Source organism: Pithys albifrons, unplaced genomic scaffold (genome assembly GCF_047495875.1).
Source record: "Pithys albifrons albifrons isolate INPA30051 unplaced genomic scaffold, PitAlb_v1 scaffold_50, whole genome shotgun sequence".
NCBI lineage: Eukaryota > Metazoa > Chordata > Aves > Passeriformes > Thamnophilidae > Pithys > Pithys albifrons.
In genome coordinates this window covers 73,243-143,711 of record NW_027286065.1, presented here as the reverse complement: position 1 = coordinate 143,711, position 70,469 = coordinate 73,243, and the positions used below count along the sequence as shown (strand labels likewise).

The following is a 70,469-nucleotide window of genomic DNA, read 5'->3' as shown; positions in this document are numbered from 1 at the left end:
ATTCTGCTGAAGGAAGCTCAGCGCCAGCACAGTAACAAAGGGCCAACCCTCCTCAGTACGCCGACCCGGGTCATGCCGGCCAGGGCCAGGGCGGTGCCGGCTACAGCGAGGGCGGTGCCGGCCAGGGCGAGAGAGACCCCAGCTTGCAAACATGCTTCAAACAAGCCCATGCTAAAAGCGACCCTAAACCAGTCTTAAATCCAGATCTTAAGCAGCCCTAAATCCAGCCTTTAAACAGCCAGAAAAAGAGACCGAAACCAGCTCAAAACCATCTCCAAACCAGCCCTGAACCAACCCTAAACCAGACGGAAATAAGCTCTAAACCAGTCCGAATCCAGGCCATAAAGCAGCCCTAAATCCAGCTCTAATCCAAAAGCTAAACCAGCTCTAAAGCAATCCAAACCAGCTCTAAACTAGCCCTAAAAGCAGCTCTTAAAACACCCAGAAAAACAGACCCAAACCATCTCCAAACCAGCCCTAAACCAATAATAAGAACTGTAAATGATCCACACCATCCCCAGGCCTCCCGGGGATGGTCCCCAACCCGCAGTGTCCCCCCCGCCGCTCCCGGGCTGGCGATGGAGCCGGCGGTGCCCGACCCGGGAACACTGACCCGCCCCAGGGGGGGACCCGCAGCCCCCTCGTAAGGGTCGGGGGGGGTCGAGAGGCACAGGGTGTTCGGGGGGCCAGGGGGGGCCCCAAAATCACCTGGGACCCCCAGATTCACCCCAGGACCCCCAAACTGCCCCCCAGCCCTCCCATCAGGGTCCAGCTCGGGGTGGGCACAGGGGGGTCTGGGGGGCCAGGACACCCCAGGAATCCCCCCAGGGACCCCAAAACCCCTCAAAGCACTCCAAATCCCCCCAACCCCCTCTTGGGACCCCAAACCCCTTCCAGGGACTCGCAAAACCTGCAAGGACCCTCCCCAGGAACCCCAAAACTCCCCAGAGACCCCCAAAACGCCCCAGAGACCATAAACCACCCTCTGATCTCTCCCAGGGAGCCCAAAACCTTCCCGAGGGTCCCCAAACCTCCCCCAAGGATCACGAAACTCCCCCAGGGGGTCCCTGGGGGTGATCATGTCAGATCTGGGAGTTTCGAGGGGGGATTTTGGGCTCCCTGGGGGTTCCAGCTCCCCCAACCCCCTCCAGGGAGCTGCTGTGGTTCCTCATGATCCTGGGGGGCGTCCTGGGTTGGGGGTGGGGGATCTCCAAGGGGCTGATACGAATTTAGGGGTCCTTGGGGGCCTTTGGGGGTCCCTGGGAGGGTGGTCTCAGATTTGGGAGGTCCATGAGAGGGTTTGGGGGTCCCCGGGGGGGGTGATCTCGCATTTGGGGGGTCCCTGAGAAGGTTTGGGGGCCCCAGCCTGACCCCCCTGCCCCTCCCAGGGAGCTGCTGCGGCTCCTCACGACCCTCACCCGGGCCCTGGGGCAGACCCTGCTCAGCTTCTCCGCTGCCCTCCAGCCCCTCCTCGAGGGACCCTCAGCCCGGGCCCCCGTCGGGGGGCACTGACCTCCCCCCAGCCCCAGACCCCGCCCCCTTCCTGGAAACCCCGCCCCTTTCTGCTCGGACCCCGCCCCTTCCATTGAACCTCCATTTCAACCATTAAAAAGGCCCTAAAATCTCAGGAAATTGGCCCAAATTCCAGAGGGGACTTGAGGAGGGGTGTTGGGGAGAGCAGGAGAGGGGGGAAAAGAAGTGAAAAAAATTGAGAAAAATGGTTTAAAAAGCTAGAGGATTTATTTTTCTTAAGCTACTGCTCTGTTGGGGTGAATTTGAGGGGAGTCCCATCACCTTGGGGGTCTTTGGGGAGTCCCAGGAACCTCTTTTGGGTCTTCTCTCCCCTTCTGGAGCCTTTCCCAGCCCCCCCAGCAGTGACTGGGTGGGGTTTCCCATCACCCTTGGGGGTTCCCTCAACCCAGGGGGGCAGTTGGGGTGAAGTTGGGAGGGGTGTCACTTCTCCAAGGGAGGTCCCAGGAACCTCTTCCTGGTGTGTCCCCCACCCTCTGGAGCCTCTCCCAGCCCCCCCTGTCACTCAGGAACAGCTCCAGGTGGACTCTGCAGACCACCCGCGGCCCGTGGGGTCTCACAGCAGCTCCTGCAGATGGGGGGCTGTGGGGGAGGAAGGGCTTAGAGGGGCTTTGGGGGGACTCAGAGACCCCCTGGAGGGGTTAGAGGGGCCTGGGGAGCCTGTTCAGTGCCCAACCAGCCTCTGGGGGAAGATCCTCTTTGTTGTGACACTGCAGGGCCCAGGGGACACTGTGACACTGCAGGTCCCAGGGAACACTGTGACACTGAGAGGACCAGGGGACACTGTGACACTGAGAGAACCAGGGGACACTGTGACACTGCTGGGCCCTGAGGACACTGTGACAGTGCAGGTTCCAGGGGACACTGTGACACTGCTGGGCCCAGGGGACACTGTGGCACTGAGAAACCCAGGGGACGTTGTGACACTGGGAGAATGAGGGGACACTGTGACACTGCAGGGCCCAGGGGACCCCAGTGTTCCCCTGTGCCCCCCAGAGTCCCTCTGTCCCCCTCTGGGACCCCCAGGGGATCCCTTGTGCCCCTCCTGTGCCCCCCAAGGTCCCTCTGTGCCCCCCAGAGTCTCCCTGTGCCCCCCTGAGACCCCCAGAGTCCCCAGGCCCAAGACCACCGAGCCCCCCAAGCCCCCCCACCCCACTTCAGTGAGCCCCCCAGACCTCCACAAATACCCCCCAGTCCCCCCTTACTCAATGGTGCCAATTCATAGCACTGGTTGTACAGGTACAAGACCCTCTTTGTCCCCCTCCTATTGCCCCCCTGAGCCCCCCCAGACCCCTCAGACCCCAATGAGCCCCCTAGACTCCTCTGTGTCCCCCTGACCCCCCCAGGGGGGCTGCGGGGGGCGGGGGATGCGGGTCCCCCCGGGGCGGGTCGGTGTTCCCGGGTCGGGCACCGCCGGCTCCATCGCCAGCCTGGGAGCGGCGGGGGGGACACAGCGGTTTGGGGACCCCCGGGAGGGCTGGGGAGGGTGTGGATCCCAGGGCCTACTGTGCTGTGCCTGGCAATGTTGGACCGTGGCCATGTGCCCAGGCTGGCAGGGGCCAGGGAATTGCTGCTGCCCTGGGCAGGTTGAAGTCCATGTGAACTTGAGTTGAAGGGCCTGTGAGCTGTGGACGAGTCCAGGATGGAGCAGAGACCCCCCTGCAGCCAAGGCATGAGCCCATGGCAGAGCAGGTTTGGTGGCAGGACTTGTGACCCTGTGGGGGATCCACACTGAAGCAGCCTGTTCCTGAGGGACTGAGCCCGTGGATGGACTCCCACTGGAAAAGTGCTTGGAGGGTTGTTTCACATGGAAAGGGACCCCACGCAGGAGCAGGGGAAGGACTCCTGTCCCTGAGGGTGTAACAGCAGCACAAACATGGAATGAACTGATCATAATTCCCATTCCCATCTCCCAGTGCTGCTGCAGGGGAGGAGGGAGGGAATCAGGGATAAAGTGAAGCCTGGTGGTGTTTCAGGATTTCTTTTATTTCTCATTCCCATACTCTGATTTGATTGGTCATAAATTCAGTTAATTTCCCCAAGTGGTGTCTGTCGTGCCCATGACAGCAATCAGTGAGTGACTCTCCCTGCCCTTATCCCGACCCACAAGCCTTTCCTTCTGTGTTCTGTGCCCTGCCTGGGTGAGGAGGGCACTGAGGGAGCAGCTTTGGTGGCATCTGGCACCAGGCAGGGCCAGCCCAGCACATCTGCCTTGGTTGGGAGCTCTTAACCATGAAGGTTAAGGCAAACAACTGTTTCTGCAGCTGGTTTCTGCACCCCTTTCTCTTGGCAAGGAAACACTGAGAACAAAATCACAAAGTTGCTGGAGAACAGCCAAGTGTTCAACTGTGGCCACTGATAACTAATTCCTGTCCTGGTTAACGATGGGGAGTGATGGAGCAGCTTTGGTGGCACCTGGCACCCAGGCAGGGCCAACCCATCACAAATGCATTGATTTTATTTACCCCCCAAAAGGGAAAAAGGCCCCAAATCCCTTTTGACTGAGCAGAAGAAGGGACAGATTTCTGGCTGAAAACTCCAACCATCAGTTTTCTCAGTTTGGGAAGAGCAAAGCAAACCAAACTGAGGTGAGACCTCCCAGCAGCATCTCTGCCATCCCCATCTAAAGCCCTCCCTGGGGTGCAGCAGCAGCATTGTCACTGTGTGTGTCCCACAAGGACTTTGCACATTCACATGGCAGCACCTGCTGGAGTGCATATACACAGGGTTATGTATTTATATAGGGTTAGTGTACAAATATGTACTGTTAGAGAAACAGGGTAACGTCTGGGATGGTTCCAGGAAGGAGAAGGAAACCCAGAGCCCCAGTCCAGGCAGCCACACCTCAGCTTCCACTTCATCTGCCCTTCCTGCGGGTTCCTCTCCTGGAAACCTGACACTCAGGTGATCCCAGAGCAGGCACTGAGTGACCCTGAGAATAAGTGCCAGGCAGATGAGCAGCTGCAGAAGGACATCCCCGTGCTGTGAGAAGAGCTGTGAGTGCCCAGCACAGAGAAGGTCCTTCCTCCATCACCTCTGTGCCAGGTGAGCTCAGCAGAGGTACTGCTGCTCATTTGAGCAGATCCCACTCCCGAGTTTCTCATCAGCCAGGTGCACACCCTGTGCATTGCCAAGGACGGGGACCCTGCAAGGAGCAGCAGAGACAGAGCTGGCACAGGACAGGTTGTCCCCCCGTCCCCTCCATCAGACGAGGACACAAGCACTGCCCACGAGGGACAGTCCCAGCAACTTCGTTCCCCCCAGGCTTGCCCTGTCCCCCCCATGCCCTGCCCTGTCCCTCCCAGGCCCTGCCCTGTCCCCCCTGGCCTAGCCCTGTCCCTTCAGACCCTGCCCTGTCCCCCCAGGCCCTGCCCTGTCCCCTCAGACCCTGCCCTGTCTCCAGGACTCTGGAGGAGCTGAAGCTGCTCCGTGCCCCCACTGCAGCCACTCGCCCCATCTCCTGAGCCCGTGCCAGTCACTGGCAGTGCCCCTGAGGAGGAAGAGGGAGAGCTGCCCCGGCCCCTTGGGGTGACCCATGCCCGGGGCTCCTTCCCAGCACTGTGAGCACCAACCCTGGGGGCTGCAGGGCTGTGCCTGACCCAGGAACCCCCCCAGCCTCCCCTGTGCCACCCCACACCCCCCACAGCCCCTCACTCACCATTTCCTCATCCTTCAGCATGGCCAGGGGTGCCCCAAGCTCATAGCACCAATCCTGGCCCTGCTCCCATCTCCCCTCAGCCCTCAGAGGCAGTACCAGACCCCACAGTACCCAACCCAGTCCCAGGGACAGGCTGGCAGCAGCAGTGGAGCCACAGGGGTAACTGGAATCTCTCCCCAGCTCATTCCTGGAGAGGGAAGGGGAGAATGTCTGAGGATTCCCCTCCACAGGGAGCAGGGACCCCGCTCTGTGCAGAGAGGCCGGGCTGGGGCAGCTGCTCCTCCCTGACCTGGCAGCACAGCCAAGGCCACCCCCAAAGGCAGGGCCAGGAGCAGGAGCAGAGGCAGCAGCTGGGTGAGCACTGGGTGGGATCTGAAGCACTTGTTGGAGCAGGAAAGAGCTGCTGGACATGAGGACAGGGCTGTCCTGAGCAGGCCCAGCCCTCAGATCCCCCACCCAACGCCGACTGCCTGGGGAGTGCGGGAGGGACCCCCAGCCCGAGTGCCCCACACTCAGCTGGCAGTGAGAGAGGCAAGGGACATGGCCAGGGACACCAGCAGGGAGACAGGGGAGGGCACAGCCTGTGCCAGGAGAGCTGCCCAGGGCTGGGGGCAGACAGGGGGGTCAGCACTGGCCACTGATGGGGCCGAGCAGAGCATGAGGCCTCTTCCAGATACCTGGAGCAGCCTCACACTTGGCAGTCCTGTCCTTGTGGGGTGACACTGTGCCCTCCCTGTTGGCCACAGGGGTGGCCCTGCACTCACCCAGAAATCTTCTGAGGGTCCTTTCAGCTGTGTATCCCTGTAACAGGGAGGGTTAGGAAGGACGCCAGAAGTGAGACTAAACACCGTCAAGAGTTCAGCAAAACAGTATCTTTATTACCAGTATTGGCCAAGTGACCAGGAATGAGAGGGGGAGAAGGAGAGAAAACAAGCCCTGCATGTAACACCCTCACTCACCCAGGGGTTACTCACGAGGTTGTCTTACTGACCCAGAACGCTCAGGCTCCCCAGAGGCAGAGACTGCAATCTCTGGGCATTGACTGGCTTGGCTGGTGTCTCTGCCACAAGACAACGTTGTCCTTCATGTGAAGCAAACCAGCACCAGAGCATGAGCCATCTTGCCCTTTCTTCAGTCTGCCAGTGGCATCTGCCTGGCCAGGTGTGGCCAGGACTGCCCAGCCTGTCCCTCTTGTTATGTAAGTGGTACTTCTGCACACGTGTGTGGGTGTCAAAGGCTGACCTGGCAAAATGCCAATTGCCAGGCACAGAGTCAGAGACACCCCCCCCCCCCCGGCCCTGAGGGAAACAGGGGCACATAAACTAAACCTTGAAACAGAAAACTGGGTTATATATTTATACAGAAGAGGGAAAATTAGAAGGTAAAAGAAACAATAACTCCCCAGTCCCCATCAACACAAATCACAAACCACTCCAGACCCACAAAGCACCCCAAAAGACACGACCCAAGAGAGCTCAGCCTCCTGAGGGACAGACCAAGCAGAGAGAAAACTAAGAATAAACATTTACTTCCCCGTAGATAACACAGTAGCAAGTGGTGGTGGTGGGGCCTAACCCAGCAGAGCAGCAGCAGCAGCAGCAGCGTCCTGTCTTCACTCTGTCCTAGTTCAGCGAGCTGGGGCCAGTTTATCACTGTGTGGGTGTGACCAAAGCTGTGTATTCTAAACCCTCAGTAATTTTTCATGAACTGTTAACAATGGACTATTTGCAGCAACTGCTCAGGACACACCTGACCCCCCAGGCTGGGAGCTGGCTGGGAAAGAAGCCTGTGAGATAAGAGCTGGGAGAACTCCCCTCCAGGGAGTCCTTGGCACCTTCTCACCCACCTGAGGGGTCATGTCTGCTCATGGGCCATCAGTGGTTCCAAAATCCCCCCTGACTCCCAGAGTCAGATCACCCCTTGGGGCACTCCTCACCCCAGGGGGAGGGACTGGGTGCTCCCACTTGAACCAGAGGGTGTATAATCTTGGGGTTTGGGGACTTCTGGGACCATTTCAATAGATCCAGAGGAGGAGCAGAACCTCAACAGGAGGAGACCACCACTCTTGACCAGACTGTGACCATCATCTGCACCAACAGGTTTTTTTCCCTTTTAATTTGGACTCAGGGGAACCACGTGGGGCTCACCACAGGGACCAAGAAACCCCATTGTATTTGTGCCCCAGGGGGCTGGGTAATACTTCTGGGTTTTGTGGGTTAAAACAAATTTCTCTTTTTATCATTGCATTTATTGTAATATTTTTATTAAATTGTAACTCAGACTTATAATCTTTTTTGTGTCGGGTTCATTTCTCCTGCCAGTTTTCCTTTAAACCAGCACACTTATATTTATTTGATTTTTAAACTTGTCTTTTTCTACTTTCCTTTATTGTTATTTTTTCCTCCTTATCTTTTTTAATCTTTCTCCCTCCCTTCTCTTTCCCTCCCCTCTCTTTTCACCTTCCCTCTCTCTCTGTCTTTTCTGCCTCCTCTTCCTGCTGATGCGTGTTCAGCTCAGGACAAACCCTGCCCGGCCCTGCTTCCCAAGGTGCCTCTTGGCCCTCCAGCCCAGGGGCTGCAGAGCCCCAGCCAGGCTGTGCTGGCTCCACGGGATGTGGCAAACGCCGGGGCTCGGCTGCCTGCAGGTCTCCTCAGCCTTGCCCTGGGCACAGGCGCCCCAGAGGATTCACCTGCAGGGGCCGTGAACAGCAGCCCTGGGCTCTGAGGCTTCTCTGCTATGATGGAGAAAGAAACCCAGGAGACTAATCCTTCAGGCCAAAAGGAAGCATTGAACACCTGCAGTGATCCGGAGGAACAGTCCAAGTGGGGCAATGCTGGGAAAACCAACGTTCTGGGTGAGGGCAGGGGGTGGAAAGAGCATCTCACTCCAGGGGAGCACCAGTGGGATGGGGATGGAGCCTTTGGGTGGGTGTGGAGCAGCCCGGGAACACCGACACTAAATTCCAGGCTGTGGCCACATCCGAAGGCTGAAGATCCATCTCCAGTCCTCAAACACACACTGGTGTCTGAAGAACCCCTGTCAGCTCTCCCACCCTTCGGAGCACCAAGAGGGTCCCTGTCCTGGGTGGGACTCGGCATGGACTGAGGATCCAGCAGAGAGCGGCAAAGCAGAGGGGAGAGGACCCAGCCCACTCTTTTCTCCCCCAGGGTGCAACAAAGCAAGTCAGACTGGAAAACATCCCACACTGTGTGTGTTCTCCTCTCTCTGAGTGTGTTCCTGGGGCCCCTCAGCTTCAGCCTGGTTGTGGCACTGACTGGTGAGTCCCAGCCAGGCACCCTGTGGGGAGGATCTGGGCCAGGCACCTCCATTCTGGGGAGATGGGAGGATCCCAGGATTTTCCTGCCATTGAGGGGTGCTCCCCAAGAAAAGTTCCCTTTGGGGATGACTCCTTTTCTTTCCCTCCCTGTGGTCACTCCTCACTCAGTCACACCCATTCCCTTTTGCAAAAGCATCATTCCCAATTGCCCCCTTTCGGTTTCTAGAAAAAAACAATGAATAAATCCCAATTTCCTGCCATTTTAGGGCTGCCCACGTGTCTCGCTCATCTTTCTCTGTTTCAGTTGTTGGAGATCCCATTTCCCTCAGCTGGAATTCTCTGGGGTGTGCCCAAACAGCCAGCCTGGTTTCCAAGGAAAATGCTATTACTTTTCTGAGTCTGAGGGCAACTGGACCACGAGCCAGGAAAGGTGCCAGGCCATGGGAGCTTCACTGGCCATCAGAAGCACCAGGGGTGAACTGGTGAGAACTAGGCCCGAGTCTCTGTGCCAGCACCAGGGTGGGAGATGTGGGGAAGTGGAGTATAAACCCAGCTCCAAACCTGCCTGGCCCCAAAGTGCTCCCAGTGCTGGAGCCAACACATTGGGAAAAGCCCCATCTCTGGGTGGGGGATGGACACAGGTGGGGAAGGCAAGATTGGCCAAACCCTGGTGTTTCTTTGCTTTCCAGGCCCTCATTCTATGCTATAAAGGTGAAGGGCACCACTGGTTTGGGCTGGAAAAGAGGGATAAGGGCTGGTGGTGAATCAATGGCACAGCCTTCAAAACCAGATGGGTCCCTCTGTCTGTGCTGGGGCTCAGGGTCAGCACTGGGGGCAGGGCTCCCTCTGGGTGTGGCTGGAAAGGGCCTGGGGGGCTGCTCCCGCCTGGAAGGGATTTCATGGAGTCTGGGATGACCCATCCTGGGATGGGGACCTTCTCCTGCCCCCATGTCCAGGCAGGTCCTGACTTTCCATGGGATGTTGAGATGGGCCGAGGTTGCTGCCCACCAACCCTCATTGGAGAACAGGAGACCCTCAGCCAAACACTGCCCCTTCTCTCCTGGAGGGGAAGTCCCAGATTTTCTTGATGTTTTGGGGTAGTTTTATCAAAGTCCAAAGATGGGTCGGTGCATTCAATCCATCACTGAAGTGTGCAGTCACAGCACAGGCACCCTGGAGTCTCATGCCAGTCCTCAGACTAAAGGAATGTCCACGAGGAAAGTAACATATTCACCAAGTCTTCTGATTTGTCTTCTGATTTCTAGCCCAATTTTCAGGCTTTCAGAAGTTAATCCAGCATTTACAGGGAACATGCATATAAACATTGCTATGAGCCTCAGCTCTATAAATCTCTTCTAAACTACTGTAATAAAATTATGCCTAGACATACTCATAAAATCACTTTGCACCATTGGAATCTTTGTAAATTAAATTGATATCACTGGAAACTACATCTGTGTGAAGAGAACAGTTCCCACACCCACACAAATCACATAATATAACTTTGGAAAACTACATAAGAAAATCTTAATGGAAAGCCCCAAATTTGACAGACATGTCTGACAGAAAAGGAAAACAAAAAACCCCAAGTAACTGAAAATACTACTCTCTGCAGTTGCCAAACCCCATTCACAGGGCTGGCCTCCTTTGTGCTGCTTTTTATTTCTTCCACACTAGCTTGATAATACCCTGCTAACTACAGGGGAAAGGGCTGGGCCAGTGAGTTCCCTGAGCCTGCTGAACAGTCCTTGGAAAGGGCTGCACTCAATGCTGGAGCACCACTGCAGGCTCAGCCTGCAGATCCACGTGCTCAGGCTGCTGGTGCTGTCACAAGCCCACGAGGAGTTGGCTCAAAGTGCCTCAAACACCTTTCGCACGGTCTCCAGTTCCTTCTGCTTGTTCTCGTTCGCCGTCTGCAGTTCCTTCATCTGCCGCTCCAGCTCCTCCTGCTCAGCCAACAGCTTCTGGCGCAAGTCCTTCCGCTTCTGGCGCGCTTCTTTGTGGGGTGGACATTGTGGTAGTTTTGGCTTTAGTCACCATAGGTCCCCAAACACCATTCCCAACCCCTCAGAGTCCAGCAGGACCCGGTGCCTCCAGCACTCCCTGCGCAGATGGTCTCAGGTGAGCCAGGGAGGATCCCTCACTCCAGGAAGCTTTTTTCACTTGAACTTTGTATAGGATGGTGTGTCTGTTATGTGCAGTAGTCGAACTAATGGGAAGGACAATTATGTTTCTATAATTAAATATGAGGAACCATTTCTGCTCTTGCTGTGTCTTCTCAGTAAAGCAAACTCCTTTCAAGGCTTTTATTGCTGTCCCAGCTCTATCGACCCCACTGCCCAAGGCACAGACTTCGCTGCTTCCCCAGCTTGGGGGCTCATCCTCAGCCCCAAACTAGTCCTGACCCGCCTGGGAAGTGGATTTGCAAACCTTGAAATCCCCCGCAGAGCCAGAACAGGGAACAGACCTGACCTGGGAAGCCCCAAACCCCCCGTTCCGCCCCAAATTCCCTTCCAGCAGTTCCCCCGCTGCTGCAATCCCTGCCCGGGCTGGTGGCGCTGCCGCTGCTCGGCCGGGGAGGTCACGGGGCACAAACTTGACGAAAAGTTTCTTTATTCCATCGGGGCGATTTCCCGGCGTTTCTTGGCGGCAGCGGGACATGCGGGACCCGGGCGGTGCGGGAGGACCCGGCTGGGAACTGCTAAACAGAGCCGGCTGGGAACAACCCTCCGATACCCCCCCGATGCCCGAGGGCTGAGCGGACACGGCTGGGAACACTCCGCTCGTCGCCGCCGCTGGAGCCGCTTCCCAGCTCCGGCTGCCGCCGCTCGGCCCCGGCGGGTCCCGCGGGGCGGCTCTTTGATTGTTCTTTATTCTCCTGATTTTCTTTATTTTATTCCCTTCACGCCTCCCACCCCTCTCGGCGCAGCCCTCCTGGGGACACCCCACAGTGCCCGTCCCTCGGGGCGGCTCTTCAGTGACACGGAGGGGCGGGGACTCGTCCGTGAAGCTTTTTATTCTCTTTATTTTCCTCTCTTCTCTGTAGTTTATTCTATTCCCGCGCCTCCCGTCCCTCGGGCAGCTCTTCCAGGCGCGGGCGGCGCAGACCCCCCGGTGCGGCTCTTTGATTGTATTTTCCTCTGTTCTCTGTATTTCGTTCCATCCGCACCCGCCCGTCCGGCTCCTTCAGTGCCACGGCCCGGCGGGGACCCCTCGGGGCGGCTCTTCCAGGGCTTTTTCTCCTTCCCGACGGGATTCCCCGCCCGGGTCCCTCCTCCCGCCCCAGCGCTGCCGCTGCCGGAGCCGAGCCGGGCCCTTCCCAGTGCTCCCAGTCTGCCCAGTCATCCCGGAGCGCCCCAGGGAGGGCTTCGGGTGGGCACGGCACGGGAGAGTTGCTGGGGTGTCTCTGGGCTGCCCAGAGAGGGGGTGGATTCACCATCCCTGGAGATTTTTAAACGCAGATTGGATGTGGTGCTGAGTGCCATGGTCTGGTAAGTGGACTGGAGTTGGACCAAGGGTTGGACTCGATGATCTCGGAGGTCTTTTCCAACCCAATCCATTCTATGAGTCTATGATTCAACAACTGTTTATTAACCAAGAAAATACAAACAGTGGGCAGACTGGATAGACTGATTTTTTGCTTTAGCTGTAATTGTCACTGTTCAAAACCTCTTCTCTGAACTCCTGGCACTATTGCTCTCTAGAAAGAGCAAAAGAAATGACTGAGAGTTGAGAATGTTGTTCTCTCAGAAAGAAACTATGAAAGAAAACTAATGTTTTTCTTACCAATACAAGCTGTGTGATGTTGTGTAAAACCAGGTGAACACTTGCATGTGAAGCCTCCAAGGGTATTGACACAGAGAAACTGACAATTGTGCTGCTTGGTTTGACATTCTTCAAGATCTGAAAGTAAGAGATGTTGTCTTAAGAAAAGTCAACAAAGAAGAGGCACATTGAGTTTAATTTCATCAAACCATCACACTTCAAAACTACTTCCTTCTAAGTCAAGTTAAAATGAAATTAAAAACTTAGTGTGTGTAACTTTCTTTACCTTTACATGTCTTTCCATCTTCCTGAAGGACATAGCCCCGAGGACATGAGCACTGGTAGCTGCCTTCTGAGTTCTTGCAGATGAAATTGCATGGTCTGGGAGACTGGGAACACTCATCAAGGTCTAAAGAGAGAAAATATTAGTATCTCTTGTACTGATTTCCTTGACAGAAAGATGGTTGCTAAACAGCACCACATTTAAGGGGAAAATGTTAGTGGAAAAAGCCCCTGATTCACATGTGGTCAGAATTTCTATTCCTTTCCCTGTGAAGATGTTGATGTGGAGTTTATATGGGGTTGCCTCTACCAAGAAAAACTGTCTTGAAAGAGTGAACAGTGACATTACTATTTTCATCTAAGGAACAACTATTTAATTTTTGGCATCCTATGGTCTACTAATATGTGTTAACCAACAAAAAAAAGTGGGGAAATAGAGACCAATCAGTTAAAGTGATGACACAGCTGAAACAGCTCAGGGATCATTGTACTGCAGGAATATTGCCAGCAGAGCCCCTGTCTTGATTTCTCCAAATCAAATACAGAAACAAAGGGGCTTATTAGGTAAAGACAGAAACGAGGGGAAAGAGAGAAAAGAGAAAAGAATGGTTTGCTACAAGGTTTACAGAGGTTGTAGCCAACAAAAAACTTACTGCTGATTGAGACACTGAATCTCACCATTACAGGATGTGCCACTTATGTCAGTGGTATATCCAGCTCTGCAGAAGCATCTGAAGGAGCCCATTGTGTTAATACATTGTCCATTTCTGCACAGCTTTGGCATGACCTCACATTCATCAATATCTGCACAGAAAATATTCAATAGGTCATCTCTCAGTTTTAAATCTGACATTTTTCTTCTCTCCCATTTTTGCAGAGTTCCTTATCATCCTGCTTCTGATAGGAACTTTACCCCTTCTCCCTCTTCAAAATGGATCTGAATCCAAAGCCAAGCATCCTTCAAACTTTCATTACTGCTCTTTATACCAAAACCTTCCTGCTATTCCATCAGGTACACAGGTCCCAGTTTTTCTAACTCAAAATACAAACACCACAGAAGTGAATTTTCTTATTCCCACCTATATGTTAAAAAGTTTTCACCAGAATTAGAAACTGTATATTGGCTTCTGCTTCCTGAGAAGAAATAGTACCTATATTGTTGTTAGAACAACAGTTGTTGCCTTTGCCATCTATGTAACTTTTACCATACGAAAACTTTGGGATAATTTCTGGCTTTTAGTTACTGGTTGGTACCTCCTGTTTTACATCCCAGTCCTGAATATTCTGCACAACTGTTCTGGTTGCAGCTACTGTTGAAATGTGTTTTTAATATCTGATCTCTCAGCATAATTTGAAATACCAAACTCCATTAACAGGAAATTCTTCAAAGGAACTTCAAAGGGAATCCTGCATTTTCTTAAATATGTGAGCATATTTTTTCCCCTTTTCTGGCTCTTTTTCATCCCTCTCAATACCTCTTCCATCTGTGGTATAGCCTGGCCCGTGTGGACAGAGTTTCTTGTCCTGGGTGGTTCCGGGCAGTGGGCAGAGCTTGCACTGGTTGCCCCGGCCCCTGCCTCCATCCCAGCAGCACTCAGACCTGGTGACAAGGTTCTGGCTGCTGGGAGCCACCTGACACATTGTCTGTAAAACTTCAGCAAAGCAGAACCCCCGGCGATTATCTGGGAGGAAGAAGGGCAGAGATTAAAACAGAGAAGAACAGAAAATGAAGCACCTGATGTATTATTCTCCCTCTCCATCAACACATATGAGCACTACATAATTAGCTACCATGAAGTCTGTCTTGATTTAGCCTTTCAGATTTGTTGTGTGTTCTGATAATACTCTGCCATTCCAAACATATTCAAGACATTCCTAATGTTCAGTGCCTGCAGGAGCTGGATAAGACCTTTCCTTGCAGGAAAGTTGTGCCCTGGGGCATATCTGGTGATAGTAAGAGTTGCTTGGTAGTAAAATAGGCTGTGGGCAAACTGAGCTCCCACTTAAGCTGCCTGTGTTATTCTGCATTTAAATTATGTCGTTGGAGTGGGGTTAGAAGTCTGCTTTGTTTGTTTGCTTTTTGGACCAAAATAACATGTCTGATCATCTCCAATTACCCTGAAGAGGTTTAAGTAAAAAAATTCTCATCACTGAAAAGTGTAAATGCAACTCACTACTTTTTCTGTGGTATTCCCATTTTCTGTTGAGGAAAAAAAATGGCCTTGCTGTTGATCTGTCCCTGTCTGATGCTGTTTTAATAATAGCATTGTTAATACCTGTCAATAATGAACGGGGAGCAAAGCCATGGAGCTCCTACAGGTTTCCTTCAAACAGGCAGCTGAGGAGAGCAGAGATCCCAGATTCCAGTGCTAATGGAAACCCCTTATCTTCTAAACAGCCCATGTGACCTGCCTTATTTGTTAATTAAAATGGAGACATTGGCAATTGCGGTCTGAGAATGCTTCTTTAAAAAGAAAAAAAGACTTTTTTTCTCTTCTCTTTCAGAGTTAAAACTTAAAATCCTTCTGACCCTTCAGAAGGTGTAACTGTATCGACATTGGCTGACCTTCTTTTAGTGAGGAGCAGAACCTGTACACTTGTTACATGAATCAGGCTCACAGTTGGAGATGTGGCATAAATTTCAGTGTGAACAGATATAAAGATTTGCACAATATGTTTAAATCACTGTAATCCATGACTCCACGTTTGTGCTTTAATTCTGAAGAAATGTTATGTTTCTTTTCTGCCAGCCTCATTTTGTGTTGTCATTTCTAAACTAGAAAACCCCAAGGAAAAGCTGCAATGAGCAAACCCTCCCAACTCAGAGTTTTCAGAAAATAACAAGAAAATTACATGTTACATATAAAAAAGCAATAATGACCTCCAAACAGGGTATTTCCTTGGCCTTAACGACTGGCTGGGGTTAACAGATTGCAGCATTCCCTTCCCATCTGCTCGCAATCCTTAGGAAATACTCTGTGCTTCCCTTGTTATTGCTTTGCCATGAAGTCAGTGCACTGTTGATGGCAATTTACAGGGAGCTGACTTTATAGCACTTACATAAGATGCAGCATCTTTGATGAAAGAACATTAATGATTACTTGTTCCATTTCAGGATTGTACCTACACTTGAAAATTGGTCATGGAAAAATGAAGGTTTTGCAGCTCTGTTTGACTTCCAAAACGAGAACAAGGAATTTTACAGTGCGAGTCTGAATATTGAAAAGGAAGTACAGGTTGATGAACACAAACCCTTCATTAGCATTTAATCTTTAGGCCTGCACCAAAACTTCTTAATATGTCTTACAAACTCTTAGTGAAATTACAGTGTTTTATGTTCACAACCACTGTCTGAATTAAAGGTACAGACAATTCAGATGCCTTGGTGCAGTATTATGGTGATTAAGGTCATGTGCTGAACATAAAACCAATTTTACTCCACATCCTAGTTTTTTATTTTATCTCAAGGTAACCAAAGTCTCCCTCTTTAAAAATACCTGTATTTTATTTAAGTCCTATAGAATTAAGACACTTCTGTGTGAGGTGCCCGATTGCTACACTTAGATGATATTCTCAGGATGCTTCTCATTCCTATCATTATTTTATATTCTATCACAGCACTGTTTAATATGGATAATGATTTAATTGCTGTAGATCTGAGAGCTGTTAGGTACTAATTCACTCTCTGCACCCGTTACACTTTAATTTAGGATGAAATGTGTACAAAAGAGGCATTTACCACGACACTCAATGCCTGAGGGACTTGTCAGGAATCCTTCATTCCATTCACAGCTGTAGCTCCCGACAACATTCACACAACGACCGTTTTCACAGACACCTGCCTTGGTCCAGCATTCATTTTCATCTTCATAAAAGTATAATAATAATAAAAACAATTGTTACAGGAAAATATATCAGACTCCCGGAATACATCAATTATTCTGTGTAATATTTGAAAAATATTTGCAAGAAGTGGAAAAGTCAACAACTGGTTAAGCCTGGACAGGACTTTCCTGGTAATATCCTATTTAATTCCTTCTGTTCTCTATACCAAGAAAGATTTAATAATTATTCTTATTATATTAAAATAATGATGTAATAATAACTTTATAAAATAATAATATTTTAGTAGTAAATACTTAATGATGGATCTAAATTCAATAATTTAAACCTTTTATGTTCTTTGCAACTTATAACAAGAAGCAGAAAACACTTTCAGCAGAGTAACCTCGAGCCATAACACCTCCCTGGCAAGTGATATTTAACTAAAACTGGAATATATGCAAGATTTGAGTAACAGATTTTCACTTTGTAATCAGTAATAGTCCCTGAATACATTTGACCTTTCCTTCAATAAGTCATATTTCAGTTCACATATTACTTCCCTGAAACAGTTTACAGTTCTAGGGTATTTTTTTCCATCAGTAAAGGCACAGATACTGTAAACAATTACACACCATTACAGACGTTTAAAATAAAACCTCAGAAGAACCTCAGGTGAAAAAAAGGCATAATTACATGTCAAAAAAAAAAAACCCAAACCAAACCAAACCCAAAATACTTGATAATACAGATTATATTCCCTGAAAAAAAAAAGTGGTAAAGATCTGTAAAAGGGAGCAATCATCTCTTGGTGAAGGAACATTGTTTTAAAATATTTTCATTTAAAGCATTCACTAAGATGGAGACTTAATTTTTACTAATTTTTTGGCAGAGAACTTTGGAATGGTTTGGGGTTTTTAATATACCAGAAGAAAGTATAATTTACTAAAATGTAGTTATTGTTTTCCCCTCAGCCAATTGAGTAAATGGTGGAGGAAAGCTGTTTGCTTACTTACAGGACAGGGAATTATTTTGAACTGTGGCAGTTTCCACATCTTTTGCTCTTCATGGCATCTATAGGTAGCTTTAGATCTTTAAAGAAGTCACACATGATTTTATATTAATGCTAAAGGAAAGATAACTTTTTATTTATGCTAATTTCTCTTCCTACCCATCAAATGGGGTGTCATTTGTTTGGCAATTTAATTTCTTATATGTAGTAACTGTCTGTTATAGTTTCAGAATCTGAAACTACAACACTGCCTGAAAAACGTTTGGATTTTGTTGTAGAGCAATAGAGTTTTCCTTCTGAAATCCTGATTAGTCATTCAGAACTGCTTCCAGATAAGGCTCAAACGCCCCAGAGACCATAAACCACCCTCTGATCTCTCCCAGGGAGCCCAAAACCTTCCCGAGGGACCCCAAACCTCCCCCAAGGATCACGAAACTCCCCCAGGGACCCCCCAAGTCCCCCCAGGCCCCCTCCAAGGACCCCAAATCCACCCCAGACCCCCAAACCCTCCAGGATCTCCCCCCAGGGACCCCAAAGCCCCCAGACCCCCCTTCCCAAAGCCCCCCCAGACCCAGCATCGATGAGGGCCCCCAGTACCCCCCAGTGTCCCTCGCGCAGCTAAATAACCACAGCGACTCCAAGTTTTATGCAGTTCCTTTATTGATGTGGCTGCCTCTAAGCACTCTGAGCACGGCTGAAGGCACGGAATGCGCTCTTCACTCTCCTCCAAAGGCAGAGGACCCAAGCTCCCTGCCCTTGGGCCTCATTCTGCCGGAGGCAGCGGTTGCAGCACAGCAAGAGGGATGGCGCAAAGGGCCAACCCTCCTCCGCACGCCTGGGCTGCTCCTGCGGCCCTGGCGAGAGCGGCCCCGGCCCCGGCGAGAGCGACCCCAGCTGCAAACATGCTTCAAACAAGCCCTAAACCCATGCTAAAACCGACCCTAAACCAGCCTTAAATCCAGATCTTAAGCAGCCCTAAATCCAGCCTTTAAACAGCCAGAAAAAGAGACCGAAACCAGCTCGAAACCATCTCCAAACCAGCCCTGAACCAACCCTAAAGCAGATGGAAATAAGCTCTAAACCAGTCCTAATCCAGGCCATAAACCAGCCCTAAACCAGCTCTAAACCAAAACTCTGTTTACTGCATCAAAGGTTCAGACAAGACGCAGGAATACAACAAATTTTAATTGTTATTAGGAAACAAACAAAATTAATATATTCAATACATGCTCTTCCTTCTGCAACATAAGAATTCTTATTCTATTTTATCCTAAATCAGCTCTAGGTGAAGTAAAAGAACTAACAAATTTCCTTATCCTCTAGGACTGAAATGAGTAAAACACGGAGGGAAAACACAGATTTTAAGAGTCTTTGAGCAAAGAAAGCAGAACTATGAACATGATATTTTAATATATCCCAACTTACATTGCTTTATGTTTCCCACTAAAGACAGACCTTGTTAGGAGCTGAAGACAGAAATTTTATGTTGTGCTCTTCTCCTTACCCGTGCTTTAAACAGCTGGTCATACACTTCAAGCAGCCTTGGCAATGGCACTCCAATTTCTTGCATGGTGTATGTTACAAAACCTACATCCCAGTTCAAAGTGCAGACCTGTTGCTTTAGAAACTGCACTAAAAAGTCTGGAGGACAAAAATAAGGAAATATTTAGATTCCAAGTTGTTAGTGGGAGTCTAGCAAAGAAAGGCATTTAAAAGTCGTTTATTCAAGGTTAATTTTTCTTTCTTCCACACAATTGGTGCCGTTCCCCTGTGAAGCACACGGAATAAGTTCCCCCAGTCTACACTGAGGGAAGGCCAGACAAAACTGTCCTGGTTTGAGGGGAAAAACCAAAATGTTTACCCACAAGCGGGGGAGGGGCCCTCTCCACAATAATCACGCCACTCTTTATCAAATTTAAGAAAAGGGATTTTAATACAAGAAGGATAACTGTCCCTAACTGCTATAAATATATTTATATGTAGGTATAGGTATAACTATAAACAGACCAGAGCAAACCACTTCCCCAACACCACAGAGGAAAAAAAACCAAACCAAAACAACAACCCCCACAAACAACAATCCCCACAACAACAAGTTTCCTTCGGGAGAAGAGTTATACTTATGGCAGTATCAGTGTCACAGCCCGGCTGGCAGCAGGGGGAGCTCCCAGATGAACTCTGTGTCTCTTGTCCCAAATGAAGAAAAAGAAAGCTGAAAGTGGGGAACCGCCGCGTGTCCTGGAAAGCAGCAGCAAACCTCTCTCTCCCGGGTCACTGCCCCAGCCGGGGCGGGCAGGCCGTGACGCTGCAGGCGGCGGTGAGAGCGGAGCAGAGGCCGGAGCCCAGATGCAGGAACCAGGAGGAACAGCCGCGGCGAGGAGAAAAGCAGCGGCTCTGCAAGAAGGCCCAGCAGAGTAGCCAGCAGCCAGAGCAGGAGAGCAAAAAGAGCAGCTTCCCTCCTCGGCAACACACACACCGCTCCTGCCTTCTGCCCAGCTGAGAATGGAAAAAAAAAGTCCCCAAAACCAAAAGAGACAACCTGCCCCCGCCTAAGCGATCAGCAGTAGCTACTGCTGTTTGTTAACTGCTGGCATGGGCAGTGAGTGGCAGGGGAGAGAATTTACACAATAATCTCAAACTACAACGAAAACATAACTACCTCCAAAGATGGTATTAGACTGTCAGCAAGGCATGGCAAGGATTACTAAGTATTCTGTTATAGTTTTGCCACCCAACTCTGCTGTCAAGAAAAAGTCATGAAATTTCTTTTGTTTCAGCACAAAACACGTACAATCATTACATTTGCTGGAATAGCCAGCAGCACTGCTGGAGCTTTTACCATGTTTAAGGATCACTAAAAATTAACAATATATTTCAAGACTAAATGTTCCTATTGAATGTTGTTGCACAATAGTTTAGTATTATAAAAGAAGATTTAGTGCTGAACAACAGATTTTCTAGGTTTTTATATAATACTAAGTTGTTAAAACATGAGCATCTCAAAAGCAGAAAGAAACCCCAAAAAGGATCCAGAAATCTCCTGAATTCTGTTTTCAGAATCTGCTCTTTCAGACAGCAGCTGATGCTCCAAGAGACAACAGATAAATGCGGTTGCCTAAAATCTTATTATATATAAAAATACACATTTTTACTTTGTACTTTGATAGGAACAAACTTTACTGCTTTCTAAAACGGGATCTGCACAGCCATCCAAAAGCAAGTGCTGCTGCAATCTAAACTTCATTCACTTCCTTTCTTTTAGGACTAAAAAAAGAGGCATTTCTTGGTTTAAAACTTTGTTCAGAGGCTACAATGAAGGCTGAGACCCACTCATGTCACATATACTTATTTAGTATGCAGGCTAAACAACTTGCCTAAAGGGAAGTAACGAGGTGTGCCAGCATGTATCTTTCCAAGCAATGCCCATTTCAAACACAGTGCTTGCATTCTGTCAGCGGCGTTCCGCGATACGCTGTCGTTCAATTCTGAAAGTGAAAAACATTCAGAGAGAACCTCGGGAAAAAGTTCCACATTTCTACTAAACAACACTGAGGTACTTAAATTTACATAAATAATGCAGCAAAATCAATTGTCAATGCAAAATCAGCAGATAGAAGGAAAACCACAACTTTTTCTGGCGTTCATGCACGAACATTCACAGACTTCTATGTTTCCTTGAAGTTCCATGCCAGCCTACTTAAACACAGCCAAACAAAAACACATCCCAAAACCCCACAGCAAACCCACTACCACACAGCTTTTCCCTCAAATCCCTATCAGTGTTGTTTGCACAACGACAAACACGAGCCCAAAATATCCAAGGAGGGTGAAGTAGAGAAAAGCCAGAACCCAGGGGATTTTACTAAAAGCACCCAACTTTCCGGGGAGTCTCCAAGAGATAAGGTCTAATTTATGGAAGACATCTAACTCTCAGTGAAGTCATAATTAAAGGTCCATGTAGCAAACAGGTTAATCCCAAGAGAAAAGCCAGAGCACCATGTTTGGCAAGACCCACTGCAAGAATCTGCAAGAATCAGCAAAATCAGACCGAGTTGAAAAGTTCATGAGGATGAAGAGCAAAAATACGACCACCACCAGATGAAGTAACAGGATCTCCCCTCATAATATTCCTCAAAATGGACAGCTCCGCCCCAACTCCGCCTGCTATGAATATTATAACTGGATATTGCAATATTATAATCGTGCATGAATATGTAGGTAACAATATTGTAATCCCTCACTAGAAATGTATAAATACTGGAGCTTCTCACTGTAGAGTTTGGAGCTCTTTTGTCCGATACTAATCGGAGAGTTCCCCAACGTTGTCTTAATAAATACCTTGCTGTTTATTGACTAAAACTTTGTCTCTAAACAGTTTGTTCTGCCTCTTTGGGCATCGGGGGGGGGTAAAAACCACGAGAGAGTGAATTACGAACTCATGGCAAAGGATTGTCACAGCTGAGTGGCTGAGCTTGCACAGTTGTGCCCACTACTGTTTCTCTAAAAATGGACAGAACCCCGCCAGTTCCACTCCTGTCAACATTATAAATGCAGAATTTTTTGAAGATTCTTTAGTTTTTGTGATAAGAAATTTACTTACATTGTAACATTTAATTTACATTTAACATTTTTATTATAATTTCCTAATGGTGGCATCTTCAGACAGAATTTCATGGGTATTCTGAAGTCACATGTAATGGCATCATGGGATGAAACCATTTTTTAAATGTTATCTGGAATGTGATTATTCAAGACATATGTGCAATATGCTCGAATGTTTATGTAAAATATCACTTTTCTGTCCTTTAGGCACACAGACCAGAAGTAATAAAATGAACTAATTGTTAACTACACTTAAGAAATATAGTAGAGAATAGCCCAGAAAAGATGCATTTCACTTGGACAGCACAACAGTAGCAGCACACTCACTCTTGAAAGCCAGAACTGGATCATTTTCTTAAAGTTCCAGCTTGTACCAGTTTTAAGACCTACCTTTTACAATGATTTCTTGCCAGAGAGTTTGCACCAAGATAGGATCAGAATGACCTGCACAGTGTAGGATTGCAAGCTTGCACTCCGAGAGCTTGAAAGGGTCAGCAAATTCTCCATATAGCCGGAAGGAAAATTACCAGGCTTTACACTTAATGTAGGCTAATTGTAAAGGAAATTCTCTAAGTCAGTTATGCTTTAATTTGTGAGGTAGATATTAGACTAGTAAAGATGCAACTTAAGTAACTGTTGTCAATGATGAAACCTTTTTTTTGCTCTGTTTAGTCTCACTTCTTAAAGATAATCCCAAATTTTATGTGAACTTAAAACTGATAATTTTTCAACAATTTAACAAAAAAATCAAGAAATCTAAGAGACTTCATAAAGAAGACAAAGTTGTAAAAGAAATTAAAGCACTGAAGACTGAAAGACTATCAAAGTACAGAAAATGACAGTGGGAGGTAACAGACACGTTGAGACCAGAAATGCCAAACTATCTACTTCTTTTGATAGTCAGCATAGGATCATTCTTTAAAAAACCTTTTTCCCCCCCAGAATGTGATAAACTGAACTTTATCACCTTTTAACACAGGGAAACTTCAATCACCTTGGTTGTATCCATCAACTCAGCATCAAGCTGGGAGATTGCATCTTGTACTGAAGAACGATGGGAATACTGACGTTGTAACGTTTCTTGTGTGTGAAGCTGGATCCTTGGGCCTTGTTTAAAGAGGAAAATACAGTATTTCAAGATTGAAGGAATTTAATCAAAGTTTAAGAACAGACCAAGAATTAACTTTAAATTATTTAAATGCAGAAATATTACTACATTACACCATTGAGTCTATTATCAACTGCATAACTTTGCCATGTCAGGAAGAAAGCACAGAAATCTGTTTCAATAGAACTGGTAATAAAAATGTCATGTGCCAGTGAGACAAAGTGAAGTAATGCCTTTAACAGTGTAGCTTAGATTCATGTTTTTTCTTACTTCCACTTTCTCTTCTAGTTCATGTAGGAATTCACCATCTGCAGCTACAGAGGATGTGGCTGTGGAACTTTTGGCACTCAAAATGGCACGTGCAGTGTATTCAAGATGCTGCTGTAGAGAAATTTCTGTGCTGCAAAACAAATATTCAAAACAAAATGGAAAATTAATGGAATTATTTGATGATTAGTTATATTCCAGCTATACCCTAGAACTGGGCATGTGGCTTGTCCTGATTTTACTAAATCATGCAGGACATGATTCAACCATGTAGCCTCATCTTTGCTGCAGGCTCAGTTCTAGTGTACTTCTCAGTCCAGTACTCCAGTTAACTATTCCATTATAAAAATCTGTGTAAGAAATTACCACTTAATATATGGTACTTGCAACAGAAAATACATTGCAAACTAATATATGATACATAAAATAAACACAATGCCTTTGCAATAACTGCTGGGATTAAAAACTAATATATTCTATTCATTTCAATTGTTTTTAGAAAACCTCCTTGGGCACTGGCCTTATCTTGTCCTCGGCCTTTTCTTAAAAGATCTTAGTTTGTTTGCTTTTTCCTAATTGCCTCAGTATATGCAATAGATCACACATAATCCATACCTATGTAGGTCAGCCAGCTTAGCCAAGACTCTGGCAGCATTACTAAAATTTCTGTTCTTCTCAAAGTATCTCCACAGTAAATCCACATAACGGACTTTGTTTTGGTCAGTCTTGGTCATCCGCACCAGGGAGGGCTCCACAAAGGGCGCTGTAACCTGTACAAGTCACAACAATAACACTGATTCGCTTGCCCTTCCATTTTTTTAAAAGCACCAGTTATTACAATTAACTCCTGTAGTCTGCTGTCCATGCATGAGCTCACCTGTAACAGTTTGTCTGCCAAGTCAGCTTGTATCAGCCAGTTGTAAAGTGCAATACTGAAGAGTTCATCCGTTGAACACTGAGCCAGCTTTAGCATTTGTTCAAACTAAGGGAAGAAAAGGCCAAAGCTGTTACTCCAGATACAGTTACATTACATAAAGCACTGAATTCCTACACGGTAAGTTATTTGCACACCACAATTTCTGTGGAAGCTCTAGATAGAGAAGCCGATTCCTGACAAATCTTCACTTCAATAAGCTATTCCACAGTTTAAAATAGTAAATTCTACACCACTTCAAATTACACTATTTTCTGGAGTGCAGTCATGACTTCTTTGTGAGTTTCTTACATGGTGTCCTGCCTCTTCCTTGCTTAGCATGTTGGGGTCAGGTGACAGCACTGGAGGACCTGGCTTTTTGGGTACACTGGGAGACTGAGGAGCAGCTTTACTTTGATTCACTAACTCTTGAAGGGTGTCAGTGACACACTTGTAGCTGTTCAATCTGTAAACAGAGCAAAAGAAAGGTCTCATAATTTTCACTGTAACTATCTCTGAAAGACTTTTTTCAAGTGTTGTTATTGTATGGCTTTGTAAAAAGCTACTAAAACTGAAAAACATCGCAGAGTATTGTCAGCCAGTTGTGTCTTTCTAACAAGTATTTCCCTAATGTTCAGATCACAATGTTTTCTGCATCTTTCATTTTAGCCTTTCTTCCAGATTAAGTTGGTGCCATATTAATCACAATCAAAGGGTGTTGCTGAACAAAAAGATTTATATTGTATCCCGTACCATAAAATGCTAGTTTGTTGTTACCCTCCATACCTTGCCAAAAAGAGCTCCTTTTCCAGTCACTTGAAATAAAGTACCCCATACAATGATAATAAAGTATCACGAAAACTTGCCTCTCTTGAAAAGCTTGTAGTCCAACAACATCCTCTTCTGGTTCTCCATTTTTATAGAAATGAAGACCAAGACCTTGGGGATCTTTCTTCTCAGCAGCTGTAAGAGAGAGTTCTACTCCCTCACAGAAACGCACTAGGAAAAATCAAACCAAATATCACTGTTCAGTATTATAGTAAATCTAGGACAAAATCCTAAGTGACATCATGACTCCTCCTTTTAGCAAGCAAGAAAGAATAAACACTATTCACTCTGCTCTGCATCATACAGAGTTTACACCTGTGCCCAACCTGTGGGACTTATTTGCAAGTTAGCTGTTAGAATCAATATTGCATCAGAATGTCCAGCACAACGTGTAACACTGTACAGATTTGCCAGTTACATCCATGTTTAAATTCTGTACCAGCTTCTACTGCACTCAACAGGATTCAAAACCATCTTTCAAATGGCTTATTTGGTATAAAACTTTAACTGAAACCACCTGCTTACATACAGCCCAACAATTTTCCTAAAAATATTTTAACCATATATATGAAAGAAAAGGATGTTGCAATATGAAATAAGTGCATGGAAATATTTCAACAGAGAAGTGGTTTTCTTGGTTAGCTAGTTAAATCTAGAAAGGCTTTAAAAGAACAGGGTGGAACATTTTAATTGTAAGAGTTATCAACTAACTGTTTGTGGTAACACACTGTAATAGGAGTTGAAAGTTAGTAAACAAAACAAATAGAAAAGAAGATGGCATGAAAGGATACTACAGAAACTATTTGACAGAAGGTGATTAGTGACTGGCTCTTACCCTGCCTATACTGTGCACAAACATTAGCAAGGTCTACTTGATTGCTGATCATCTGGTACTCCTTCAGTGACTCCCTCAGCATCTTCTCTTTTTCCATTTTACTTTGAGTTCATTTGCCCAGAGACAACAGGAAAATGGAAATCACTCACATGATCCACAGATCACGGATACTGACAATAAGTTATTATTCCAAACTTCAAAGCTGAAACAGTAGAAATATCACCCTTTCAAAAGCAAACTCTGGTCACTAAGTTTCCAGCAGAAAGACTACAATAGCAATGCATAGAAGGGCTGAAAACTTAATGAAGTGGTTCTCCATTCTCTTCTCACAAGTTCTTCATTTCAAATTTATTTGAAAACTTTCAAAGACCAAAGGTCTTAAATACAATTATCTTTTACAAGTTCCACTAAAATATGCAACAGACAAAAACCATGACACTACATTGAAGAAAGACTGAAATAAGAAAACATTAACATATGGAAGACAAATACACATTAGATTAGAAGTAGAGACTCTATGAACATTATAAACAACTGCAAATGCCTCAAATGATTTCCATGTAATATTCAGCATTAATCAACTTAAAGACACTGTGCTGGTTTAAAGGCAAACCAGTGGGAGAAATGAACCCAACTCAGGAGAGATTACAATGCAAGAGTTACAATTTCCTAAAAAGATCACAATAAATAACACGGAGAAAAATTGGTTTTAACCCACAAAAGAACAGTTGTATAACCCAGTACCCTGGGGCACAAACAGAATGGTGTTTCCTAACATACCCCTCATATGCACTACAGGGACTTCATCTACAATATGCAAGGGCTCTGATTGGGCAGGGCCAGCTCAGCTGATGGAGCCTCAGGTGTTGACCAACCAGGTGGCTTTTGCTAAATGCAGCTCCCAGTGTTTCAAAGTCCCCCTGCCCAGTGCCTTCAGGGTGGTTTTCAGCAGTCCATTGCACTGCTCAACTTTCCCAGAAGCTGGTGCATGGTAGGAGATATGACACACCCACTCAGTGCTGTACTCTCTGGCCCACGTGCTTGTTATTGTTCAGGGCCCCACTGGAAACCATTTTTCTTCTGTGTCACAAGGTAGAGAGAACATACAATCTGACTGTACTCAGGGATATGCATCCTCCAAAAGCCCACGGTGCCCAGGAAAGCCTGAGTTTCCTTCTTGCTGGTCGGTGGGGACACAGCTGCTATTTTGTTGATCACCTCCGTTGGAATCTGGCAACATCCGTCTTGCCACTTCACTCCTAGGAACGGAATTTCCTGAGCAGATCCCTTGACCTTACTTGGTTTAATGGCAAAACCAGCTCTCAGGAGAATCTGGATTATCTTCTCTCCTTTCTCAAAAACTTCCCCTGCTGTGTCCCCACACACAATGATGTCATCGATGTACTGTAGATGTTCTGGAGCCTCACCCTTTCCCAACAAGCTTTAAAGATTGCCTACAATCTACAGGTGTACCAAGACATTAAGTATTTAAGACAAAATTCTGATAAGAATTTTAAGAAGAGTATCACCAGCCTGAGGCTGTCATGACCCAGGTGCTGGACGTGCAACCTGGCCTTGATGAACCTCACACAACTGGCCTCATTTCATCAATCCAGCCTGCCCAGACCCCTCCCAGATAACACTTCTCCAGCTGGTGTCATCTGCAAACTGACTGAGGGTGCCCTGGGTCCCCTTGTCCAGACCATTGACAGAGACACCAACCAGGGCTGGCCCAGCTCTAAGCATGGGGAACTGCCCTAGTGACTGGCCCCAGCTGGATGTAATTCCATCCACCACAACTCTTCCAGCCCTCTCATACATACAGTGTTCTACCCAGCAAAGAGTGTACCTCTCCAAGCCAGGAGCTGCCAGTTTCTCCAGGAAACACTTGGAGAACAGTGTCAAGGCTTTAGTCAAGTCCAGGTGCACAGCATCCACAGCCCTTTGCCCTTGCCCACCCAGCAGATCACCCTGTCAGAGATGCAGATCATGCTGGACAGGCAGGATCTGCCTTTCATAAACCCATGCTGGCTGGGCTGGATCCCCTAGTTGTCCTGTGTATTTTTATTTCCCCATGCAAAGATTATTCATACCTTTTCTCTGGTTTTGCATCATGGTGTACGTGAGGGGGTCTCTAAGCAGAGGTTTCAGCCAGATGAATTGCTGAGTAGTATCGTCATCAAGAACTAAGAAAAGAGGCACAGTGAGGGAGTCAAGTTCCACAAGAACATTACCATCAGGAGATGCAAAAAAATTCTCCTACTGTAGTACACACACACTACTGAGAGTGTGAGAAACCATTTTTAAAAGACAGAAGCATGCCAAAAGGTTTTTTGAGAACAACTGATCTTGCTGCTGTATAAGCATCATTTTTAAAGTTTCTAATGTCAGCTTTGCCACATGTCCAGTGACACTGGCTCTTGAATGCCAATACAAGACAGTCAAAAACTGCCCAAAATATTGTAGGACACAAGGCATCCACTGAGTTCTCTTCACAGACTTGTTTAAAGATGTATCCTGTTTTAGTGAAGAACATTTCACAAACTGAACAATGCTGAAAAAATGGATAATGCAGTTCACTGTATAATTCAGCAATGTCTCCTTCTCTTCCACGTTTTTTGAAATCCCTCTCTGCCATGCAGTAAGGAGGTTTTTCTGAACGGAATACAGTTCCAACGATGATTTATCTTTCTCTTCAGTATCATCTGCATGCACAGTATCAAACATTGATGCAAATTCTAAGTGGCCTTGATCAGCTTCACAACCAAACGAAAGGATTCTTTGGTTATGGAAGCTGGAAGGGCTATTGTAAAACTGCTTTTCATCATCTGATTCCTCTTCATAATCCTAAATCAGACAAAAAAATCAAGTTTATTCAAGCTTATTGGGAAAGAGCACAGCCTGCAAGGAATTGCCATTTAGTCCACCTCACAAATTAAATCTTTCGGCTAATTAACTTCCTTAAATGCCAGTAAGTTTAAATCACAGCAGTTTCATCTTGATCTCAAATTAAATGTGGTTATTTTGCAATAGGTGGGCAGACAGAACTTAAATTACCTAACAAACCCACAAAATCACACTGCCAAAACAGCTGTAGATTTTATAGTAGAAAGGGAAACCCTGTCCTTCACTGAGCACAGAACATGAGAGTTTTTGCCAAATACCTCTAAGATATGAAAGACATTCAACAAAAGCTCAAAAGCATCAGAACAAAGCAAAACACAAAAGCATGAAATGGAGTGGGGAAAGGCTGAACCATAACTATGGTCACAGAACCACACCTCTGAAAGACACAGAAATTTTGGACTTGATGAAAGAACCCTCTGAAACTAAGGATAAATATAAGTATCTTATTTACTAAGGATAACACCGTGCTTATTAATATACTCTACAGTCCCACTATATGTAACAGAGTAATGTTACATTTTATTTTAAAGTGAAGCTAAAGCTTTAGGTCTCCAGAGAGACCTTATGGAAACTTCCAGTCTGTACAAGAGGCTACAAGGTGGAGAGGGACTTTTCGCGTGGGCACGTAAAACGAGGACAAGAGGGAAGGCTTTAAACTGAAAATGGGCTGGTTTAGATTAGATAGTAGGCAGAAATTCTTTACTCTCAGAGAGGTGACACACTGGCACAGGTTGCCCAGAGAAGCTGTGGATGCTCCATCCCTGGAAGTGTCCAAGGCCAGGCTGGATGGGCTCTGAGCTCCCTGCTCTAGGGGAAGTTGGCCCATGGCAGGTGGGTTGGAACTGGTCCCTTCCAACCCAAACCACTCTATGATTCTACTAAAATACAATAAACTGGTGCATATGTAGATTAGCACATACTCTTCGAAAAGTTAATGCACTGCTGAAAGAAATGTTTGAAAATAAAGTATCAGTTAAAAAAAATAAGTATATTCCTCACACCAATAAAGGAAATCAGAATTTAACCAATACTAAATTGCTTTAAATAAACCTAAAGAGAGCAAACATATCTATATTATTTGGAAAAAAACCATTATTCTTTCCATACATTAAAATGAAATAATTTCACAATTTTAAGTGGAAAAATGTTGTTAAGTACCAGTAAATCCATAGTTTTCTCACTCATTTCTGTTGTGTCCTTCTCCAGGAACTTTGGAATGCTGGAAAAGATGCAACTTTGGTTTTGAACTTGTTTTAAAAGACTTGCTTTTAAAGACAACAGTGATCGTAGATGCTGAGATCTCCCTTTAGACTGAAAGAAATAACAGTAACAGAAAACATATTATCAGACTTTAGGAAGACAAACACTTTATAAACAAGTCAAGGAATCAGATACTTTTGTTAAAAGCTTTAATTCAGCAGTCCCAGACAGAAAGGGAGAACAGGTGAGCAAGCACCTGCTTGCAGAAACAGTCATTTGACCATGCTCCAGGAGAGCAGAGTTCTGTCAGCACCAGACAACTTTGGTTAGCTTCATATTGAAAAGATATGCTTTCTTGAGCCCTGAAAAGGCCCTGCAAGTTTGCTTGTATGTTGGGTTTTCTTGCATTCTTACTAGTAACACATCTCTTTAAATCCTTAAATCCTTGCTCACTATTCTAGCTTATGCATGAATACCATAACTCATTTCTCCAAAAATCCCAAATAGAAAATGAATTGGAAGAGAAGTTGTATTCCATTCACGAATACAAAAATTCTGAACTAAGTATCTGTTACACCTTACATGGCTGCCAACAGCTGTAGGACCTTCTTGTTCAATGGTATCATAGAATTGAATCATAGAATCAGCTGGGGTGGAAGAGATCTCTGAGATCATCAAGTCCAAGCCTTGATCCAACACCACTGTGACTACCAGATCATGGCTCAACCCAAGATAGTGCCACATCCAGTCTCACCTTAAAAACCTCCAGGGATGGTGACTCCACCACCTCTCTGGGCAGGCCATTCCAATGCCTGACCACTCTCTCTGTTAAGAATTTCTTTCTGATATCCAACCTAAACCTCCCCTGGCAGAGCTTAAGCCCATGCCCTCCTGTCCTACTGTTGGTTGCCTGGGAGAAGAGACCAATCCCCACCTGGCTAATCCGATCCCGTCAGATCTCGGAAGCTCAGCAGGGTCAGCCCCGGATTAGTACTTGGATGGGAGACCTCCTGGGAAATGCCGGGGGCTGTAGGTTCTAGTCCTGAGGACTTCACTGGCACCGTCCAAGCTCGCTCGGCCGCGGCAGATGAACCTCAGGACTGAAACGGTGGGGCCAGTTCTGCGCACGCTGAGCCTCACCTAAAATCCACTGCGCAGGCTGGAAGGGCACGTGGGGACAGCCCTGCCCAAATCTTCGTTCGTGAAGCTGAGCCACACACACAACATCCTTTCAGGTAGTTCCAGACAGTGATGAGGTCACCTCTGAGCCTCCTCTTCTCCAGGCTAAACAACCCCACCTCCCTCAGCCTCTCTCTCCCCACAGCACTTGTGCTCCAGTCCCTTCACCAGCCTCGTTGCTCTTCTCTGGACCTGCTCCAGCACCTCAAGATCTTTCCTGAGCTGAGGGGCCCAGAACCGAACACAACACTCAAGGTGTGGCCTCACCAGCGCAGAGTACAGGGGAAGGGTCACTGCCCTGGGCCTGCTGGCCACACTGTTCCTGATACAGGCCAGGATGCCATTTCCCTTCTCCCAGACTTAGCTCAGTTTAAAAATGAGAGAAAAATAAGCACAAAATGCTTTCAGCAAACTTTAATTGCCAGCCCTGACTGAGTGCCTGGTGGACACAGGCGTACGGCATCCCTGGGACTGCTGCTGACTGCTCTAAAACAGCAGCAGCCCCAGAGACAGGAGTCACAGAAACCTTTCTGCATCACTCTGAAAGGATGAGTTGATCAGAGCAGCGCAGTGCCCGTCAATGCTGTGCATCAACTCTATAGATGCAGAAATCCCTATTTCTTTTGCAGGTCCAGAAAAAAGTACCACAGTGGCAGTTCAGACTGTTCCCCTCACCACATTCTACTGAAATATCGCCCAGACATCAAAGGAATAAAATTCCAGAAAAACTGTGTATTCATTGTTTTGCAGACCAACACTACTCTCAAAACAACTTTATAACTCAAAGGAATTTATGCAAATATCACAGTAAACTAAACTCAGGTACTCAGTTTAGAAGTTACACACTTTCATACAGATAAACCTTTTTACTGGAAGTCTACAAAATCATTCACAACCCCACCTTGAAGTTCAGCAAATTCCGGCGGATATTTTCAAGCTGTTGGGTTGAATCCAGCAAAAGGGATCTTATAAATCCTGACGGTGAAAAGTTATTAGGAAATCTGAGCACTGTTATCATGTATCCATCAGAGACAACGAGGTAGGGCAACCTTGAATGTGAAGCCACAGAGAATCTCTGCCTCATGAGATCACGTTCAGCATCTGAAGAACCAGGAGACCGCCCAGAGTCTTGACAAAATGAGTGCTGGGGCCTAAACCAGAGATACAGCAACAATTATGAAGCAGCTACACATGTAATAATCATGAACAGAAGAGAGAAGAAATAACTGAAGAACATCTAATACTATGCTCTCTGCTATCCCAGTAACTCTCAGAGCACTAAGGAAGTGCCTAAATTTTTGCAGGATGAGCACTATGGACAGACTATTTGTGCTTGCAAGATGACAGTATTTTGCTGCTGTAGCAACTATGCAAAATTTAAATAAAATTAAAACCAGCTTATTTCATTAATAAGAATTGTACTTTTTCATAATTTAACTTCAAATTTCTACACTATGCATTCTTATCTAGCTCTCATTAGCCAAGACAGATGCTCAGAGATCAAACTGGAAGTCTCTTCTAAGAAAGCCATATATGGAAAACAAAAAGAATCCCTCAAGATCTGAATCTTAGGATTTCAGCATCAGTTCAAATATTCAGAAGAAAAATTATACAAATACACAAGTCTTCACTTTCAGAAGAAGGCTTTACAAAATCACTTATTAGAGAAATCCCTCCTTACTGAGTTCCAGAGGGCTGTCTTATGCATGTATTTTAATGTTAGCCTTAGGACACATTATTGCCAAGTACAAAGTTATTCTTTGGCTTTATTTGAAGAAAGGTAGCCACAAACATTCAATAAATAACCATAATAACATGTATTTTAATACATTTTAGGATCTGATTTTTCAACCAGGTACTGTAAGAAGGTATTATAATGCTTTGAACATCTTCATGAGATGTTACATTCACACACTGCCTGGATTAAGTCACTCAACATCAACAGGATTTGAAAAAAAACCCTTAATGTTTACATTCTGCTGTGTATGCTCTAGTTATTTAGACTGCACTACTTTTTGTAACTTCCAATTGATGCTGAAGAGCTATCAGAGATCTTTCTATTCTCTCACACACCCAGCAGCATGATTTCAAAATTTACATCTGAAGAATCCCAAAAGAACATTATAAAAGATAACTGGGTTTTGTCCATGCAAGTATGTTATTTACAATACCCAGTATGTAAACTTTATGTCAAGTTCTATAGGTGAAATTAAACAGTTAGCAGAGAAACAACACTGGATTAAAATAAATTCGCACTTTTAGTACTTCCATAAGTTTAATTTCCTCTTACATCATAAAAGCATGCTATTTTTAATTATTAATACAATCAAACACTTCCAGAAGAGCAAATCATTGATGTACATTTACATGGTCACAATACCAATTTTCATCACGACAAACCCATTATAAGAAATAGAAGAGAACTATGAATGAGAAACAGATATTGGGAAGACAAGCAAAAGAGTGAATTTGAAAGATTACTTTTATGTAAAATTATAATAAATATGATAGAAAGTAAGATAAGACCATAAGACAAAAACATATAAACATTCAAATCCTTTTACCTGTATGTTATAAGTGGATGAAATGGAATAAACTGTGCTGGTCCAAATTCTACAGAGCAGCCAGATGCAATTAAGGTCAGCAATTCACCCAGGCATGTCAATAAAATCAAAGATCCACGTTTTAACATGCAAGCCAAGAAAAGGCCATCAGGACTCCAACTCATATCACCAACCCAGTAAGATCTAAATTGGACAGGTAAAAAAATACTTTTTTCTCTGTCAAATTTCTACATCAGAAGGTTAGAAAAGTTTTAAAACAAACAACCAAATCACAACAGAAAACTAAAAATAATCCACAAGAGCAGCAGAAACAGCATCAATTACTGACCTGATTAACTTGGATGGGACCATGTTATTCTTGCTACTACAACCTTTAAGGCTGCCCGAAACAGTTACAAAATTCAACGTGTTTAAAAACAAAACCTGAGTGGCCTAGAAAGAAAAAAATAAATGCAAAGACATACATAAATGTTGGCATCAAAATGTCACTATGGTAAGGGAACAAAAAAGTCTATTGTTAACATTCATTTCACTTGATGTAACAGAAATAATTTTACACGTGAAAGTGACATTGCACTTCAGTGTTTATGACTATTACAGTATTTATTAAATTTTAGACTTAATTACAAATTTGAAAAACAATTAAGGACTATTATATACTCAATATACCATTTGATATTCTTGTTAACATAACTTTTGCTGAAACTCTCAGTATAAGATCACTCTTCTTTAGTCTTATTAGCAATTAACAACTGGAGTTTTGAAGAATTGCATCATCCCAGCCTGGTACACCAAATAAGCTGGTCCATAATCCTTCCCACCATGAGCACTTAAAAGTACACATTAGGATTTGATCTGAGTTGTTAGAAGCAATAACATTATGAAGTGCAAACATAACCTCCAATACATGTTAGGCTGAGGCTTGAATGAAAATCATCACAAATCTCTACAGATAAAATGCAGTAACTGAAATTAACTTCCTTATTATTGAAGACTAGAAATGACAGAGGAGCTTACACGGACTTCTAACTGAACACCACATTCAAAACATTACAATTTGTAGCAGAATTTTTTAGCTGTGGCTATCACTGTGAATATAATCCCATGTATCTCTATGAATGCTGACAAATCATCCTAAAAGTGTGTTTTTAAATCCCTGTTACCACTTCATTCAAACTGAACTATTAGCTTAAATGAGCACCACCATTCATATACCTTTGGATCAGTTTGGTTGACAGCTACTGCAAGCAGAAGTCCATCTCTTGCAAACGCACACAGCAAAGCTCCTCGTGACTTTACAGACACACACTGAGGAACCAAATCAACAAGAGAACAAGTCTGCTGTACCCACTGGATCTGGTATGGCAAAGAACTGAATACCAACAAAAAGACAAGAAAACCAAGAGGTTACTCCATTATGCTGAATGGCATTATTACAGTAAAAGAACACACACGACAAAACCATATAGAGCAGGAACAATAAACACCTTTTTTTTTTTGAAGTGTGTTACAAATGAAAAAATATTTTGCACTTGCACAAGTTTAAACATTATTTCTGATCCCTGGGAATAATTTTTATAGGACAGGAATTTGGGCTGTAAGTATAGAACATGCAAATAAATATAGATGATGCATGACATAATTAAGGCAGTTGCATTTTAGCAAGGAACAGCTTCCTCCGACCTTGCAACACTGTCCAGTGCAGGAATACTCAGAACCAGAAAATAAACAGTAGGCTGCTGTGAGCACAGCAGCTGTGGATGCCCCATTACTGGAAGTGTTCAAGGCTGGGCTGGGTCAGGCTTCCAGCAACCTGGCCTAGAAGGTGTCCCTGCCCATGGCTGTGGCGTTGGGATAAATGAGCTTTACAAGTCCCTTCCAACTCAAACTGTTCTGTGATCCTACAAAGATTCAAAAGGACACAAGATTCCATTTAGAAGCCTGCTACCCAACAGACAGATAAAAAAGCACATTAACACAGAAAAAACAATAGTAAATAATGAAACTGAGCATGAGTTAGCATAATAGATATGAGTAACATGTCTGAGAAATGGGGTTTTGAATTCAGGCTGCAATTGCTATTGTGTCTGTGTAAAAATACATGTATATATACACATAGATAGATAGATAGATAGATAGATAGATAGATAGATAGATAGATTATGCATTTCTACACAGAGCACATTATGCTCTATTTTGGTTTTTATATAACCAGAAAGGCATTGCCATGCTACTGACAAACTGAGTGAAGATTAGCTCAAGAAGGACACCATTAGTCAGTCAGTATCAAAAGGGCATTATATAACAAACGTAGTTGTACCATGTAAAGTGCAGGGTAAAATTTTAGGAAGTTATTCAAATGATAGCTGCAGAAGACACTTCTGTTTAAACTCATGGATTTGTGTATCTTAGGAAGAGGAATAATCTGTGCTCCAGATTATTGCTCAATTGCATTTTTAAGTGGTTGTATCAGCATATTTCAGTATGTGGTCCCAACCCAGACAGACAGATACATGCCTGCTCTTTCATAGTCAAGCTGAAGAGATGAAAAGGGGTATAGAAAACAAATAAAAGAGACAAATCTGTGTAATCAAGGAGAGGGAGAGGTATTCAGGGCATTCATGGCTGAATGTACAAGAAATACAGAAAATGTAAGATTCATAAGCACTATAAACAAGAAGAAGACATTCTATTAGCATGATGCAAAAAACTCTGGCAGTAAAACACGTGTGCACAGATGTGTGTCTGTATACACAGCCACCCACATGGAATGATAAATGCTCTCAGTTTTATTTAATTGTAAACTAATAATGAAATATGGAGCATGTAAATAAATGCTATTATTTTACAAGGATCATGCAGTGATAGGACAGGGGAGAATGGCTTCAAACGGACAGAGGGCATGCTATGAACTTACACATGTAAACACAAGTAAGTACCTGTAACCACAGGCTAAGGGGACATCCCCATAAATGGGTTCAGTTGCAGCTCTGAATCCCAGCTCTAAAGAATAATCAAAATGCTCCTGAAGTTACGGTAACTTCAGGTATCTTTGAACTTACCTAACATGTTTCAAGGTATTTTCATGTCACTGAAGAATCAAAAATGTGAGCACCAAACACTCTCCAGAGTAAAATACAAACGTGCATAAACAGCAATCACCCAGTGTCTATGGAAAAAAAAGAACAGAATCAAAACAAACCCCAAAAGCTTGTTACACACAATTTTCTCTTTAATTATATATTTAAATCAATAGCTATCACAATTCAGATTAAATAACATAATGTTGTCATTCAGAAACATAAGGGCTGCCAAGAGTATTAATGGACCAGATAAACTGTGATCTGATTCACTACGGCCATTCTTATGTCGCCATTAAAGGTAACACGAGCTGAACTACTAAGTTTGCACATGATACCAAAGAGGCACACATTGCTCTCAAAATTCACTGTAGCTTCTGCTTCTCTAGTTTAATTAAGAAATAAAATTATTGCTTTAGGCTTACTTTGTACCTGATTTTGTATGAAAGCAGCATGCACTCCAATTCCCTTCTCTTCAGTAGAAGGCAACATGACTGATTGTCCTAGTTGAGCAGGAGGGACCAGCTAACCCTGTGTGGGGGTGATCAAAGCTGTGTATTCTACCCCCTCTATTCATTCCCCAAGGACAATGGGCCATTAGCAGCAGCTGCCCAGGGAGCCATTATCACCTTCACACCCAGCCTGAGGGGGGTGGAGCTGCTAATGGGCCATCAACAGTTCAACACCCCCTGGCTCCCAGAGTTAATCACCCATTGTGTGAGTCCCCGCCCAGGGGGAGGGACTGAGTGCTCCCTGAGGGTACATAAGGGGTGGGTAAGAAGACCTCGGGAACCTCTCGTCGGATCCACAGCAGCAGCAGGACCTTGACAGGAGGAGATCACCGCTCTCGCCCAGACCACAGCCCTCGCTTGCACCAACAGGTTTTTCTTTTCCTTTTGCTCTGGACTTGGGGGAGCCACAGGGGTCTCAGCACAAGGGCAAACAAACCCCCTTGGGTTTATGCCCCAGGACACTGGGTTATACTGCTGGGGTATTGTGAGTTGAAAGCAATTTCCCTTGTGTGTCAGTGTTGTTATTGTAATATTATTATTAAATTTTAGCTCTGACTTATAATCTCTCTCGTGGTGAGTTCATTTTCCCTTGCTGGTTCACCTTCAAACCAGCACACTGATTCATCAGGTAAAATTTGTGTCCAACGCCCAGAGTGTTTGTAAGAGGATGTATTTCCATGGTCTGTGCTCTCCCACAAGAAGACACAGCTGTAGCAGTAGTTAATAGTGCCTTTCTGCCATCTCCAGATACATAGAAGTACAACCGCATTAGACACTCTGGGGAAAAAACCAAACAAAACCCAACAAACAATACAACGTGGCAGGATAGTTTCTGTTCCATTGTTAGATACAGAATTAAAATGAATAGAGAAAGGAAATTTCTTTTCTTGTCTATCACAAGAAATCCGAGCTGCCACCTTAAGTATCTTTCATTTCCAGCTTCACCAATGATGGCAGACCTTGGGCAGCAAGAATGTCAGATGGGATGCCAATTTTTATGCATCTTATGAATTATCTTTCCCACCAGACGCAACCATCAACCACATTTCCTGAGGCTGCCTTTCTTGAAATCCATCTGAAGTAGAGAAAAGCCAGAACTTAGGGGATTTTACAAAGAGCACCCAACTTTCATGGGAGTTTCCAAGAGATAAGGTTTAACCTTCAGTGGAGTCATAATTAACGATCCAATTAGCGTAGACCTGTGCTTAGCTAAACAACAAATTGACAGGTTAATCCCAAGAAAAGAAACCAGAACACCATAGTTGGCAAAACCCACTGCAAGATCATACAGAGTTCATGAGGATGAGGAGCAAGAATGCGACCACCACCTGATGAAGTAACAGGATCTCCCCTCATAATATTCCTCAAAATGGACAGCTCCGCCCCAACTCCGCCTGCTATGAATATTATATTGCAATATTATAATTATGCATGAATATGTATGTAAGAATACTGTAATCCCTCACCAAAATGTATAAATACTGTAGCTTCTCACTGTAGATTTTGAAGCTCTTTGTCCGACGCTAGTCGGGGGCTTCCCAACGTTGTCTTAATAAATACCTTGCTGTTTATGGACTAAAACTTTGTCTCTAAACAGTTTGTTCTGCCTTTTTGGGCATCATATTCTGGCGACTCCGCCGGGACAGTCCTGCTCCATCGGTGCTGAAACCCGAGGGGCTGGGGACACTGTAGGGCGCCCCCACGACCAAGTTTGCTGTCGGACAGTCTCCCTGACCCCTGGTCTCATACACCGGTGGACAAGGACCTCTCGAAGGATCAAAAGGTATTTATAACCGTATTTGAATGAAGGAATAAAGGTGCACTATAAAACTGAATCGAACAGGGCGAGGAGGACGCTCCCAGGTCTGAGGTTAGAGTCCCCAGAGCCTGAGTCCTGAAAGGGGTTAGAGTCCCCGATTTTAAGAGGGTTTTTTTTAGGGGTTGGAGTCCCCTCAAGAACATGGATTTGAATCTCACGAAGGCAGAATAGCGTATGAACTTATTACTATATGTGATGCTGCTATGTATGTGGAGTGTGATGCTAATAATTGTGTTGTTTTAGCTATTTGAATTATATGTGAAGTTGGTATGTATGTTGAGTGGGGTGCTAATAATTGTGTTGTTTTAGCCTTTTGAACTACAAGAAAAAAAAAAAAAAAAAAAGAGAGAGAGAAGGAGATTGCTGTTAACTAATTCCTGTAAGCTATTAGATTTCAAGAGTTCTGTATGGGAAAAGGTACTGAAAGGCTGTCTGTAGAAGGGCTTTGTTCCTCTGAGCCTCTGATAAAGATTTGTCCAAATTGTGAATGTTCGCTGTTTATGATTGCTAGATGTAATGTTTGCAGTGGCTTAACTTTTGATGAAGATCGTTTGCCAGGGGTGTCATATATAAGGTGTGACCATTGTTTCTCAGAGCAAGCTCTGCATATGGTTAAGTGCGTGGAATATTTCTGTAAGAGAACTCGAGGCTTAGTCTTTCTCCACATACTTTCAGACCTGTTGTAATAATAGAATCAAGCCGCACCAGGGACCACCTGAAAATCCTGCGGTCTACAGCGACATCTTGTGGCCTCCCCTGGTAACATCATTATTTTGATCCAATATTAAGGGGGGCGGTCAGAGGGGGTGCAAGAGTGTGAAAGAGAGTGAATGAGACGCAGTCTGACTGCGAAGCGAGTGAGGAGTTCCGATCTACGTTTCCGCGTCCTTCGCGAGAAGGCCGGCTAGAGACGAACGAAGCGATTGACAATCTAGTGGGAGTAAATATTGACAATGGGCAGTCAACCGAGTAAGGAAGGTAAAGAAATAAATTTAAAAACCCCCCTTGGGTGTATTCTGAAACACTGGAAAGAGTTTGGAGGGGTCCCGGGGGGAAACATGAGTAAAAAGAAGCTGTTAAAGTATTGTCAAGACTGGTGGCCATTATATACCTTAGACGAGGGAGAAAAGTGGCCCCCTGAGGGGAGCTTGAATTATAATACAATGCTGCAGCTCCTTCTGTTCCTCCGCAGATTGGAAAAGTGGGATGAGGTTATATATTGTGAAATGTTTTTTTCATTGAGAGACAAACCAGAGTGGCAGAGAGATTGTGGGGTAAATATCCCACCCCAAGACCCTTTTGTGTTAGCACTAGAAAAAGATCAGAAGAATTCTAAAGCAAAAAAGCGTTGTTGTGATGCCTGCAGTATTGGAAAACAATGTCTTAAATATAGAAAGAGACGAGATAGTGATAGTGAAAAAGAAAGCCTTATGGACATAACAGACTTGATACAGAGATTTCAAATATTTGAGGCTGCCACAAAAACAAAAACAATCAAAGGTGCTCCTGTGACGCCAGGAACGGTGGAAAAACAGGATAGCGAGGAGGATACTTCGAGCGACACAACACAAGGAAAAAGCAGAATAGAAACCGCCAACGCTGCAGAAACTGGGACATTACCGAAAACCCCAGACACAAGAAGACTGAAAGGCAAAACAGACACTGAAAGTAGCAGTGACAGTGATGAATCAGAAGGTGCCAGCCATTCCTATCAAACCAGGTCGGCGAAGCAAAAAGGCAGCAAAGGGAAAACAGGAAAGAAAGCAGATAGCCGTTTAATTGCTCCCCTTAGACAAGTAATAAATCTCAAAGGAGAACAAGGAAGAATAAAGGTCCCCTTTTCATCAGGGGAGTTGGATAGATGGAAGGAGGCAGTGAAGAGTTTCAGGGAAGAACCAGAAAGTATAGCACAGAGATTTGAATTAATAGCTAGGAACCAAGACATTGACTGGGAGGATACGGACTTGTTATTGAATGCATTTACTCCTACTGAGAAGGAGTTGGTGCTAAATGCGGCTAGGACGCACGCGAGGTCCTTACGGGGAGATTTAAGGGATATTTTCCCTAGAGAAAACCCGAGATGGGACGTGAACCGACCAGAAGACTATGCAATGTTGAAGCAATATCGAGAAATAATTGCCGAGGGGTTAAGGAATGCGATTCCTAAGGCAATAAATTGGGCTGCCCTATATCAAATCAGACAGGATACAGGGGAATCACCTACCGACTACTTAGATAGACTCAGAAAGGCAATGAGACAATATACTCCCTTGGATCCCGCTTCGGAAATAAGCATTGCACAACTGGTCGGGCTGTTTATAGGGCAAAGTAATCCAGACATAAGAAGAAAGTTACAAAGATTAGGTCACCCAGACGACAAAAATCTGGAAAAATTGATGACGGAAGCCTGGAGAGTATATAACAATAGAGAAGAAAAGAAACTAGCAGGGAAGCCACCACGTTTGGTAGCTATGACCCAGGGATTCCCTGAAACATATGGTCAGTACCCTGTGGGGACCGGGGACAGGGTCCCTGGATCTAATACAGGAGGAAGGGGTCGTGGTAACTTCATGCGAGGAAGGGGAGGTGCACACGTATCGCAGAGAATAGGACCAAATCAGTGTTCCCACTGCCTGCAAATAGGTCACTGGAAGCGGGACTGTCCCCTCCTGGCAATAAAAAGTGCTAACTCTGCCACCACTATTGCACATCAAAGCAATCAATGAGGAGGACCGGTGGGTTGTTCCCTAGCGGACCCACTGGTTAAAATAACGCTGGGGGAGGGTAATGAAGAACTAGATTTTTTAGTCGACACTGGAGCAACATTCTCGGTTTTAAATCAAAAATTGGTACCACAAAGTGATGAATCTGTAAGAGTCATAGGTGCAACAGGCCAACCAGAAAAGGCATTTTTCCTAAAACCCTTAAAGTATAAAATTGGGAAACAGATGGGAATACACCAATTCTTGTATTTACCTAATTCTCCTAAGCCTTTATTAGGGAGAGATTTGCTGGAGAACTTGGGAGCGGTCATTAAATTTAGTAAGGGGGAATTGGAATTTTTGGTTAATGAAGACAGATGGATAGCTGCTCTAAGCTTAGCTATGAGCAGCGTTGAACCAGAGCGAAACAATGAAAATAACAAGCGAATCATGGACGAAGTGTATCCCTTGGCCTGGGCAACGGACACACCTGGGAGGTCGAAACAAGCAATACCAATAAAGGTTGAATTAATACAAGGGGCAAAGCCGGTAAATAAAAAACAATACCCACTAAGGCTGGAAGACAGAGAGGGAGTAACACCCATAATAAAGAAGTTTTTAGAATTAAGATTGTTAATAGAATGTGAGTCTGAATTTAATACACCCATCCTGCCAGTAAAGAAACCAAACGGAACATATAGATTGGTACAGGACTTAAGAGCTGTAAATGAAATTACAAAAACTATACATCCGGTAGTGGCCAATCCATATACCCTTTTAACCAAATTGAAAGATAACTTAATCTGGTTTACAGTGCTGGATTTAAAAGATGCATTCTTTTGCCTTCCCTTAGCGTCAGAAAGTCAGAAGATTTTTGCTTTTGAATGGGAATCCATTGGGGGGAGAAAAACTCAATTAACATGGACGGTGTTGCCCCAGGGTTACAAGAATAGTCCCACAATTTTTGGGAACCAATTGGCTAAAGAGCTAGAGCAATGGGAACGGCCGCCAGGAGATGGCGTTCTTCTACAGTATGTCGATGATCTGATCCTGGGAAATGAGAAAGAAGAAGATTGTGTTCTATGGACAATTTCGCTTTTAAATTTCTTGGGCTTAAACGGATACCGAGTCTCCCAACAAAAGGCCCAGTTAGTACAAAAACAAGTCGTGTACTTGGGATATGAAATCTCAAAGGGACAGAGATCTCTAGGAACAACAAGGAAAGAAGCTATATGCCAGATGCCTAAGCCCCAGACACCTAGAGACTTACGAGCCTTTTTAGGGATGACAGGATGGTGCCGGTTATGGATATACCAGTACGGGATACTGGCAAAGCCACTATATGACTTACTCAAGGACACCAAAAGGACTGTCGAGTGGACTCCTGAGGCTGAGGCAGCATTCAAAAGATTAAAACAAGAACTTATGAGGGCCCCGGCACTGGGTTTGCCAGATGTGACGAAGCCTTTTTGGTTGTACTCTCATGAACGCCAGGGAATGGCAATGGGGGTGTTGGCCCAACAGCTGGGACCATGTAAAAGGGCTGTGGCATACTTCTCGAAGCAACTGGATGAGGTGAGCAAAGGATGGCCTACATGTCTAAGGGCAGTCGCTGCCGTAATTCTGAACATTGAAGAGGCCAGGAAACTCACATTGGGACAAAAGATGACAGTGTTAGTATCTCATACTGTATCGACAGTATTGGAACAGAAGGGTGGCCATTGGCTGTCACCCTCGAGATTCCTGAAGTACCAGGCAATACTGGTTGAATCTGATGACATAGTAATTCAGGTCACTAACGTTGTCAATCCAGCTTCATTTTTAGAAGGAAGGACACCAGAGGAACCACTTGAGCATAACTGCATGGAAACTATTGAAGCAGTGTACTCCAGCCGTCCTGACCTCAAAGAGATACCAATCCCGGAAGCAGAGAACTGGTTCTCAGACGGCAGCAGCTTTGTGAAACAAGGCGTGAGGATGGCTGGGTATGCGGTAACCACTACAGAACAGGTGATTGAATCAAATCCTTTACCTGTGGGGACCTCTGCACAAAAGGCAGAGTTGATAGCCCTCACCCGGGCTCTTGAATTGGCAGACGGACTATGTATAAATGTGTGGACGGACTCTAAATATGCCTTCTCCGTAGTGCATGCTCATGGAGCGATTTGGAAGGAACGGGGATTATTAACCACCCAGGGGAAGGTTGTAAAACATGCAGAAGAAATCCTACGACTACTGGAAGCCGTCCAGCTCCCGGACCAAGTGGCCGTAATGCATTGTAAAGGACACCTGAAAGGTAACACCGTCCCAGAAATAGGTAATAGGAAAGCTGACGCAGAAGCCAAGTTAGCTGCAATAAAGGGTCAAGGACTACTAGTAACTGCATTAGTACCTGGAGAGTTGGATACTAACTTCCAACCGGAATATCGAGAAACAGATCATAAGTGGATACAGAGAAATAAGGGCAAGCTACTGGATAGTGGATGGGGCCAAATGGAAACAGGGCAGTTAATATTGCCAGGAAATATAATGTGGCAATTCGTAAAGACAGAACATGAGAAAACTCACTGGGGTTTAGATCCCCTCTATCAGTATCTTAAAAGTAGAATAGCAGGACCTAAACTATATACTACCATAAAACAAGTGACCTCCCGGTGTGAGCGCTGTCTGAAAAACAATCCAAACACTGGAACAAAAGTACACTTGGGAGCAATTAACAAAGGGAAATTCCCAGGGGAAATGTGGCAAATTGATTTCTCCGAACTCCCAAGGAAAGGGGGATATCGATATATGCTAGTTTTAACTGACACATTTTCTGGGTGGCCTGAAGCCTTTCCATGTAAGACATGTAAAGAAAAAGAGGTGATTAAAGTATTACTGAATGAAATTATACCAAGGTTTGGGATACCTAAAAATATTTCATTGGACCGGGGAACGCATTTTTGTGCAAAGATTGTTCAGGCAATCAGCAAGGCACTACAAATCAAGTGGCAATTGCATACACCCTATAGGCCCCAAGCCAGTGGGCAAGTAGAAAAAATGAATCATCTTCTTAAACAACAAATTGCTAAGATATGTCAGGAGACCAACCTGCAATGGTACCAAGCCTTGCCTATTGCCTTGATTCGATTAAGGGTCAAGCCCAGATCAAAAGAAAAGCTGAGCCCGTTTGAAATCCTGTATGGGCGACCCTATGCAATGCAAATTGTGAACAGTGAAGCTATAGATCATATAGGCAACCAGTATGTATATGATTACATTACTGCGATAGGGAAACAGTTTGACAAAAATGCCACTATAGTAATAGGACAACAGCCTAGACAACCCGATAACAAGTTGCACCCCTTTAACTCTGGTGACTGGGTATATGTTCAGAATCTTTTAGGAGAACCCCTACAAGAGAGGTGGGAGGGACCGTTCCAGGTATTGCTGACCACCTTCACGGCAGTCCGAATAAAGGAACGACCTACCTGGATCCACTACTCACGGGTTAAGAAAGCCCCGGAACCTGAACAAGAAAACTCCCCCTCAGAAAATGGATGAACGTAATCTCACTAAAATACAGAGGCGGCGCTGGACAAGAGCCCTGTTACCAATAGTTAAAGAGGTTAAGCCAAACGTAAAAGCATGGGGAGTAATATCCCTGGCTCAAGAATTAGCCCACACGGGAGGAAGGAATTGGTCGAAATCATCACAGATCAGAAAAAGAATATCAAAAGGACCAAGATATTTTTGTGGATGTGGGAAAGATGGGTCCCACTACCGTTGGTACAAAGTGTTGTGTGGTGGGTGTCAGAAAATTTGGTGGGTACATCAAAATTATTACAGACACTACGGTACTTGTATGAGTTGCGACCGTAAATTTAATCAGGATATCACAGACCGCTATAGAGATCTGTTAGAACAACATTGGTCACCACAAGATGTAGAAAATCTACACATAATATCAACATTAGTAGTAGAAAACAGGGATCATTGGTATTTAATGAATCTGGAACATTGGACTAGGAACGCAGTGCGGAGAATCCTTTGTGAGGATAAAACCTGGGCAATAGCTGAGTATTGTGGGGCAGGAATCGGGGCTCACTATTTGCAAAATTATGACGAGGAATCCTGGGAAAGAATAACGGGAATGTCTGTTTCAGGAGTAACTGTTTCTGCCCCCTCAACTCCCTGTAGCCTGGACCAGGAATTTCAAGGAATGACTCTCCACTAAAGGAAGAAGGATCCCTAACGACAATCATTGACAATGGATTTAACCATGCTCCTCATAATGATTTCGGGACACTGGATAAGTATAATTTTATCGTTTGAGTTGCAATGGCCTTGGTCTACTGCACGAATGAAGAAGGCGCTTATGTGGTCCGAAGCGAAGGATCCACAGTCTAGCCCAGAAGTCAACCAGTATTTAGTTATCTATGTCTTGCACAACAACCAATCATATATGCCATATGATTGGCAATACACAGAGAGTCAAGGAAAACTAACGAGTATAACTGGGAAAAGAGGGGAAGAGATTCAGATAGGATGTAAACCTGCCAATTTGGTGAGTCAGGATAAGGGACAGGTTAGACTAACCATAACCCCGAAGAAAGGCTCAATCCTTACATTCAGTAAAGAGATACAACATCCAGTATGGGTAAAAAGAGAAGGATCAGTTAGCTGCTTATGGGACACAGTAGAAAGCAGTGGAGAGGAGAAATGTGAACTAAAAATGATTTTAACTCAGTTTGTCACAGTAACTTGTATATGGTTAAATAGAGATCGAGCGGTATCGGACCAGTTTATGATCCATGTCGCAGAAGACACCCCTATTACTACTAAAACCCCCACAACTTCAGTACTTCTCAGCCCAATTTGTAGAAGAATACATAATCTGACTCTTATTGGTCCACAGGTAATAAGCCACTCAAATGGGCAGAAATTGTTATTAGATCCTGCATACTCACTAAAAAGAATTAAAGTTAATGTCCAGGTAGATGTTTCGCAATTACGAGGGGAATGCCAGCCCTTTATTCAGCAGAGCCTCACAGGCTGGAATGCATGGCTGGCAGCTAGATCCTATCCCCAGCGAGTCCGTAGAGATGTAACTGGATGGTTAGGGACGGGATTAAGAGTATTGAACACGATCGACCAGGAGGTATTAGTAAATAAGTTAAGCTCAGTTACTTCAGATCTGGGGAGACTTAGGGTTCCCATAAGCTCATCTATGTTGGCCCTGGCCGAAACACAATCGGTAGCAGTCAAACTGCTAACCCTATTAGCTAACCACACGGCTGAGGATTTCCTTAAGATTGCAGAATATGCTGGGGATGTTAGCAGGACGGTTGCACTCGCTCTCCAATGCATCCAAACACAGCAGTGGGTACAGTCTGTAACAGCTGGAATTATAAGGGAAGGAGTCTCAGAAATTTTGCCTCAAGAAATAAGAGAACTAATAGCTAAAAACAATTCCACTACCCAGTTTGAAAAGGATCATCAAGCCTGGTGGCACCTGGTAAATTTTACCTACAATCCCCAACATGAACAAATCGAGGCATATGTACTCACGATCAGTGCCGCCAGGGAACGAACTGTTTTTCCTGTCCTGACTCTGGGGACAATGCACCAAAACGTTTTAGTTCGACCAATTGATCATAACGTCTGAGCCAGTTTTGATTACATTAAGGGGAAATGGATAACAGTCAGCTTAAAAACGTGCATCTCCAAAGGACACTTAGGTTATGTCTGTGAAAATACTATTGTAGAAGGAGAAGACCTGTGCTTAGACACTGAAAATAGCGTATGTACCTTTGAAATGTTACCCCACAATCAAACCAAATCGCAGGTATACTATATCGGCAATGGATGTGCATGCCTTAGGACTCTCTGTACTGAACTCACAATTGACCATTGCCATGAAACAACTAATGGTACTAACTTTTGTGTATGTAATTTTACTCGCATTATAAGTTGTGATTTTGACTACACTGCTCCGATAACTACTAAACAGCTGATAGAAGTAAATTATAGCCTGTATCATAATATACCACACCTGCAAATAGGTATGGATACTGAACTTCTTAAGAAAATGCTTAGACACCCAGACATAGAAAGATTAGTGCAAGAAGTAAACAGAAGTACACAACGCACCTTATGGCAAGTAGAACACGATACAGCAAAGATAAAAACTATCCTGACAAAGGTGGAGCGAGAGGGAGAACAGCATTGGTGGGATATCCTAACAGGACGTTCCCCTACTGCAACACAGGTATTCAATTCTTTAGTGCATCCAATGATAGCTATAGCCGTAAGTACCGTCCTGCTAACACTCCTGAATGTGTACTTGTGGTACAAGATTAGCACCATAATTAAGAGAACCCAAACTTTATGGATTATGGTGAAAACAGCACAAAATTCTTTTGGGCTTGGCGGAAGAATCCGCAAGCCATAAGAAAAGGGGGGGAATGAAGTAGAGAAAAGCACCCAACTTTCATGGGAGTTTCCAAGAGATAAGGTTTAACCTTCAGTGGAGTCATAATTAACGATCCAATTAGCGTAGACCTGTGCTTAGCTAAACAACAAATTGACAGGTTAATCCCAAGAAAAGAAACCAGAACACCATAGTTGGCAAAACCCACTGCAAGATCATACAGAGTTCATGAGGATGAGGAGCAAGAATGCGACCACCACCTGATGAAGTAACAGGATCTCCCCTCATAATATTCCTCAAAATGGACAGCTCCGCCCCAACTCCGCCTGCTATGAATATTATATTGCAATATTATAATTATGCATGAATATGTATGTAAGAATACTGTAATCCCTCACCAAAATGTATAAATACTGTAGCTTCTCACTGTAGATTTTGAAGCTCTTTGTCCGACGCTAGTCGGGGGCTTCCCAACGTTGTCTTAATAAATACCTTGCTGTTTATGGACTAAAACTTTGTCTCTAAACAGTTTGTTCTGCCTTTTTGGGCATCAATCTTTCATGAAAAGCAGCAATAAATGTGTAACTACTCAACTATGTATTACCTTTAGATACTAAATGCACTACTGATCTTCCCTGAAATTACAGAATTGCTGGACAATACTTCATTTTACAAGCTGATATCAGTGATATTATCCAATGCATGATGATTTGATACTTAAGTTTGCAAATATATGCCTTTATTTATTCTCTCCAGCTAGCATTTGTCATAAAATCCCACTTATAGAACAAGCTTCCAGTTGCCCATATACTGTTTATATCAGATGTACATCTGCTCGAGAGTACTGACAACCTAGTCAGGAAGACTCACCTACAGTTACAAACTGACCATTAAAAAGTACACTTACAGTATTGGAAAATGAATTGCTGCTTACAGGGGATTATTAAATGGAAATACCTGCACCATTCAAATGACAAAAAGAACATTTCCCAAAGTTTAGCTAGCATACAAATTATACAAATGCAAAGCAATGTGAGAATATAGTTTTATTCATGAAATAAGTCTAAAGGAAATCCAAATAACTTTCTCTCTACTCAATTTTTCACAGGATTGATTGAAAAAACCTACCTTGTGCTGCTGCCACTACTTTCCCAGACTCTTCGATTGCTGGCACAATTTTCAAGCAGTCCTGATCTTTATTCCAAAGAAACAGCTCTCCTGTTGTAAGTATTCCTGCCAGCCAAGCAGCTGTGTTGATTGGGGGAGAAAAGTTTTAAAGGATATTATTGTGAAGTACTTACATTACTTCCATCTCAGCTACAGTTCTAAAATTGCCAGTAAATGGGCAGATCATTTAGATATTCTGCCCTTCTAGATTGTTACAAACAACATAACACGAACTTCCAACACATAAGATACTGTACTTAACCATTTCCTGATGTTGTTAAGACAACCACATTTTTCAACAATGTCTGAAGCTGAGGGATTTTCTTCCTTGTCTTCCCTGATGCCAGGTTAATTTCATTTATATGTTTACCATCTAGAAGAAAAACAGTCTCTTTTTCCTGTTAAAAGAATAGAAAAGCATTTAATTTTTTTAAATGTATTTTCTACACAAGCCTACAAAATAATGCACAGATAAAAGAAGTTAAGGAAAAACAGTAATAAAAATAGTATGTTAAGAACTGCAATTACAATTCTAACTCCAGTCTTTGTCATATCTGCTTTACAGCACAACATATTTAGCATCAACCTATGGTGACAATCAGTTTGGTTCACAGGTTTCAAACTACCAAACTAATTTTACAGTTATTATTAAAAAGTTCTTCACAGTAACTCAGCTTGCTAAAAAATGACAAAAATTGGACAGTGGCTGTCTTGTCTTGTAGTGTTTAATTTATTGAGATATTTGTCAGTGATTCCAACAGAAAAAAAGGATTGCCCTTAAATTACTACCTACTTAAATTCCAATAAAAGACAAGAAAAAAATTACTCATTTTATCAAAAAAGTCTAAGAAGGCATTTCTTTCAACAAATGCAGGATGTGCTGGCGGGGGTGGGGGGGAATTGTTCACGTTTCCCACCATGTACTGTAAAAAAGGTTATGAAAAACTAGAACCATCAAAACAATAATCTCATATAAGGGACGGCTTTTGTGAAGGAAAACAAAAAGGCTCTGCGTTGTTTCTCTGAGAAATCCTGAATCTCCAGCCTCATGTCAAGAAGATAAAAATCCAAGCCATTTATTTTAATAACTCTTGAGATGTGTTTACATCACTTCCTGAGGCTTTTTTTACCCACATCCTCAACTAAGTGTAATTGCAAACTATTATATAACTAAAAGCCTTACTCTTCACAGAAGTTTATTCAAATAGAAGTCCATTACACTTATCTGTCCAACCCACGCGATGCGAGGCAACGCTTTGCTTTGCTTGATGGACGTAGAGATGAGCACATCGAGCTTAATCTCCATTCTCATTGAACCCTACGTAACCATCACACAGCACAGCAAGCAGCGGTTCTTTCACACAGCCCTAGAGGAGCTCTAGAAATTAAGAAACAAACAGAAAAAAGGCCGAGAGGTCTGTCAGGAGCGGTGGGCGGAGGGGGACAACGCAGAGGCGAGCTCTGCCCGGGGTCGCTCCCGCTTGGGCACGGACGGCGCCGGTTCATGCTCAGCCCTATATGGATCTATTGCCAACCCGGACCGGGCGGGAGCGCCCGGGACATGGGCGTGAGGCCGGCAGGAGCCACGGGATTGCCCCGCCAGGGGCTGGGAGAGGGGAGCAGCCGCGAGGCCAAGCACGGTGCCAGGCACCCTGAACACACAGAGCGAGGCAGAGCGCGCTGCGGGGCCGGAGCACGAACCGCTGGGAGCGGCCCGGGCCGAGAGGGCGGCCCGGGGGCCCCACCGCGTCCGTGCGGGGCCGGCGCTGGGCGGGCTGCTCGGCGGCACACGGACCGGCCGCGCAAACAACCCGGGGCCCGCTCGCCGCAATCGGGGTCTCGGTGATGCGGGACCCCGACTCGGTCTCGCCAGCCCCAGCCGAGCCCTAGTGCCGGCCCCAACGCCGGTCCCGTCAACCTCCCGCGCTGCCGCAGCCTCCGGGGCCGGGCCAGGGCTGGGCCAGAGCAGGGCGCAACCGCAGCACCGCCCCGGCACCGCCCCGGCATCTCCTCAGCACCGTCCCGGCACCGCCCCGGCACCGCCCCGGCACCGCCCAGGCACCGCCCAGGCACCGCCCCGGCACCGCCCCGGCACCGCCCAGGCACCGCCCCGGCACCGTCCCGGCACCGTCCCGGCACCGCCCCGGCACCGTCCCGGCACCGCCCCGGCATCGCCGCGGCATCTCTCCAGCACCGCCCCGGCATCTCCTCAGCACCGCCCCGGCATCTCTCCAGCACCGCCCCAGCACCGCCCCGGCATCTCCTCGGCACCGCCCCAACATCTCTCCAGCACCGCCCCAGCACCGTCCCGGCACCGCCCCGGCATCTCCTCAGCACCGCCCCGGCACCGCCCCGGCACCGCCCCGGCATCTCCCCGGCACCGCCCCGGCATCTCCCCGGCACCGCCCCGGCACCGCCCCGGCACCGCCCAGGCATCGCCCCGGCACCGTCCCGGCACCGCCCCGGCATCTCCTCAGCACCGCCCCGGCACCGCCCCGGCACCGCCCCGGCACCGCCCCGGCATCTCCTCAGCACCGCCCCGGCACCGCCCCGGCACCGCCCCGGCATCGCCGCGGCATCTCTCCAGCACCGCCCCGGCATCTCTCCAGCACCGCCCCGGCACCGCCCCGGCATCTCCTCGGCACCGCCCCAACATCTCTCCAGCACCGCCCCAGCACCGCCCGGCACCGCCCCGGCACCGTCCCGGCATCTCCTCAGCACCGCCCCAACATCTCTCCAGCACCGCCCCGGCACCGCCCCGGCACCGCCCAGGCATCTCCTCAGCACCGCCCCAACATCTCTCCAGCACCGCCCCGGCATTGCCCCGGCATCGCCCCGGCACCGTCCCGGCACCGCCCCGACATCTCTCCAGCACCGCCCCGGCATCTCCTCGGCACCGCCCCAACATCTCTCCAGCACCGCCCCGGCACCGCCCCGGCACCGCCCCGGCATCTCCTCGGCACCGCCCCAACATCTCTCCAGCACCGCCCCGGCATCTCCTCAGCACCGCCCCGGCACCGCCCCGGCACCGCCCCGGCATCGCCGCGGCATCTCTCCAGCACCGCCCCGGCATCTCTCCAGCACCGCCCCGGCACCGCCCCGGCATCTCCTCGGCACCGCCCCAACATCTCTCCAGCACCGCCCCGGCACCGCCCCGGCACCGCCCCGGCACCGCCCCGACATCTCTCCAGCACCACCCCGGCATCTCCTCGGCACCGCCCCAACATCTCTCCGGCACCGCCCCGGCACCGCCCCGGCATCGCCCCGGCATCTCCTCAGCACCGCCCCAACATCTCTCCAGCACCGCCCCGGCACCGCCCCAGCACCGCCCCAACATCTCCCACTCACCTATCTCCCCAGCACCGTCCCAGCATCTCCCCAGCACCGTCCCAGCATCTCCCCAGCACCGTCCCAGCATCTCCCCAGTACCGCCCCAGCATCTCCCCAACATCGCCCCAGCACCGCCCCAAACACCGCCCCGCCCGGCTCCCGGAGCGAGGGAACGGCCCCGCGCGAGGGTCGGGAGGGTGGAAGGGTCCCAACGCACAAGGGTGGATCTTCCTCTGCCTCTCCGAGCCGGGCTCAGCGTGAGGCTGTTCGCTGCCTCCGCCTCTTAGACCGCCGGCTTGGCAACCCGAGGGGGAGTCTCGCCCGCAACCCTGAAAGCCAGCCGTATCCTGGACAACCAGCCGTATCCTGGACAACCAGTCGCATCCCGGACAGCCAGTCGCATCCCGGGCAGCCAGCCGCATCCCGGGCAGCCAGTCGCATCCCGGACAGCCAGCCGCATCCCGGACAACCAGTCGCATCCCGGACAGCCAGCCGCATCCCGGTCTGCATCCCGGACAACCAGTCGCATCCCGGTCTGCATCCCGGACAACCAGCCGTATCCTGGACAACCAGCCGCATCCCGGGCAGCCAGTCGCATCCCGGGCAGCCAGCCGCATCCCGGACAGCCAGCCGCATCCCGGACAACCAGTCGCATCCCGGACAGCCAGCCGCATCCCGGTCTGCATCCCGGACAGCCAGCCGCATCCCGGTCTGCATCCCGGACAGCCAGCCGCATCCCGGTCTGCATCCCGGGCGGCCGGCGGGATGGCACAGGTGGCTCTGTGCCTCTGGTCTGCCCCAGTGAGACCCCACTGGAGCGCTGAGCCCAGCTCTGGGGTGCCCAGCACAGGAAGGACGTGGAGCTGCTGGAGCGAGTGCAGAGAAGGGCAGCGATCATCAGAAGGATGGGGCAGACTGAGAGAGCTGGGGATACCTTGTAGCCCTTCAGTACTCAACAGCGGCTTATAAAAAAGAGAGAAAGGGACTGTTTACAAGGTATGTAGTAATAGAATAAGGGGGAACGGTTTTACAGAAGAGCTTGATTAGATGTTAGGAAGAAATTCTTTACTTTGGGGATGGGGAGGCACTGCATAGCTTACCCAGAGGAGTTGTGGGTGCCCCATCCCTGAAAGCCTTCAAGGACAGGTTGGATGGGGTTTGAGAAACCTGGTCTAGTTGAAATGCCTCTGCCCATGGCAGGAGAGTTGACTTTAGGGTCACTTCCAACCAAAACCATTCTGTGATCCTAAAAAGAGTGGGGGGTGTGGGAGTGAGCAATAGTTACTTGCCAGATGGGACTAAACCACAACAAAGTGAAATACAAGTTGTGTGAGCAGACAGACACTTTGTTCCATCACCTCGAAGAAATGTGCTTGAATCCCTTAGAACAGCTGTTCTTTCAAACTGTCTCTTGCTTCTGCCTTCCATTACCTTTCCTTAATCACAGTCTTGACTGGGAATTAGTAACACTGACACAGAAGGAAAACAGTCCCATAAAAGTAAGGATACAGTTGTTGATAATATTGACAATGAGAAATGGTTCACATTCCTGCTATTTACTTCCCTGTAACTGTCACCATTTATTTCATCTACTGCATTAGCACATCCCTCTCTGCTGATCTGTTTTCCACATCTCCAAATCTAAACTGGGAAAACAGAGCCTACCCTTTCTTCATCTGAGAGCAGAGCAAGTGTTATGGAAACAAAAGGTAACGTCTACGCTGCAATTACTTGCTGTCATCTGAAAACTATCAGAGGTACCTTGTGATATACTTTGAAATACTCTCTTTGATAAAGTTGTAATGTTGTTAGAGGCATCCTTGTTCTATTAACTAGAAAGAAAAAAGAAGTGTTGAACCTTAAGTCTGTGACTTGTGCCTGTTTTCAACTCTTCTGTTATTTCTCCAGATCTGAGAATAGAAATCCACTTAATGGACTACAGGATATTGCTTAACACAACATACATTCATGAAAACATTGAGATTTAATTAAAGACATGAGGCGAGACTTTGGACATCATTTGTATGAAGAGAACTGCAGTAACAGGACCAGCATAAATGTTTCCTTGTTATGAAACATAGCAGAAAATAACTTTTAATATGTAAAGATAGTATATTTCATATGGAAATATCTAAATCTTTTTCCCAGGACACACAGGATTTTCTCTGTTTAAATACTTTGTAAGGTGATTTTAACACCGACAAAGGAGAAAAGCTAATACTAATATTTCACCTTTATTTTTAAAGGTAAAAAAACCAGATGTATTTGAATTTATATATTACTTCACTGAATGCATTCTTTGGCTTAAAATCATCAGATTGTAACTAGTAGTTCAGATGGAAAGAAATGTACTTTAAGCAAAATTTTAGAGTAATCAGATCTGCTAGTAAAGGCATTGTAGAGCAATTCACTTAGCATGTGAGGAGCAGAGTGATTGATGCCTGCATTCTCCAGCACTTTTCCTTCCCCTTGTCTGGACACAAGGCCCTTTGGTGGGGGTCCCATGTCCTCTGGAAGGATGGGGAGAGCAGAATGGAGCAGTGGAAGCTTGCTGAGCCCATAACCCTGAGGTCAAGAGACTAAAACCATCCACTGCTAATGGATTTTTTGTCTTCCATAAAGCACAATGATTGACAGCAGTTGAACAGGAGCCAGCAGTGTGTCCAGGTGGCCAAGCAGGCCAATGGCATCCTGGCCTGTAGTCATTAGTAAATGTGCAGATGACACCAAGTGAGGGGGAGAGTGTCAGTCTGCTGGAGAACAGAAAGGCCCTGCAGAGGGACCTGGACAGGCTGGAGAGATGGGCTGAATGGGGGTTTAAAAATGTGCCCAAGTCTTTCTGCCGGTGCGGGTGAGAAAAAGGACAGTTAAAACTCACAGTATTTGCGTCCATGTGGTTGTCAGACAGATGCATGGTTGTTTCTCCGGGCCGAAGAAAGCTGGAGGTGGCCGCAAGGTCGGACAGAGGAGTGCCTGCAGCCTGCCCTCGTGTCGAAGAAGCTCTCCCAGGCTGAAAAACTTATCTTGGGTTTTTAAAACTAAATGTTCATTTCCTGTGTGGGGTTTCTTTGTTTCCAAAGGGGAAGCCAAGGCATCCTGTGATAGGGAAGTTGCTGTAAAGTCATTTTCAAAGCTGTTTTTGCCCTCTGGGGGCTCAGAGTCTGAATAAAAGGCAACACTTTTATTTTTTCTATTTTTTTCTGGTGATTTTTTGGGCGACCCAGGCTGCTTTATAGCAGAACCTGCTGATTTGCTGTTTTTTTCTTGTACATCTAACATGGCAAGGATGTGTGTCCAGGCCACGGACGCATGGATGGCTGCACAGTCATTGCTATTAGCTGCTTGCCAAATGTGTCTGCCCAAAAGGTCCCAGTCCTTAGCTGTAAGACAGAAAGGTAGCTTATGATTGCTTTTCATGATAAATTTAGAAAGGCATTTTAAAGAATTTTTATCATTTGAAAGCAATATATTTTTTAAACTTTTATAATTTTGCGTTTCTCTTCTTGACAAATATGCACCCATGTCTTTAATTTAGGGTGTGAAACTTCGATGCCAAGACCTGCTCTCACCTCTGTCCTGCGAGATGAGATGGCTCGTGTCCTTCTGCTGCTTTCCCTGGTACTGTGCGCTGAACAGAGACACGTAGAAACGCTGAGGGCTTGGTATTGTTGCTAAGCCAGAAGCTCCAGTCTGTCCTCTGGCTCTGAAGTCAGTCCAACCTCACAAACAGGGGCACCATCTATGAGGGTTGGTTTCTTGTAGCTTCGTTATGCTGTGTGCTGAAGGAATCTGCGACAATATGGAATCTCCTGGTCCTGGATTATTAGTCCAGTAACCCAGGAGAAGTGTGTGCTCTCTGCTCACCCCGACCATGTGGTCTCTGAGAGCCCCCCAGAAAGGACACGCACGGACCACCGGCGAAGGCAGGAACAAAGAGGAAGTTTAATCAGGGGTACAGGTTTATATGGACTTTGGAGTGATACAAACTCACCAATAAGGGACAAGGGGGGAGTCTGAATTTGTGCCAATAAGAGTAAGGGGATTTACATTCAATGGGAGAGGGTTTCAGGTAACATGAGGTCACTGTCCTTCTCCCAGCCCCCTGGCCTGGCAGCGGGTTATGGGAAGAAGAAGCAATGACTATGCAGTTTTTACATTCAGTACATTCAAACCACATTAAAAACATCAGTTGTTAAAGCATTCTCAGTGGCTGGTGGATTTTCTTCATCAGCCCATTTCTGACATTCTTCAAGCCATGTATTGAGAATGCATTGCTACAGACAACCATAGTAATAACACACTATTTTAAAGATTTCTCTGGCTTTTTATCCTTTGAGATGTCTCAGTGTGTTGTGTGTGCTGTCTGGATGGCTTAAGCTTTAAGCAGGGAACATGCAGTGTTTAATCTTGTTCAGAGTCAGAGATGCTGCTCATGCTCCAGAAGGATAACTGATCATTCCCTAAATAATGCTTTGTTTACAAATGCTAACCAAAAATATATCAATAAAGCTTCTGTATGAAAAACTCTTTCTGCTTTCCTTATGCCTTGACACTGGGGAATATGAAGGGAGAGCTGACAACTCCCTGCTGCTCTGTTAAGAACAAATAAGCACAACCCAAACAGCTCCTTCTGGAGAAGCTGGCACCTGACTTCCCCATTCTTTCTCTGACATGCTTTTGTCTATCCTCTCACAAAACTGCACACAATGATCTCTACTAGATGGAGCTGACTAGCAGTCTCTCTTAATGCAAAATCTATTTACTCTGCCCAACTGTTACGTCTGCCTGTAGATGCAGAACCAATGCCCAGTATGTGTGTACATTTGGATAACTGAGCCAGAGGTTGTTTACCAGGGAGAGTGTGTGTTTGCCTTCAGTGGTTCTCTCTAGGCATGTAATGTAGGCATACTATTCTAAAACTGTTCAAAATACAGATACTTGTTTGTTCACAACTTTAGTTCATTTAATAATTTCGTTTTCCTGTTAAAGTTCTTGCTTTATCATCACAGAGTGGTGATTGAGTACTTCTTCAGGTATTATCCAAAAACAGATGCACACTTACTAAGCCAGCTTTAGGTATAATTTTCTCATTCTTCCCTTCTCCTGGTTGTTTGCTTTAGCAAAAGCATTCCTATTCAGGCAATGCTCGTCACTGCTGCCAACTAGAAAGCAGCATTTTTTAATTCTAAATAAAACCCCCAAACCTAAAAGCAAACAGCAGCAACAACAAAGAAACCAAGTATTCCCTGCCCCTAGTCCAAATGTGGTGATGATAATTTCCAAGAAGGTTTCTTTTGCATTGTACAAGTGAACAAGTGATGCAAATTTCTCAAGAAATGGATCTGATCACCAACTGAACAAGAAACCAGTCATAGCTAAATGCCTCCTTTTACACGTCCTGAAAAAGTTAGAGAGGAATCGAGAACTCTAGAACTTGACAGTTCTGAAAAATAGAATTCTCAGCTTTGATGCTCAGAGAAAGGAGAATCATAAGATGCACTGTGGTCCCAGATTTTCTGAGTGTGTAATTTCTGGCATACATGTTTTTATCACATCAGCTGCCTTGCCTGCACTGAACTCAAGACAGAAAGGCTTTCTTTGTGACAACTTTCTGTATGGTATCTCTTTATTGGAGGGATTGGAGTGGTTCTTTTTTTCATCATCATCATGGCCAGGCTTCACGAATGAAGATTTGAGAAGGGCACTACCCAGGCTTGCTGCAAGCTGCTGGTGGCTAAAAAGGCCGATACGGGATAGGCAGGTCCGGTCACAAAGGGCGCACCGGAACGTCTCTTTAGGTGACATTGGCAAGGAACGGTTCTGTCTGCGTTGTCTTTTCTCCTCCAGACTGACTCTCCGTGCATTCTCAAAGGAAGCAGCAGCGTCGTGAATGGTGTGTCTCCATGAATCCCAATTGGAGGCCAGAGTGGACCATTGGTGGCAGTCAATATGGCCAAGGCTGAGCTGTTGTTTCAGACAGTCCTTGTATCTCCTCTTTGGGGCTCCTCTCTTGCGGCAGCCGGTGGCGAGTTCTCCACAGAGCACAGTCTCTGGGAGGCGGTGGGTGATCCTCCATCCTGGAGACGTGCCCTGCCCAGCACAGCTGCGTTCTCATCAGCATGGCCTCGATACTGCTGACCCTGCCTGTTCAGAACAGACACATTGGTCACGTAATCAGACCAGTGGATGTTTAGGATTGAACGGAGGCAGCGCTGATGGAAGCGTTCGAGAAGCCGCAGGTGGTGGCGGTAGATGACCCAGGATTCAGCCCCATATAAAAGAGTAGACAGAACAATGGCTCTGTAGACACTGATCTTTGTACTTTTCTTCAGGTGTTTATTGGACCAGACTCTTTCATGGAGTTTTCCGAAGGCTCTGTATGCCTTTGCCAGCCTGTTGTCTGTCTCTTTGTCGATCTTACCGTCTGAGGAAATGATACTTCCCAGACAGGTGAACTGCTGGACTGACTTAAGCTCTGAATTGCCTATGGTGATGTGAGGATGATGGAAGACTTCTTGAGGTGCAGGTTGGTAGAGAACTTCCATCTTCTTCAGGCTGACTTCCAGCCCAAAAAGCTCAGCAGCCTCTGCAAAGCAGGATGTGAAGCGCTGCAGAGCTGCTGCTGTGTGAGCAACGAGGGCGGCACCGTCAGCAAAAAGCAGCTCACGGACAAGGTGATTCGGGGTCTTGGTGTGGGCCTTCAGTCACCTTGGGTTGAATGGGCTTCCATCGGTACGGTATCGGATGGAGATGCCGTTTTCTTCATCGAGCTCTGCTGTGGCTCTTTGGAGCATCCTGCTGAAGAAGATTGTGAATAGAGTTGGTGCAAGAACACAACCTTGTTTCACACCATTGGTTATTGGAAAGGGCTCAGAGAGTGCATCGCCATATCTGACTTGTCCACGCTGATCCTCATGTAGCAGGATGATCCTTTTGAGGAACTTGGGGGGACATCCTAAACGTTCCAAGATCTGCCACAGGCCTTTTCTGCTCACAGTGTCGAAAGCTTTGGTGAGGTCAACGAAGGTTACATAGAGACCTTTGTTCTGTTCCCTACACTTCTCTTGCAGTTGTCTGAGAACAAACACCATGTCTGTGGTGCTCCTATTGGCTCTGAAACCACACTGGCTTTCAGGTAGAAGGTCTTCTGCAATAGTGGGTACTAATCTGTTCAGAAGTGTTCTTGCAAGGATTTTACCAGCAATGGAGAGCAAAGTAATATCTGGGTAATTTGAGCAGTCTGATTTTTCTCCTTTCTTCTTGTACAGGGGGATGATGACTGCATCACAGAGATCTGGTGGTAGTTCCCCTTGTTCCCAGCAACGCACAACAAGCTCGTGGAATTTGGCATGGAGTGCTTGACCTCCATGCTTCCAGATTTCAGGTGGAATTCCATCAACCCCAGCTGCCTTGCCAGTTTTCACCTGTTGTATGGCCTTGAGTATCTCTCCCATAGTAGGGGCTGCATCCAATTCATGTTTCACCGGTTGTTGTGTAATGAGCTGAATTGCTGAGCCTTGGACTACACGGTTGGCAGTGAAGAGAGTCTGAAAGTGCTCAGACCATCGGTTCAGGATGGAGGTTTTATCTGTTAGAAGCAGTTGACCTTCTGCACTGAGTAGGGGGCTTTGAACCTCGTGTGTGGGTCCGTACACTGCTTTTAGGGCCTCATAGAATCCTCTGTGGTCACCCAAATCTGTGCATAGTTGTGTCTTTTCTGCTGGGTCAAGCCACCATTTGTTCTGGATGTCTCGAAGTTTCTGTTGGAGCTCACTGCATGCAAGACGAAAGGCGGCTTTTTTTATATGACAAGATGGCTGAGCAAGGTGTGCTTGGTGAGCAGTTCTCTTCTTCTTCAGCAATTCCTGGACCTCTTGATTGTTCTCATCAAACCAGTCTTTGTTTTTCTCGGAGGAGAACCCCAGGGACTCTTCAGAGGACTGCAGGATGCAACTTTTAATATGTTGCCAAAGCACTTCAGGAGAGGGAATTATGGGATTATCTTTAAGTCTAGTTTGAAGGTTCACCTGGAAGCTGTCTCTCACTGTGGCTGTTTGAAGATTGCTGACTTTGGAGCCTCCTCCTTGGAAGGGTCAGCTGGGTCAGCTTGGAGAGTTGGGGCATATACGCTAAAAAGAACAACATGTTGCTTGTTGTGTAGAGGGAGGCGTAAGGACATGATGTGATCGGAGTGACCTGTCGGCAGATTTTCAAGTTTGGAGGCAATGGAGTTTTTAATCATGAAGCCAACTCCTGAAAGGTGTTTTGGGTTTGCCTGACCAGTAGAGTGTGTAGCCAGCACCATGTTCTTTAAGGCTGCCCCTTCCTCATGAAGACGAACTTCACTGAGAGCAGCAATGTCGATGTTGAACCGTGACAGTTCGTGGGCAATTAGAGCAGAACGACGCTCAGGACGTTCACTATCCCCAGTATCAAGCATGGTTCTGATGTTCCAACATGTGAGTGTTAGTTTGAGCACACCTTTGCAGGCAGGTGTCTGCCTTTGAAATCTCTTTGTTTTTGTTTGACCGCATGGAAGATGCCGGTTGGCCGCGGTTATCCAGCCGGGTGTGGAGATGAGCTTTGTTTAGGCCACCTTCGCTGGGCCCCTCTCCGTGTGGAGCAAGCACTGCTGTCCCTAGAAAAGGCTGCTTGGTCATTCAGGATGCTGCTGCAAGAGACTGTCATCTCCGGGGTCAAGTCTCTAATGACCCATATCCTGCCCCGCCTGCATGCAGGGTTGGGTCTGCACCTTCCAGCTGCTTCCTATCACCTGCCGTTTTCGACCCTCACCTGTCGCTACAGAGCTTTGCAATGTGGGTGAACCCTTCCAGCCTGTGCTATGGATTTTTTAGGTGAGGCACAGCGTGCACAGAACTGGCCCCACCCTTTACTCCTGAGGTTCATCTGCCACGGCCGAGCGAGCTTGGACGGTGACAGCGAATACCTCAGGACGTAGGTTTGGTCAGAGTATCCCTCTCTTAGATGGATGGCCTTACAGGGCTAAACGAGCTCCATCTGCCCGGGTTTGGGGTTGGAGTTGTCCTTCTCCTAGGATGGTTGCCAGACGGCTGGTGAGCCCATCCTGCCCGTGGACACACTTTGTCTGACCCTTCAGCTGAGACCTGTCTGGCATGGGAGACCCTACCGGCGGCACAAACCACCTCCAGCACAGCTCTCAACCTCATGAGGGCACGCAAGCTCCTCCCCCGTGACAAGGGGGTGTCCCCCGAGAAGCCCAATAATATGTCTTGGGTAATTTACAAGATGTTTGTGTAGCTTAGAAGGATGTGTAATGATTGATACGTAGCAATTAATCACAAAGTGGACTCAGCAAAATTCACTGTATAAACTGCCTGAAATGTCACTTCTGCTGAGTTTCATTTTGTAAATGCTGCACTGCATTGAATTATTACACAACAGAAAATACAAACCACAAAAATTCCAACACATTATAGACACTTCTTCAAACCATCTATGATCCCGTGGCCATGAGGTCAGTCAATCCCACCAAGAGGTGCTTTGGGTGTTCCCCATTCCTGAATTGCTTTTTCAGTTGGTGATGTTCCAGATTGCTGGATTTCAAACCCATCTTCTACATGTATCAGCATTCTTGTCCAATTATGGCACAAGTTCCTCCTTGGCTAATTAATAAATAATCTCAAGCCACTGAGTTTTGCAGAATTGTAACAATAATTTGACACTTCAGAAGTATAATTTCCTAGTTCTACCAGTGTACCTAGATGATTGAGTTTGGTTCCATAGGAGCCAGCAGCCCACCATGGACATAAAATAGACCAGAGTCTTTGAGCTTCATAATTCCAGGTTTATTGTATAAGTTCACTGATTGTCTATTACGAGAATGTCCCTTAGGAAACTGCTGCAAATCTCTAAAAGGACGTGTCAGGATTCCTAAATTCCAGAAGGGAGCCACTTCAAGGCATTATCTCCACACCCCCAGTATGTCCCATTCCATGCTCCCAAGGGTGTGGCACCTCCTGCTCCCTGTTTAGCCAAGCCGAGTGGGATGGCCAAAGAGATATTATCTAAATAACATTCCCTGGACATCCCAGAGGGTGAACTCTCCAAGGGTGAACCCTCCCAACAGAATTTGGGAACAAATCCAACAGTCTGTGATACAGCTTCATTTTTACATTTTGCTACTGTTTTTTCTGGCTCACCCCTGCAGGATGCCTCACTTCCCTACCTGAAAGATGAAACAAAAATACTTTTGGCAAACAAAGGGGCAGCAACAATTTCATGGTTTAATAAATTTCAATTTCAAATTATCTGTTGTTTCTACTTTACACTCTGGCTCCTTGGGTGCTGGGGCAGGCTTCAGTCAGATGTAATGGACCTAAGGAATGATCCCTTCACCTTTCACCACTGTATGAGTCACTGGAAGAACTTGGAAGTGTTCTTTCCATGTTTCTTGTAGGGGTTTGTCCCTCCAAGTCTTGATGCAGCCCCTGTCTCCAGGATGATCAGGCTGCATCTGTGTGTCCAAGGCTGGTGCTGATGCTAAACCAACAAATCTGTACTAAGAACCAAGTACTTTTTCTAATGCTGTTACATTCTCTTTTATATTCCCATTTCCTATTGTATGGCTTTCTCCTGGAATAGTTATAATTTGATATGGCACCATCGTACAAAATGTCATAAGGACTTACTTTTTATTTGGATCCAGGCTGTATTTGAATTCTTAATAAGGCCAAAGGAAGAGCCTGAGACCATCTTAGTGAAGTTTCTTGGTAAATCTCACGTATTTGCCTGTTCAAGTTTTGGTTCATCCTTTTTCCTTTCCCATTGGACTGAGGTCTCCAAGGCATATGGAGATTCCATTTAACTGCAAGTACTTTGCATGAAGGTTGAACTATTTTAGCCACAAAATGAGATCCTTTGTCTGAAGGATACCCTAAATATGGGTATAATTGCCTTTAGAAATCTTTCATTATGTCTCAAGCTTTGTTAGTGTGACAGGAACAGGCTCCTGGCTATCCAGAAAAGGGTTCTACCAACACCAATGTTTGTGCCCCTCTTGCCAGGGCAACTCTGAAAAATCTATGGTCCAGTAATCACCTGGATGATTCCATTCTGTGTAGTACCTAAAAGTGGTACCTGATGTGATTATGGATATTTTAAGGCAGATTTTACATTTATTACTGTATTTTTATGATTCCAGTCATCCTTACACTGAGTACCTGGATCTTCCTATTTTCTCCCATTGACGTTGTTCCACAGTGAGTTTCATTGTGCTTTGTTTCGACAAGCTGTTTCATTACAAGTTGTGGCACTGTTACCTGCCGAGTTGGAGGAACACCAGCCTTCAGGACTTAGTTGTACATCTAAAGATTTTGCCCATTGATTGTCCTGATCGTTATACTCAGGAGTTCCCTTTAGGATGTTTATTGATTTTGAAGGAACAAGGAGAAAAATGCTTTGTTCTGCTGCCCCTTTATCTGCCAGTTTATTCCCAGTGTTAACTGGTGTTTTTCCACATTGATGTGCTTTGCAATGCATCGCAGCCACTTTTGTGGGCAATTCTTCAAAAGAGTATTTATTTTGTCTCCATGCTGGAATGGAGATCCTTGTGCTGACAATAATCCTTTTTTCTTCCGTATGGCTCCCTGAGCATAAATTACCTCAGAGTAAGAATCAGTCCAAATGCTGACTGTTTTACATTCAGACAATTTTAGGGCACCCCACAGAGTGCTGAGCCAGGTTGCCACGTAAATCAGCTTTGGAGCAGTTTTGGTTCCTATCTATAGTAATACAAAAGCATAAAAATACCAGTTAAGAAAATTTATAAGGGAGAAGAGAGAAAGTATCAGAGTAGAAAGACAGAGAGTCATTCTCCGAGGATCCTGCACAGACTTGATTGTTGCAATTCCCATGTCCCTTGGTCCAAGGGATAGTCCAGCTCTTGATCCCTTGGGGGTGGGGGAAGCCCCCAAAACACAAAGTTCAGTGGGTCAGTACAAGTTCAGGTTTAGGTGGAACACCCAGATGCCTCCCCTGAGGGCAGCAATTTTACACTGTGAGATGTAACACTGGGGATCACGGGGCCCTTTGGGGGTCTCTGGTGTTTTCTGGCCCTTCTCAGACATGATCCTGTCTCTCCCATCGGTGGTTGAGCCAATTGTGGCCCATGAGAAGGGATGAAAACCTACAGGCTCTGTGAGAATGTCCCAGTCCTTTCCTGGGGGCCAGTTTTGTGAGGGAGGACATTGCCCTGATCCAAAGCACTGTCCCACCTGGCAGGATCTGCTGCTGATGATTCTCTTCCCTTCTCGGACTCCAAGCCCAGCCTGTCCCCTTCAGGGCTGGGTGTTCCTCTCTGTGTCCCTGGGTGGTTCCTTTGCTCATGGGCAGCAAAGCACCTGCTTCTTTTGCAACTGGAGAGTGTTGGAGCCATGAACTGTTAACATTCCAGTCTCTCCCAGCTTTGCAGCCCAAAGGCTGTGAGGGATCGATCTGTCACCTCAAAATGATCCAGTCCCACTGAAAATGGCTCAATCTCATCCCAAATTGACTTGATCCCACCCCAAATTGGCTCCATTCCATCCCAAATTGGCTAGATCCCACCCCAAAATCACTCAGTTGCCCAGTTGTGTATCACCTCCCCTGCCCTGCTGTCACTCTGTCCCTGCCCGGCTGATCCCAGTGCTCCCACTAAAGCTTCCCACTTCTCCCCAGTCCTGGTTATTGGGGCTGGTTGGTGGGGCTTGGGGGGACCACGCAGGGTGGGCCAAGGTTCAGGGCTGGGGGACACCACCGGCCTCCAGAATGGATCAGGAACACAGATCTCTGTGTGTCCCCCCCATGTCATCCCACTTTGGGGGGCCTTGGGGGAGCATCTGCACCCCCAGATGGGAACCAGCACACCTCAAAAGGTGCTGGAACTCCCATGAACCACTCCCCAGCCTCCCAAGGAACTCCCCAGATCCGCCCAGGGGCTACCCAGGACCCACCAAGCCCCTCCAAGCTCCCCTAAACACCTTCTCAGCCCTCCCAGGACAGACCCAAAGTCCTCCTGCCACGCCGAACCCAAAAATCCCCTTCAACCCCCTCCTAAGGCCCCCCTCCAATAGGACCACTCAAAAGGAGGGTCTCCCATAGTCCTCAGCCAATGAGAGCGTGTGCTGCTGAAGACTCATCGGTTGCCAGGCAGACCCTCAGCTCCCAGCGCTCCTCACCTGGCCGGGATTTTGGTGAGGGGGAACGTGGAGGCGGCCAGGCCGGGCCCCCCCGCGCCGTTCCGGCGGGTGGGGCGTATGGGGGAACCTGGGGCCGTACTGGTGGTACTGGTGGTGCTGGGAGCCCTTCCGGCTGCAGGCGAGGAGCTCTCGGGTGAGCGGGGCTGGGGCGGGACACGATGGGAAAGGGGGGACGGGAAGAAAACGTGGGGGGTGAAACACCCCCAGACCGAGCGGGGTGGGGGTGGGGAGGGGCGCTGGGGTTTGGCAGGACGATGGGAAAGGGATGAGAGAAGGGGACAAGAGGTGGGACAGCAGGCAGAGAGGTCCCATGGGGTCCCTTCGTGTCCCACATCACTTGAGCACTGGAGCGGTTCTCCGGGGCTTTGCGGGGGTGGACCCGCACTGGAAGGTGTTCCAAATCCCTCTGTCCATCCCAACTCAATAGTCGGTGCTGCGGCGGCCGTTGGGCAGAGGGGGGTGGCAAAAGAGGGTCCGGGATGGCTCCTTGAGCTCCCAGCCTGCTGTGGGGGACTGGGGACTGCCGAAGGGTGGGCACCCTCTGACCTGTCTCCCTGCTCACACAGGGGTGTTCCAGTGGATGCTGAAGTTGGAGTGTCACTTTATTAACGGCTCTGACCGGGTGAGGCTCGTGGAGAGGTTCATCTACAACCGGCAGCAGCTCGTGCACTTCGACAGCGATTTGGGCCACTTTGTGGGGGACACTCCCTTTGGGGACATCCAGGCCAGGCACTGGAACAGCCAACCGCAATTGCTGGAGGAGGGCCAAGTTCAGGTGGACACGTTCTGCCGGCACAACTACGAGGTGTCCACCCCACTCCTCGTGAACCGCAGAGGTGAGTGTGGAGCAGAGCACGTCCCCTCGTCCCCTGCCCCCGGGATGGCCCGGAGCCCCTCAAAACCTCCCTGGGAATCCCCCAGACCACTAAGCCCTTCCAGTGTCCATTCTCGTGGTCTCCTGTCCCATCCCCAGACCTCTTCCCTCTCTCCCAGTGACCCTCGAGTCTCTCCCAGTCCTTCTCAGTCTCTCTCAGTCCATCCCAGCGTCCAGCCGCTTGTACATCTCGGCATTACCGTCGCCTTCACGCCCCTCAGCCAATCAGAGCACGCCTCTGTGATGACTCCTCAGTTGCCAAGTAGATCCACAGCACCAAGTTCTCCCAGCCGAACTCGGCTTCAGCGTTCCTCTCAGTCCATTCCCAGTCTCTTCCAGTGCCCCCGCAGTCCATCCCAGTCCCTCTCAGGCCATTCCCAGTCACTTGCAGTCCGTTTCCAGTCCTTCTTAATCCATTCCCCGACAGTCTCTCTCTCTACCAGTTGCCTCCCAGTCCGTTCCCAATCCCTCTCAATGCCCACCCTAGTCCTTCCCCGCCTCTCGAAATGCCCCCCCCCGGTCATCCCAGTGTCTCCCCTCTCCCTCTCCCAGTGGCCCCCAGCGTGTCCATCTCGCTGGTGCCATCGAGCTCCCAGCCCGGCCCCGGCCGCCTGCTGTGCTCTGTGACGGATTTCTACCCTGCAGAGGTGCAGGTGAGGTGGTTCCAGGGTGGGCAGGAGCTCTCAGAGCATGTGATGGCCACTGACATGGTCCCCAATGGGGACTGGACCTATCAGCTCCTGGTGATGCTGGAAATCCCCCTCCGGCATGGGGTCACCTACACCTGCCAGGTAGAGCATGTCAGCCTGGAGCACCCCCTCACCCAGGACTGGGGTATGGCCAGGAGAGTGGGAAGGAGTTTTGTGGGGTCCTGGGGGTAACTGAGAAGTGGTTTGGAGGAGACTTGAGGCAACTGGGGGGTGGGGGGGAGGGGGGCTGCAAACAACTGGGAAGGAGTCTGTGGGTTCGGGGGTACCTGGGAGGGACTTGAGGGGAGCCAGGTGGAGGGGCTAGGGGTGTGATTTCAGAAATGGGGAGGATGAGAAAGGGTTTGGGAGCTCCTGGAAAGCGACTGGGGGAGGGTTTGGGGACTCCTTGGGAGACCAGGGCCAACAGGGAGAGAGGTTAGGAGGTTCTTCAGGGAGCTGTGTAGGGAACTCATAAGAGGTTTCAGTGGGGTCCTGAGTGGGCTGGAGATGACTAGGAGGAAATTTAGGAGGTCATGGGGCTGTGTGTGAGATGTTTTGGGGGCTCTTGCTGTGCCCCGGATCCCCCAGAGATGCTGCCGGATGCCACCCAGAGCAAGATGCTGATGGGTGTTGGGGGCTTCATGTTGGGCTTCACCTTCCTGGCCGTGGGGCTCGGCTTCTACCTATGCAAGAAGGTGAGGAGGTCCTCGAGGGTCGTTTCCCCCCCTCCATGGAGTGTGTGTGTCCCTGCCAGGGGCCCCCCATTCCTTTTCTCTCCCCACAGAGCTCCTGAGCCACAGCCCCTCACCATGACCTTGGTTCCAGCCTGGACACTCCCCATCCTTGTGCTGGTTTTAGGGGGGTTGTGTGCTCCCCCTCCCCTGCTATAACTGCCTCTGCCCAGCTGTTCCCAGTGCTCTCAATAAAGCTTCCCAGTTCTCCCCAGTCCTGATTATTGGGGGGCAGGGGAGGGGGCTAGGGGCAAATAATGCCAACGTCACTGTGGGAATCTACTACAGACCTCCCAGCCCAGACAATGACACCGATGGCTTGTTCTTCAAGGAACTAAAGGACACTTTCCAGTCAACTGCCCTCATCCTTATGGAGGACTTCAAGTTGCCACAAGTTGATTGGGAGCATCACACAGCTGACACTACCTGCGAGAGAAGATTCCTTAAAAAACCTGGATGACCACTTTATGGAAGAGGTCCGAAGGAAGCCAATTTGGAAAGATGTCTTCCTTGATTTGCTGCTTGTCCACAGGGAGGATCTCATGAGCTAAGTGGAGACTGAGGGCCGTCTTGGCCACAGTGACCATGAAGTGATCGAGTTTAATATCTCTGTTGACAGGGGGAAGAGTGACAGCAAAACTCAGCTCTGGCCAGGAGGAGAGCAGGCTTGAGGCTGCACAGGGAATTAGTGAGGAAGATCCCCTGGGAAAATGCTTTTGCAGGTGCTGGGGTCCATCAGTGCTGGTTGCTTTTCAAACATCATCTCCTAAGGGCACAGGAGCAGCAATTCCCCAATGCTGGAAGTCAAGCAGGCAAGGCAGAAGGTGGCTTGGCTGAGCAGGGATCTTCTCTTGGAGATAAGGCAAAAAAGGAAGGTGTGTGCCCAGTGGAAGCAAGGTCAGGTGACATGGGAAGAAATCAGAGATGCTGCTCATCACTGTGGGGAGAAAATTCATGCAGCCAAAGCTCAGCTGGAGTTGAAGCTGCCAGAAATGTAAGGGACAATAAAAGCAGTTTTTTCCAAATGCATTAATGGCAATAGGCAGTATAGAAATATCATCCCATAGAATGGGGATGGTCACCTCCCAAATAGGGACAGAGACAAGGCAGAGGTGTTTGACACTTTTTCTTTGCCTCTGTCTTCAACACAGAGATGAGAGGGCTGGGAATCACCAACCACAGGAAGTTCAACAAGGGGAAGTGCTGGTTTCTGCCTCTGGGATGGGGCAACCCTGGATGTAGGGACAGACTGGGAATGAGAGGCTGGAAAGCAGTGTTGGGAAAGGGCCCTGGAGGTTCTGCTCAGTGGCCAGTTGGCCATGAGTCAGCAGAGCCCTGGCAGCCAGGAGGGCCAATCGTGTCCTGGGGGGCAACAGACCCAGCATCGCTGTCCAGGCGAGAGAGGGGATTGCCCTGCTCTGCTCTGCACTGGGGCAGCCTCACCTGCAATATTGGGGCAGTTTTGGGCACTACAATGTAAGGAAGAGATTGAGCCATTAGAGAGTGTCCAAAGGAGGACAATGAAGATGGGGAAGGGCTTTGAGGTGAAGCATGTGAGGAGTAGCTGAGGGCACTTGGTGTGTTGAACCTGAAGAAGAGGAGGCTGAGGGGACACCTCATTGCAGGTACAACTTCCTCAGCAGAAGCAGAGAAGGGGCAGGCACTGATCTCTGCTCTGTGGGGACCAGGGACAGCATCCAGGGAATGGCCTGGAGTTGTGTCAGGGCAGGTTTAGGTTGGATTTTAGAAAGAGGTTCTTCCCCCAGAAGCTGGTTGGGCACTGAATAGGCTCCCCAGGGCAGTGGGCACAGCCCCAAGGCTGACAGAGCTCAAGAGACATTTAGATGATCCTCTGGGGCACAGGGTATGACTCTTGGGGATGGTCCTGTGCAGGGCTGAGAGTTGGACTCGATGATCCTTGTGGGTGGGTCCTTTCTGACTCAGCAGACTCTGTGATTCTGTGATTCTGGGGCTGCCTGACTGGGGAGATCTGCAGAAAAGGTCGTGCTGCTGAGCAGGAAGCAAACCATGATCCAGCAGTGATCCACATAATCCAGTGGGACCTGGTGGAAAAGGCAGCCAGGCGTGTCCCGGAGTGCTTACACAGGATCCACAGCAAAGGAGTGAAGGAAGAGAGTCTGTCCCCACTCATCACCCATCAGACCACCTGCACACTGTTTTGTCACT

General features: G+C 46.8%; 3 protein-coding genes across 12 annotated transcripts; 2 read left to right on the top strand and 1 right to left on the bottom strand.

Annotated features, from left to right (window-relative positions):
• Nucleotides 1-12,565: 12,565 nt before the first annotated feature.
• LOC139685267 (nuclear pore complex protein Nup155-like) lies at nt 12,566-55,800 on the bottom strand. 10 transcript variants are annotated; one of them, XR_011700075.1, is made up of 27 exons: nt 55,650-55,800; nt 53,872-54,017; nt 50,661-50,819; nt 49,704-49,839; nt 49,403-49,522; nt 36,812-36,918; nt 34,965-35,121; nt 34,078-34,181; nt 33,750-33,932; nt 32,087-32,336; nt 29,965-30,117; nt 27,993-28,746; nt 25,900-26,101; nt 25,103-25,235; nt 24,549-24,702; nt 24,201-24,305; nt 23,939-24,093; nt 23,327-23,456; nt 22,943-23,055; nt 22,339-22,497; nt 20,721-20,831; nt 18,851-18,987; nt 17,351-17,426; nt 16,252-16,377; nt 13,988-14,194; nt 13,191-13,316; nt 12,566-12,639 (listed from the first exon to the last, which is right to left on the bottom strand). XR_011700075.1 is itself a non-coding variant. In XM_071581932.1 (20 exons), the coding sequence occupies exons 13-19, from the start codon at nt 25,994-25,996 to the stop codon at nt 22,957-22,959; spliced, it is 873 nt and encodes a 290-aa protein (XP_071438033.1). In that variant the 5' UTR covers nt 25,997-26,101; nt 27,993-28,746; nt 29,965-30,117; nt 32,087-32,336; nt 33,750-33,932; nt 34,078-34,181; nt 34,965-35,121; nt 36,812-36,918; nt 49,403-49,522; nt 49,704-49,839; nt 50,661-50,819; nt 53,872-54,017; nt 55,650-55,800; the 3' UTR covers nt 20,143-22,497; nt 22,943-22,956. The 10 variants fall into 10 exon arrangements, 2 of the variants coding, with proteins under 2 accessions (XP_071438033.1, XP_071438032.1); XR_011700071.1 differs by having other exon boundaries at nt 20,721-22,497; nt 22,916-23,055; XR_011700070.1 differs by having other exon boundaries at nt 20,721-22,497.
• On the top strand, nt 44,075-53,058 carry LOC139685262 (mucin-1-like). Its single transcript, XM_071581926.1, has 2 exons — nt 44,075-44,130; nt 51,045-53,058. Exons 1-2 carry the CDS (start codon nt 44,075-44,077, stop codon nt 53,056-53,058), a joined length of 2,070 nt encoding a protein of 689 aa, XP_071438027.1.
• Nucleotides 55,801-66,045: 10,245 nt separating the features above from the next.
• Nucleotides 66,046-68,359, top strand: LOC139685266 (class II histocompatibility antigen, B-L beta chain-like). Its single transcript, XM_071581930.1, has 5 exons — nt 66,046-66,121; nt 66,555-66,824; nt 67,415-67,696; nt 68,140-68,246; nt 68,336-68,359. Exons 1-5 carry the CDS (start codon nt 66,046-66,048, stop codon nt 68,342-68,344), a joined length of 744 nt encoding a protein of 247 aa, XP_071438031.1. The 3' UTR covers nt 68,345-68,359.
• The last annotated feature ends 2,110 nt before the right edge of the window (nt 68,360-70,469 follow it).

Bases quoted from the DNA above. Each gene is read 5' to 3' on its own strand.
- LOC139685267 (XM_071581931.1), bottom strand. From the start codon at position 34,100: ATGGTCCCATCCAAGTTAATCAG. The intron at 33,933-34,077 runs GTCAGTAATTGA...TGTCCAATTTAG, and splicing joins GTCCCATCCAAGTTAATCAG to ATCTTACTGGGTTGGTGATA. The intron at 28,747-29,964 runs GTACTTAACAAC...TGTCTGATTTAG, and splicing joins AGAAAACTATGGATTTACTG to GATTATGAAGAGGAATCAGA.
- LOC139685262 (XM_071581926.1), top strand. From the start codon at position 44,075: ATGCAGAAGAAATCCTACGACTACTGGAAGCCGTCCAGCTCCCGGACC. The intron at 44,131-51,044 runs GTAATGCATTGT...TTGCCCCGCCAG, and splicing joins AGCTCCCGGACCAAGTGGCC to GGGCTGGGAGAGGGGAGCAG.
- LOC139685266 (XM_071581930.1), top strand. From the start codon at position 66,046: ATGGGGGAACCTGGGGCCGTACTGGTGGTACTGGTGGTGCTGGGAGCC. The intron at 66,122-66,554 runs GTGAGCGGGGCT...CTGCTCACACAG, and splicing joins TGCAGGCGAGGAGCTCTCGG to GGGTGTTCCAGTGGATGCTG. The intron at 67,697-68,139 runs GTATGGCCAGGA...CGGATCCCCCAG, and splicing joins CCCCCTCACCCAGGACTGGG to AGATGCTGCCGGATGCCACC.